Source organism: Vicia villosa, linkage group LG5 (genome assembly GCF_029867415.1).
Source record: "Vicia villosa cultivar HV-30 ecotype Madison, WI linkage group LG5, Vvil1.0, whole genome shotgun sequence".
NCBI classification, from domain to species: Eukaryota; Viridiplantae; Streptophyta; class Magnoliopsida; order Fabales; family Fabaceae; genus Vicia; species Vicia villosa.
Window position 1 is genome coordinate 133,125,711 of NC_081184.1, and position 72,089 is coordinate 133,197,799.

The following is a 72,089-nucleotide window of genomic DNA, read 5'->3' on the forward strand; positions in this document are numbered from 1 at the left end:
TGGGGACTCTTGAATCACAGGGAATTGACCCAAACTATGGCCACCAACGGATCCGGAGAGAAGTTTCCAATTGATCCATGTCTTCGGAATGTGTTTATTTATTGTTTTTTGTTGACATTACATTTGCAGGTTTAAGACCACATATGAAAAACCGTGGCCTAAACGTATGCAGTTCTGAAAAATAACGAGAAAGAAGACGAAGGGCAATGGCGCGCGTTCCATTTTTTTCTTTAATTTTAATTCATGCTTCTTTTAAAATATATATTAATAGAATGATTTTTATTATCACCAAATAACAATGGCCAAGTGGTGGAGAGGGTACCTCTAGTTCTCTCATCCCTCAAGACGCGAGCTCGACTCTTGGGGGTGACGCAATTATTTTGTTATTTTTTCTAACTTGTTTATTACGCAGATCCAGTACACCGCAATAACAAAGCTTCACGTTGCAACCACACTCTGAGCCGTAAGATCTTATCAAGCCTAGATCTGACGCCTCTGAATGCGCAAGTCCACCATAGTCCTTCAAGGTTTAACCACACCAGATCCAGCTAAGTGTTTTCTTTAATTTTTTTTTTTTTAATTTTAATTATATAAACTCCTTTTATTCCCTATTTTTTTTATATTATTTTGTTATAATTTCTAATTTTTATGTTTTTACTTATTCTCAAAAATAGTTTTTTTTTATATAAAATCATAATTATTTGTTTTCTTCAAAAATATTTATTTTATAATTAATTTGACTTAATTATTAATAATGTAATTTTTATATTGTTATTATTAAATAATAATGGTTTGTTTTCAATTAATTCGATTATGTTAGTTTTTTAGGTTAGATAATTTAATCGAAAACCTATTTTTGTCGATTTAATTAGTTAGGTAATATTATTTATTCTATTAACCATGGTTAACTTGCCCGAATCAGGGTTTACGAGAATTAACCCTACACTGAAAAATCTTTCCTTTGTGCATTTCTTTTCAGGGTTAGCAATATGATTAATCCCGACTACGCGCCTATTCCGAAACACGAAGTTAAGTACTCTATCTAATTTAATTTAAATTTTTATTTGGTTTATTTTTGAATTAGGGTTTGTTTCGCCCTCTTCTTCTTTCTTTCCCATTTTTCAGGGTTACCCCGAGGCTTCCCGCCAACCATATCAGATCAAATTAAAAGCTAAGTCCTATTTCATATTTATTTTAAATATTCACTCTATTTTATTTTGTTTCTTCCCTCTAAATTAGAGTTAGCCTTAATTGTTGTTGAATTAGCCATACACTCACTATATTTTGTCTTCTTGTTTTTCCGCCTTTTCAGGGTTTGTCAAATTGCCAAAGCTACGCTATTGGTAACCCTAAATCCCTTCTGTTTTATTATTATTACTTGTGTCAAACCCTGATAAGGGATCCGCTGGTTACAATTTCCCGCCCCCTTTATTGCTTTATATTATTGCGTGGTTAGTAATCTTAGGGAGTGCAAGCCTTAAATCAATGTAGATAATTAATTATAAGATAATTTTCTAAATATAATCACGTGATTGGTGCACACACACACGCTTTTGGGTAACCTCTCTGTTGCCTTGTTGCCTGTTGCCTTGTTGCCTGTTGCCTTGTGTTTTTTTGCAGAATAAGCCAAGTCCCTCGAATACGAGGATACCTCAGCCATGTTGCCTCGATAAAAAGGTCACGACCCTAAAATGATGCTGCCTTCGATACACAAATATGACCTCGACCCTCGGAAGTTGCCTACGGAAAAAGGCTGAGGTATCTTCTGGTTGCCTAACGAAAAATGGCTTATTCTGATCCTTGCCTTAGATTACCTGCCCTTCTATGGCATGGGACAGTCTTATGGCAAAGGATGCTTCGACGACCCTTCAACCTCCAAACGAAAGGCTTCCTGCCCTCTTATGGCAAGGATTGACCCTTTCATTCTGAAAGGCTAAAAAGAGACCTATCATCTGAGTTTAAGGTAATTGCCCCTAATTGCCTTGCAATGCTCAAACTTTCATTATATTTTTTCTCATAACTTTTCAAAAGGGCTACGCTCATTTACGAGCTAAAGTCCCTATCTCTTTCATCTACTTTTTCTAAAGACAAACGAGCAAGCAAAGCAATTAAGAGCCCATGGAAAACCATGGATGCAAAGGGTGCCTTACACCTTCCCTTTGCATAAATTACCCCCCGAACTTAGATTTCTTTAAAAGGTTTTTTTCTGTTTCTTTTAGCCTTTCTGAATTTGTTTGGATAAAATAAAAGTCGGTGGCGACTCATGCTTAACCGCGACATTTCGATTAATAAAAAGTCAGTTCACCGTGTTACAGTTACCCAGAATGATTAGTCCTTCTAAAGCACCCTCGAACATGATACATACATACCATGCAATGATACTTTAAGAAAGAACCTATCTGAGTTGTAATATCGGGTAGCGACTATGCCCTCAACATACATCAAGAGTAGTCCCCCCACTACGTTCCTAAAGGCCAAGATGGGTTAAAGGTGACTAAAGGTCCTTAAGCTCCGACGCACCCAAGGGTATCTACACGAACCTCCCTCATACAAGAGAAGCATGCAAACAAACATGGAGGCCTAACTTAAGCGTGAACTTCATATTGACCAATCCCAAGCATACACAAGGGAGGTCGCCATGACTATGCCACTTCCAATCTTAAGGTGCACTCGAACCCGGGTATAGGATTCATCTTCCATTTAATGCCCATAACAACTTTGAAAAGTAAAGCAATCAAAACAAACAAGTTATAAATGGTCTAAGCTCTAAGGTAACCCCTCTTTTTATTTATCCCCAGCAGAGTCGCCAGTTCTGTAATACGGTGGGAGAACTGACTTTTATTTCGCAAACAATGTTGCGGTGAGCAAGAGTCGCCACCGACTTTTATTTTGTCCAATTATTAGGAAAGGTATAAAAGTACAGGAAAGACCTTTAAGAAAAGAGTTTGAGTTCGGGGGGTAAGTTATGAAAAGGGAAGGTGTTAGCACCCTTTTCATCCGTAGTTATCTACGGGCTCTTAGTTTGCTTAGCTCGTTTTGTTTTGTTTGAAAAGCTTAAAAAAAGCATAGTGTGTGTGTTTTTTTTAAAAAACAGTTTGATTTTGAAAACGTCTGAAGAGACAATATTGAAAAAACGGGGTGTGAAAAGCATTTTTATGTTGAGCAAGCAAACTAAAGGCTACTTACCCTATGTTTGGTCTTTCCTATACTTTCTATTTTCATTTAAGGGATAAGACTAACCATACCATTTGTGGGTAGGTAGTCCTATCAATTGGACGTGTTTAAGGGACATCGAAGGGTCATCGATGGTCGTTGAAGGAAACATGATAGAGGTACCTTTAGCAAATTCGAAGGGACAAATCATCTTTTCCGTAGGCAGCAATCGAGGGTCAAGATCATGTATTCGTAGGCAACTTCGAGGGTCATCGCGGGACATTGATCTTTGATGATTTTTTGATTGAGGGACGTTTGCTATAGGGTACCTCTATATTCGAGGGACACGGCCATTTTTATTCGTAAGGCAACCAAGAGGGGAGTACCCTAGAGGTGAGTGTGTGAACAAGTAAAAAGAGTGTGTTATTTTCAGTTATTTTAATCTTGATGTTAGTGAGCTAACGTTCAGTTATTAGTCTTTCCATACAATCCTATTAGCATACATCTAAGCAGTTAAGTGGTGCGGAAAGTAAAAGCAGAAAGTAAAGCCCTAAACTATTACATGGCTTCGGGGAGGGGATTACATAATAAGGAGGTGCAGAAAAATAAAGCCCTAATTAAAACTATTACATCCCATACACAATTACATAATTAAAACATATGCGAGAAAATTGAAATAAATGAGGATGTGCAAAAGTGGTCAAGAGTCTCAAGTGTGGTACCTCGCAAAATGCAAAAGTGTTAGTAACAATGCATAAAAATAATAGGTGAGTAATGACAAAGATATGAACGATCAAAAGAAACAAAATGTCTAATTAAAGTATTTTTTGTATTTTTATAAGTCAATTATAATAAAAGACAAACAAGAAAACTATTAAAGAAAAATTAGTTAATTTAACAATAGAAAAAATAGATGGAGGCTTTTAGAAAGAAGAAAAAAAAAAGAAGTTGGGCTATAAGAAACTGGCCCACAATCAAATATGTTAAAAATTGAAAGCAAACCCTAAACAAAAGAAGGGACCCGCCCCATTCTTCAGCAACTCTGTTCATCATTTCAAAACAAACTCTCCTCACTTTTCTCAATTCTGTGAATCGAAACCGCAACAACAACACAAACTCCTCCTCTTTTTCACTTAACTCAATATTCTCAATCTCACAAGCAACCACAATGATCTAAACAAAATTACAACTACAAATTTCAAGCAATCATGAAAGTGAATGAAGCTGGAAAACTCACCTTTCGATTGAGGTACCGGTGACGTGATTTGGAGCAGAGCAACGGCGGTGGCTTTTGTCAGAGACGAAGCGCCGATCTGAGGATGGCAGAGGGGGATTTGGTCGGCTTTGGCCTTCACCAGCGTGGCTGCGTTGTGTTTCTGCCGATCCGGATTGTGTTGATGAGTTGTTTTAGGATCGATTCGATCTGTTAATTCTTGCAGATTGCGTGGTGGCTTATGGACTCGAACCGATTTCGTCTCTTGCTTCCTCTTTTTTCTTTACTGTAATGAAAACAAACAAACAGAGAAAAAGAAATATAAATCACTTTCTACATATTTCCATTGATGTTAGATTTGTATGAATGGCCTCTTGAAATTATCTTTGCAGGTGAATAATGATGAGTTGAAGGTTTGGATTTGTGAGGCTGGTGATGGATTCTGTGTTACGCTAGAAAAAGGTCTTTTGACAGATTTTTATGTATTGTGTGGTGATGATAAATTCACGCGAGGAAGAAAGAATTGAAGTGAAATAGTTTTTGGTTTGGCTTTGCTTTTTTGTGACAATTACGTGAGAACATTAGTACCTAATGATGTGTACAAAAAAGACTTAAAAATATGAGTTTAAAATATGACCTAAACAAGAGTTTTAAAGCTATTTTATAGGTAAAACGTGAGATTATGTACAGGTTAAGAAGAAAGATTTATAAAATTGTGACTGGTTGTGAAGATTGTTAATATAAGCAAAACAAATTAAAATCGAAGAAGGAGGCCTCATATTGAAATCATCGGTCGAGAACATTGTAAAAAAATTATTTAAAAGAAAGGGAGGCCTCAAGTATCATCATTGGCCAAAAAAATAAGAATTGAAAGAAAGTTTTTGAAATAAAAATGTAAAGAAAGTTGAAAAATTGTGAATGGAAATTGTGAGAAATTGTTAGAGAAATTGTTAGTTAGGGTTAGAAAGTTGTTGATGATTGTTAGAAAAGTTGTTGATGAAAAGAGAGGGTGGAGAGTGCCCTATTTATAGAATAGAATTAGGTTAAAACCACTCCTAAAAAGGAAATGATCCAACCCAAAGGCCCATGGACCTTTCTTGATGACCAAGATTGAGAACCTGGACCTACTTGTGTCCAGGTTCGTCCAGGTGCAAAAAAGATTAAAAATAGTTAAAAAAAACTGATAAAATGCACCCAGCGGGATTCGTACCCATGACCTTCAATATGCAAGTATTTCCTTCTTACCAACTGTGCTATGTTAATTATTTGAAATAAAAAAACAATTGAAAGTGTATGAAGCATAAGCTAGTATTTTTCTATTTACTAAAATATAAGCAATTTAAGAGTAAACTACTATATTTTAAAATAGACTTTAAATCGAATATTTATAAAATTCAGGATGTTAGTGCAAATGAACCCAAGATTTTTATAAAACCCAATTTTTGAAATAGTTTTGAATTTTTGAAAAGTATGGGCAAATTTTGGGGTATGACAGGATGTATTGGATGTTATATTCTGAGAGCTCTTCTAACCAAGATACCATTCTTCTTGCCAGGCCAGGTTTCTTCAACACTTGTCAGACATGATATTGGTTTTTACCAGGATGGTGTTCCCCTGGTTGTATGGCCTGAGTTTTTTTGCTGCAGTAACAATGACTAATGCCAGTTTCTCGATCATCCGGTACCGTGTTTCAACGCCTTTGAACATGCTTATAAAATAAATATGTCTATCTGCTTTATTTATTTCGTGGATTAGGACTAAGCTCATCGCCTGCTCGGTGACCGAGAGTTAGAGGAGCAAAGGTGAGTTCTCCTTTGGGTGACATGTGGAATTCTTTGACCTTGATGAAAGCCTTCTCGCACTCGACGGTCCATTTAAACTTCTCCTTTTTCTTCAGGGCGGCGAACAAAAGGAAAGCTTTGTCGCCTTCATAGGAGAGGAAGCGAGACAGAACGACAAGGTGTATAGTAAGTTGTTGTACTTCCTTCATGCTCATGGGCTCCTCATATTAATGACCGCTTGGCACTTGCCTTAATTGGCTTCAATCCATATCCTTGTCAACATAAAACCCAGAAATTTCCCCGCCTGAACTCCAAAAGAGCACTTGGCGGGGTTCATGCGCATATCATACTTTCTTACTAACTGTAGAATGTCTTCCAAGTCATTAGTGTGACTACACCTTTACCCCATTTTGATAATCATGTCATTAATATATGCTTCTATGTTTCACCCTATCTGTTGGGTGAAAACCACATTCATGTGTCGTTGGTATGTGGTGCCAGTATTCTTGAGTCTGAAGGGCATGAAATTGTAGTAGTAATTGCCATGGTTCAACATGAACGCGTTTTGGGTGGATCCAGAGGATCCATTCGGATATAATTATATCCCGAGTATGTATCCATGAAACTTAACGTATAATAGCCTGACGACCCATCAATTAGAAGATCAATGTCTGACAGCAAATATGGATCTTTGGGGAAGGTAGCATTCAGATCCATGAAGTCTACATACATGTGCCATCTATTATTGGCCTTTCGTACAAGGACTATATTGACCATCCAACTGGGTATTTTGTTTCAGTGATGAATCTAGTGTTGGATAGATTTTCTACCTCTTCATTAATGGTGGCCCCCTTTTCCTTGCCTATATTCAATTTCCTTTGTGCAACTTGTTTGACAGAGGGATGGATGGAGAGGAGATAACTTACGACTTTGGTGTATATACCTGGCATGTCTGGGGGGGTTCAGGCGAATAGGTCAATGTTTCTTCTGAGTCAGACAACTAGCTCTCGTTCCTCCCTTACAAACAAGGAAGTACCTATCTTTGTAACTTGACGAACGTGAGGCCCTATTTTGACTTCCTTCAAGTCTTCCATGGGCGTGACTCATTCCACTTCCCCAACCAATCTGGGGTCCCAACCCTCGAAGTCAGTATCTAGGAGCAGATATTTCAGGGTTAAATACCGGGTAGATTCGACTACTCCTAGGGCATTGATTATTGGGCCCTCTAGGATGATATTGTAAGGCGACATAATGTCCATGATGAGGTAGCTGACATCGAGGGTTTTGGTTCTCGCTCCCTATCTACATGTGATTTTTAGGGTTACATAACCCATTATTTGTACCTCCTTTCCCGATAACCCAATCAGAGAGCCGCTGAACCTCTATATATCATCCATATTCAGTTGTAACTTCTAGAAGACATCCCAAAACAGGATGCTATTGGAACTTCCCGGATCTATCAAGACACACCTGATATCCCAATTGCCATGCTGAACAATAATGACCAAGGGGTCATTGTCGTGAGGGTTGATGCCCAGGTTAGAGAAACGATGTTGAGGCATGCCCTTGCAATGGTGTTTCCAAGAAATCCAGGGGATATGACGTTCTCCACAAACACCTGCTTCACGTATCTTCTTCAGGCGATTCAAGAGAGACCCTTCTCGGAGATACCTCAAGAAATTGTGTTAGATTTGTGACGCAGGAACCTATATGTCATCTCTATTTAAAAGGGAATAATAGGTTTGAAGTGAAAGATATGGCCCAAGTTAGTTTTATCGAGGACCCACGGTGGGCGCCACTGTATTGGCCAAAAAGTATAGGTGTGCATGTTCACCCTACATAGGCATGGACACTCAGAGACCTTAGTAGGTATATAACAGGTTTTGGTAGTGAGGATTTGCTCATGATAGAGAGAAGCCCTGTGCGATGGTTTTTAAGGTTGTTTTTAGAACCATCTCACGCGAGGTAAGAGGTCCTATAGGAGGCCGACACCTCTTGGTTACAGGCAGTTAGGTTACTAGGGTGATATGGTTACAAGGAGCGTGATACTATTTGAGTCGTGGAGAGTATGTATGACTTAGATTTTATTTTTTTTCCCTTGAGGAATAATGTATTTATAAGGGCCTCTTATAGGGTTTTCACCCATTTACGTGGTCTTAACCTGCCCCAATTACTAGGGGAGGTTATTGACCATCTATCTTCTAGGAGTAACTAGAGACTCTTTCCCACTTGGCTCCCACATTTGTAGAGCCCCTTGGTCGCGTAGGGAGAGGGTGACCTAGTCTAAGATTTTACCAAATATAACACTACAATATTTATAAGGGTCTCATCGACATAGGGTTCCCTTGGAAAAGGTGACCTCCCACTTAGTCAAATAGTGGACAGTTGAATCCATATTTCCAAGGGAGACGTGGGTCAGTAACGACACGGATGTTTTCTCTATCAAAGACACATTTTATCCCATGTTTTTTCTGCATGGGAGAGGAAGACTTAAGGGCTAGGAAATACCTCCCACCGGGTGACCTTACGTCTTTGCCTCCTCCTAGGGTGGCCCTAGAGCATCGCCCTAGGCAAGGCATTTTGCATATATAACACTTCAAATTGCTCTTTGGAAGTGTCGATGATGTGTTAAGTAAAATGTACCATATGAGTTGCATATTAGATGCCTTTGTTGATTTGTGTTAAGTAAAATTACCCATTAGGTGCCTTAGTTTATTTGTGTTAAGTACAATGTTTATTGTTGTTGTTGTTTAAACAAAGAAAGACAATCCAGACAACACCTCTCCTTCAACCTCCTCCACTAAGACTAAAAGTACGAGAAATTTTATAAGTGTTGTAGCAACCTGCCCTAAAAATAAGCTTTTAGAGTCGCCACCTATTCTATCAGGGCGAATAGGAAACCCTACGCAGTTAAGAGATCAGGGTAAGATTATTATAATCAGGTCGAGGGAAGGTGTTAGGCACCCTCAGCCCTTTCCTAAGGTTTACATTATAAAGTCAAGGTTTATGGCTAAGATAAAGAAAGGTGACAGAAAGTTATATAGGGTGGACGGCAAGATTTGAACCTGAATAGAATTTAGGGGAAGGGGACTCGCCTTGTTGCCAAGTGCCTACGTATCTCCTTAGGGAGAATCAGAGTCAACGTAGTTCGGGCACAGAGTTGTACGCCTTTGAATTTGATATGATATGGTTTGAAGGCTTTTTGAAAGGCCTATCGTAGTTTTGAAATGCGAAGTTCAAAGGTATTTTGAATTACCTTATTGTAGATTTGAAAATCGCAAAGATGGAAATCTGTAGTTTCGTGGTTTAGTGTGTTTTAAATGTTTGGCGTACAACCCTGATTTTAATATGTTACCGTTAGGTGCGATGATCAATATATTTGATCATTATAATTAACGGATTAGATAATGTATTGTTGGTTACTCTGACCGATAGATTCGATCGTCACGAGCAGCAAATAAAGTGTATTAAATTATGTGTTTTATCGTTTTATTATTTTATCTCTCGTCATTGCGACTAATAGATTTAGTCGGGTCGAGGAGAGAATTAAGCCAGAATTAGTTACGATTTATTTCTCGCCAATGCGACCAATAGATATAGTCAGATCGAGAAGAAAATTACTTGAGGGTTAAAGTTTTGCCAAATGGGCAGTGGGATTGGGCAAACCCTAATTCATATAACCTTTCTAGGGTTTTTGTGATTTTTATAATTAAAGTTAATTAAATAAATTAAATCGATATAATCGAAATAATCGGGAAATCTAATTCTAAACCCTAGTCACTAACCTAATACTAATTTAATTTCTAATCCTAAGTAAATTAACTAAACCTAAATTTAATTAATTAAACCTAAATACAATTAACCAAATCTAATCCTAATAATTAAATAATAAAACAACAATAATATATAAAACCTGGCAGTGATCCTATGCAGTGCGCTTGGGAAGGTGTATGGTAGAGGTGCATTTTGATCCCTTAGATGTGGCTTTGGAATTGATCTGGTGGCTCAGAACCGAAGGTGCATCGTAGGGGTTTATTGATGGCGTACACTGGATCCGGTGGAGGCGTTGCAATCCAGTATTGCTTGGTCTTTGAAAGTCCACAATGGGGGAGCAACAACAGGCCTTAAGATCCGTCTTTGTGGAGATCCAATGGTGAGGACATGACGGTCCATGGTGAGGATGCGCGCTCAACATACTCTGGATCTGCAAGTTTTATCAAAGAAAACAGAGAAAAAACAAACAAAACACGCCCAAGGCCAGAATCGAACTCGCAGCGTGTAAGTCATGAACACATACCCCTTGCCATCTGAACTGGACCACGTTAGTGATATTGACACGAAACAGAATGAATATATAAAAAATATTGTCGTGGAAATTCAAACGAAACCAATTTCGCGGCCAGCATTATATCATCTTCAACCTGCATTAAAACTTCAATCAAACTATCCAGCCAGCATCGAAACGTCATTACAAACACAAACACATAATCAAATGATATCAAAATCGCATGTAGGTATGAAATCGAAGTTGACAATTTTGATACGAAAACGTGGCTTAGCTTGCTTGATTCTGGAAGCCTTGGCCGTGTGCAATGATCAGTTTCGCTTCAGAGTGGATCGAGGAAGCTGATTTAATCCTTGGAATGGCTCGAATCGGCTTCAATACTCTTCTGCCATGGCCACTGAATTTGCGAATTTGGAGCTCTGCACAATATATTTTTTCGGCCAAGAAATCCTCCCCCCTTTTTGGTTTCATCTTGATATATATGTATAATGAGCTAGGTCAACGATCTTAAGAAAAAAATCCAATCAAATCATATAATTTTGATGAAAAATCTTTGATTGAAATCTCCTATACCAAGTTCTTCTATTTTAGTCCAAATTATATTTTCTAGCTTTCTCTCCACGTTTTTTTCTCCTTTTGATTTTTTTGTTACAACAAAGCTCTTTTTTTTTTCCATGATTTTTGTATTTTTCTTAATATTTTAATCAAATAATTATAGAATAAAAGGATAAATAACAATAATTGAAAACTAAACTTTAATAATCTTATTAAATTAATAATACTACTAATCCTAATGCTATCTAATAATAATCCTATTAATATTATCATTAATAATAAAATTTTATAATGCTAAATACTAATAGTTATTCATGATAAAAAAAAGATAATAATAATAATCGAAACAAATGTTAATAAAACCCGTAATACTCCCCAAAACGATAAAACCCTTGTAACAATTGGGCCCAACGTTTGGGTCCTAAGCATCTGTTAATTACGCCCTTGTTTTAACTCAACCTGATTTATAAGAGAGCGGGTTTGACAATAGAAATGTCAAACCCCATGACTCTTAATTTTGAACCTTGATGGATTAACGGACGTAGATTTGATCGGGAAAATTTTGGGGTATGACAAGTGCCATAATGATGTCCAAGTTGACAAAAGTCTGAAACATCACTGTTAGGATGTCAATTGATTTTTGTTTAACAAGTTGTAAGTGTTATGGTAAAAATGTTACGAATTTTAAAAGTTATGTGGCATTACTTGGTAGAAGCAAAGAAAACATTTTTTTAGATGATTGGAACTAGGTTGATAGTGAAGTGAAAACAAGTATATAGAGAAATATTGGGGTATTTATTTTAACTTTCATGATTTGTTTTACAAGTATATACAAACATTCATTTTTTTTTGTTTAATACTAATATCAACTTTATTATGTAAATGTAGTATGATTTTATTGTTCCAAAAGATGATAATAAGCCGGAAAAGAAATGATTTCATATGTCGGTGAGCGTTGGAGAGGCTTTAAGACACAACTCACGACAAATTATATTAAGAACTCAAAGTGTGACTTAAATCTTCCACATGAGATTTATAATTTTATGGATCGAGAGAGTTAAATTTGTTCTCAAATACTTTTAGTGTCAAGAGTCACATCAAAATTTGATTTTTTTTTGCTTAAATAGTCTTTTGATCCCTATAAGTTGACGTGTTTTTTATTTTCGTCCCTGTATTTTATTTTTTTTGGAAATGATCTCTGAATGTTAAAATCCTTTTGGTTTTAGTCCCTAAAATTAAAATCCGCAGGAAAATCCGCGGAACCTGCAAATTTTTCTGCGGATTTTAACTTTAGGGACTAAAACCAAAAGGATTTTAACATTCAGGGATCATTTCCAAGAAAAATAAGATACAAGGATGAAAACCAAAAACACGCAAACTTACAAGGACCAAAAGATCATTTAATCCTTTTTTTCTATTAGCATTTGCTAGGTACATGCATCCGATTTGTGCACACAGAAATTTTCAAAAGTATGGTTTTTTTCAAGGTTAAGAAAGGAATCAAAGGAATGATGTCAAAGAGATATAGGGAAAGATTAGTCACTAGAAAGTTCACTCATAAAGAAGGAGTCGACTTTAATGATGTGTTCTATCTTGTCGTGAAGCACAAGCCCATTTGAATGTTGGTTGCTATAGTAGCAAAGTTCAACCTAGAACTGGAACAGATGGATGTGAAGACCGCTTTCTTGTATGATGATCTAGATGAAACAATCCTCATGAAGAAACCTGAAGGGTATGAAGAAAAAGGCAAGGATAATTATGTGTGCAAGCTGAATAGGTCTTTGTATGGCCTGAAATAATCTCCTCGACAATGAATAGGAGATTCGACAAGTTCATTGCACACATAGGTTTCAGTAGAAGTCAGTTTGACCACTATGTTCGCTTCAAATTTTGACTTAGAAGTTCACTTGTAACTTTGTTGCTTACTCTGGATGATATCCTCATAGACAACAACAATGTCGAAGATGTTTTGAGGGTAGAGGCTAAACTTGGAAAGGAGTTCAAGATGAAGGATCTTGGTACTTCCACCAGAATCCTTGGGATTGACATCTAGAGAGATAGAAAGCAGTCGAGATTATGCTTCTCTCAAGAGACATATCTATGGAAGATTCTCGACAAGTTTGGTAATTGTTGTGACACCAATAAATCCTCAATTCAAGATGAGAACGACTAAAAGTCCAAGTACTGAAGCTGGAAGAATCTATATGAATATCATTCCATATATTAGTATAATAGGTTCTTTGATTTATGTTATTGTCTATATAAGGCCAGACATAACATATGTAGTAAGCCTTATAAGCAGGTATATGGTCAATCTTGGAAAGGCGCACAAGAAATCATTGAAGAGGATTCTAAGGTACATGAATGGATCTCTGAGTAGAGTCCTGATTTATAGTGGAGCTTGTGGTGATGATATTAAAGTAGAAATCGAAGAATTTGCCGACTCTGACTGTGCAGGTTGTATGGATTTTAAAAAATTTATTTATGAATATGTTTTCACAATGTTTGGCACATCTATCAGTTGGAAAGCAACACTTAAGAAGGTTTTTTCCCTCACTGAAGCTATGAAAGAAGTATTGCGGCTTGAAGGTTTTACTAAGGAGCTATAACTTCAAGGTCAAGCAATCATTGTTAAATGTGACAACCAAAGTGCAATAAACCTGTCAAAGAATTCAGCTTATCAAAAGCGAATCAAGCACATCGATGTGAGGCTGCATTTCGTCAGAGAAATAATTGAGAGTGGGGAAGTCTAAGTGCTAAAGGTTTCGACTGAAAATAATGTTGATTATATGATCACTAAGATATTGTCAAGTTGCAATTTTTTCCACTGTATGCAATTGATAAAGCTGCACAAAGAAAGCTAGTTTGTTCCCTTGATGTTGTAGAGTTAGTTCCAAGGTGGAGATTTGTGGTATTTTAGATCAAACTCTAGTCTCGACAAGGGTAACTTTTTGGTTCGGCAGAGGTTAAGCATGCAGTGGAAGTCTGTTCACATGCTGATGTCGAAGTCACGCATGCAGATGTCGAAATATGTTAGGTTGTTAGCATGTCGAATTGAGCCGGTCTATTAGCCAAATTGTTTAAGTTAGCTTTTTGTTTCAATTAGCTTAGTATTCTATAGATAAACTGGTTTCTCCCAGGTTGTTGAGAAAGAATTTTTTGTTGTTGTTATTCACTTGTAATCTTTGAACCCTAATAGAGAGAAATGAATAGTAAAACAGTTATAATCAATCTTGATTTTCTTTTTCTTCTTCCCTCTTTTCTCTCTTTCGTAAAATCTAATAGGGTTTCTTGTGTTTGTTCAAAAAACTCAATTTTGCTTTCATAATTTTGATTTGTTCTTAACGACACTCCGTTACAACCACACCATAAAATATATATTTTTTAATTATGTTTTTATATTGCATTTAAATAGACAATTATGCCAACATAAAAAGTGAATTAGAAAAATTAGAAATTCCGAAATTGGTCGGACACTCGGACTCAATGTTTCTTTCATGTTATCCATAATTTACCATTATTCATGAATAATAAAGCGCTGTCCTTCCAAAATTGACCAATTTATAATTGAGACGGCATCATAATAAAACAAGGTGATGATGGAGATGGTGGATAATTTATCGATAAAAACAGGTGAATAATTTAAGAAATGATAGACATCTATTTATTTTGCAGATTTAATAATAAGAAAAACAGGTGAGTAATTTTGCAGTTTTGAAGGTGGATACATACACATTTGTTTTGTGACGTTAGTGTATTTATTTTGTAGATTTGTAAATTAAATAGCTAATAAAACATATCCAAATAAGTCTAAAATAACATTTTAAACATCAATATACGTAGATCAATTAAAATCATCTATCTATGTTAATCATCTCACTTTTCAAATGAAAAATAAGTAAACTATAATTAAAAATCTTATAATTTCAAGTTATAACATTTTAAATAATCTATCTTGAAGCAATTTTTTATTTTTGGAAAAATAGAAAATATTACTAGCACGAAATGTGCAACAAATATAAACGAGAAAATATAAAATAGCTTAGATAAAAATAAAATAAAATCAAAGAGTAACAAAGAACTAACCTAAATAAGTAAGAGCAATGATCAACAAAAGATTAACAAAATATTTCTCCATTATTATTTATAAGCAAATTTTAATTTTTTAAATTTATTAAATAATTGATGTATCTAACTTATATATAGTCTACCACCAAACATGAATTTTATGTGATCCACGGTTTGAGACGAAATTTTCTACGTCTAAATAATATTACTTCTTACAATCGGGCCAAATCAAAGCACAAGACTAGCTCTAAAAAAGATATTATTATTTTTTAAAAGTAGAAAAAGACCAATAACTTGTTTAGTACGGTGAACACCATTATTTGTCAAAACTCTAAAATTAACTACTCACACTTGAATTAAACAATATCATTATCTATCACGAAGCTATCACATCTTCTATTTCACCAAAATACTAGGATAAACTCCCTCACTAATCCGAATTAAAACTTTAATACCATATATTCAACCAAAATTTTAAGACATTGAGTATATGTGTCATCTCACTTATAAAGTGTTTAACATTCATTCACTTTTTTTTCCAAGCAATGTGAGACTTACTCAAACAAGTGAGAGAGACACCACATAATCACCCAAAATCTTAAGAAATTGGGTATATGGATTGTTGAAATATAAACTTGATTTGGGCCTAATTATTAGTGGTATTCTTGGGCTTAGTTATTTTGGGCTTAAGTAATTTTGGATAAAGTTTCTAGAGAATTCTTGTATTATTTGGAGAGTCTAGATATTTCTTAATATTGTAATATTCTCTAGAATACTCTTTGAATTTCTAGGATAGAGAACTCTCTAGAATTAGTGAGTCTAGAGTTCTCCTTAGAGTACTATAAATAGAGATGTAATCCTACACATTTGCATCAAGCAAAATACAAAGTTCTCTCTTCCATAAAGAATTCTCCTACCTATCAAGTTTTTATTCAAGCCTCCAATATTTCTAAACACTTGTCCTACACATAAAAACAACCTTAGTTCCAACAAAGTGGTACCAGAGCTTCAAGGTCCTCAAAAGATGGCGAATGGAGGTTTCCCTTTTCAAATGCCGATGCTCACAAAGAACAACTATGATAATTGGAGTATCAAGATGAAGGCGCTACTAGGATCTCAAGATGTGTGGGATGTCGTTGAGAAAGGCTTCAAGGAGCAAGACGAAGCCTCGTTAAGCCAAAGTGCGAAAGATACATTGAAGGAGTCAAGAAAGAGAGACAAGAAAGCTCTCTTTCTCATTTATCAATCGGTGGATGAAGATACTTTTGAGAAGATATCCAACGCAACGACGGCCAAAGAAGCATGGGACAAGCTTCAAACTTGCAACAAAGGAGTTGAGCAGGTAAAAAAGATTCGTCTTCAAACTCTTAGAGGTGATTTTGAACGTTTGTTTATGGAGGAGTCCGAGTCAATTTCTGATTATTTTTCTCGAGTATTGGCCGTAGTCAATCAACTTAAAAGAAATGGTGAAGATGTTGATGATGTGAAAGTCATGGAGAAAATACTTCGCACTTTAAATCCAAGTTTTGACTTCATTGTTACCAACATTGAAGAAAATAAGGATTTAAAGACCATGACCATTGAGCAACTCATGGGTTCCTTACAAGCATATGAAGAAAAACAAAAGATAAAAACTAAACAAAAGGAGGCTATAGAGCAACTACTACAACTCAACATAAAGGAAGCAAACTATGTAAACTACAAGAGCCAAAGAGGACGAGGACGTGGCCAAGATCGTGGACGTGGACGCGGACGTGGAGGAGAAGGAAGAGGAGGTTACAACAACTACTCTAACAACTTCAACAATGGAGAAAGAAGTTGGAATCCACAAGCGACAAGAGGTCGTGGAAGAGGAAATTCATGGTCGAGGTACGAAAAATCACAAATCAAGTGCTTCAACTGCAACAAGATTGGTCATTATGCATCCGAGTGTAGATTCTCGAAGAAGGTTGAAGAGAAAGCTAACTTCGTAGAAGAAAAAGGTGGAGAAGAAGAAACTTTGTTACTCGCATGTCAAAACCAAGTTGAAGAGAAAAGAAACAAGTGGCACCTCGACACTGGTGCAAGCAATCACATGTGCGGCGATCGAAGCATGTTTGTAGAGATCAATGAAGCGGCAACTGGCGATGTCTCATTTGGAGATAACTCGAAGATACCGGTCAAAGGAAAAGGTAAAATTCTCATACGCTTGAAGAATGGTAGTCATCAGTTCATATCCAATGTCTACTATGTCCCTAACATGAAGAATAATATTTTGAGCTTGGGACAATTATTAGAGAAAGGCTATGACATCCACTTGAAAGAACATAGTCTTTTCTTAAGAGATTGTAGACATAACTTGATTGCTAAGGTGCCTATGTCAAAGAATAGAATGTTCCTCTTGAACATTCAAAATGATGTGGCAAAGTGTCTCAAGGCGTGCTATACCGATTCCTCGTGGCTATGGCATCTACGATTTGGGCATCTCAACTTCGATGGCCTAGAACGTTTGGCAAAGAAGGAGATGGTGAGAGGCTTGCCTAACATCAACCACCCAGACCAACTCTGCGAAGGATGTCTAATTGGGAAGCAATTCCGAAAAAGCTTTCCAAAGGAATCAACATCAAGAGCCACAAAGCCGCTAGAGCTCATACACACAGATGTTTGTGGACCAATCAAACCCAACTCATTTGGAAAGAGTAAGTACTTTCTCCTATTTATTGATGATTATTCCAGAAAAACATGGGTTTACTTCTTGAAGGAGAAGTCAGAAGTGTTTGAAAACTTTAAGAAGTTCAAAGCCCTTGTGGAGAAAGAAAGTGGTCTTTCCATTAAGGCCATGAGATCTGATCGAGGAGGAGAGTTCACTTCAAATGAGTTCAACAAATATTGTGAAGACCATGGAATACGTCGTCCTCTGACTGTGCCAAGATCGCCACAACAAAATGGAGTAGCAGAGAGAAAGAACCGAACCATACTTAACATGGTGTGAAGCATGCTCAAGAGCAAGAAGATGCCGAAGGAGTTTTGGGCCGAAGCAGTGGCATGTGCGGTATACTTGACAAATCGCTCCCCAACAAGAAGTGTGCATGAGAAGACACCACAAGAAGCATGGAGTGGAAGGAAGCCAGGGATATCTCACCTCAAAGTGTTTGGAAGTATTGCCTATACCCATGTTCCAGACGAAAGAAGAACAAAGCTCGATGATAAAAGTGAGAAATATGTGTTCGTAGGTTACGACTCAAGTTCCAAAGGATACAAGCTTTATAATCCAAGTAGTGGAAAGATCGTCATAAGTCGCGACGTGGAGTTCGATGAAGAAGATTGTTGGGATTGGAGTGTTCAAGAAGAAAGGTATGATTTTCTTCCTTACTTTGAAGAAGAAGAAGAAGAAATTGAACAACCAATGATAGAGGAACATCTTACACCACCGACCTCACCGACACCAAGGTTGGAAGAAACAAGCTCAAGTGAGAGGACACCGCGACTAAGAAGCATTGAAGAGCTTTATGAGGTAACCGAAAACCTAAACGACATTAACCTCTTTTGTCTTTTTGGTGATTGTGAGCCTCTAAGCTACCAAGAAGCGGCGGAAAACATAAAGTGGAGAGATGCCATGGACGAAGAAATCAAGTCAATCACGAAGAAAGATACGTGGGAACTTACTACGCTTCCACGAGGACACAAAGCAATCGGAGTAAGATGGGTGTACAAGGCGAAGAAGAATGCAAAAGGAGACGTGGAGAGATATAAAGCAAGATTGGTGGCGAAAGGATATAGTCAAAGACAAGGAATTGACTATGATGAGGTATTTGCTCCCGTTGCTCGTCTTGAAACTATTAGACTGATCATTTCTTTGGCAGCCCAAAATAAATGGAAGATCTATCAAATGGATGTGAAGTCGGCCTTCTTGAATGGTTTCCTCGAAGAAGAAGTTTATATCGAGCAACCATTGGGTTATGAAGTAAAAGGGCAAGAAGAAAAAGTCTTGAAGTTGAAGAAGGCATTGTACGGTCTCAAGCAAGCACCAAGAGCTTGGAATGTTCGAATCAACAAGTACTTTCAAGACAAGAACTTCATCAAGTGTCCATATGAGCATGCACTTTATATCAAAGCGCAAAGTGGAGATATTTTGATTGTGTGCTTGTATGTAGATGACTTGATTTTCACAGGGAACAATCCGAGCATGTTTGAAGAGTTCAAGAAAGACATGGCAAATGAATTTGAGATGACAGATTTGGGGCTCATGGCATATTATCTTGGCATCGAAGTAAAGCAAGAAGACAAAGGAATTTTCATCACCCAAGAAGGTTATGCCAAAGAAGTACTTAAGAAATTCAAGATGGATGACGCCAATCCAGTAGGCACCCCGATGGAATGTGGAAGCAAGCTGAGCAAGCATGAAAATGGAGACATCGTGGATCCAACTCTTTACAAAAGTTTGGTTGGAAGTTTACGTTACTTGACATGTACAAGGCCGGATATTCTCTATGCCGTAGGAGTCGTAAGTCGCTACATGGAAGCTCCAACAACAACTCACTTCAAGGCGGCAAAGAGAATTCTTCGATACATCAAAGGTACAACAAACTTTGGCTTGCACTATTACTCTTCTAACAATTATGACATTGTTGGTTATAGTGATAGTGATTGGAGTGGAGACTTGGATGATAGAAAGAGCACTACTGGTTTTGTGTTCTTTATGGGAGATACTGCTTTCACTTGGATGTCAAAGAAGCAACCTATAGTCACATTATCAACTTGTGAAGCCGAGTATGTCGCTGCCACATCATGTGTTTGTCATGCAGTTTGGCTAAGGAACTTGTTGAAGGAGTTAAAGATGCCACAAAAAGATCCTATGGAAATATGTGTTGACAATAAATCAGCACTTGCTTTAGCAAAGAATTCCGTATTCCATGAAAGAAGTAAGCACATCGACACACGTTACCACTTCATAAGAGAATGCATTGAGAGAAAAGAGGTGAAGTTGAAGTATGTGATGTCTCAAGATCAAGCTGCCGACATTTTCACCAAGCCACTCAAGTTGGAAACTTTCGTGAAGCTAAGGAGTATGCTTGGAGTCACAAATCAAGTTTAAGGGGGGATGTTGAAATATAAACTTGATTTGGGCCTAATTATTAGTGGTATTCTTGGGCTTAGTTATTTTGGGCTTAAGTAATTTTGGATAAAGTTTCTAGAGAATTCTTGTATTATTTGGAGAGTCTAGATATTTCTTAATATTGTAATATTCTCTAGAATACTCTTTGAATTTCTAGGATAGAGAACTCTCTAGAATTAGTGAGTCTAGAGTTCTCCTTAGAGTACTATAAATAGAGATGTAATCCTACACATTTGCATCAAGCAAAATACAAAGTTCTCTCTTCCATAAAGAATTCTCCTACCTATCAAGTTTTTATTCAAGCCTCCAATATTTCTAAACACTTGTCCTACACATAAAAACAACCTTAGTTCCAACATGGATAATCTCACTTATAAAGTATTAAACATTCACTTTTTCAAACAATGTGAGACTTCAACTATCTCCCCTCAAGTGTGAGTCCATCCACTGTGCCTTCTCAAGTGGAAGTTCTTTCATCCATATATTTGTACCTTCGTTGACATCATTACCACGTCATGAGCACTTCAACGGGACACCTCATTTTACTACCAATATATCAGGATGAATTTCAGTATAAGGTGTTGATCTCTTACTCGAACCAAACTATGATACTACTGTTGGGTCATCATGAGGGGAAACAACCATATTGTGTTAAAGAATTATTCAAACAAGTGAGAGAGACACCACATATTCATCCAAAATCTTAAGAAATTGGATATATGAGGATTTTAACTTATTAAATACTCAACATTCACTTTTTCAAACAATGTGCGACTTACACAACTCACACTTATTTATAAAAAAATAGTTAATTTAAGTATTTTAATCAATTTGAGTTAAAAAAGTAATTTTGAAATTCTTAGTTAATTAAGTTGTTTTATAGAAGATTCTTTCTTAAAAAAAAATCTTATTTTGTTGTGTTCTTTAATTTTTAATTTGACAAGTTGACTTTAAGGATTATATTGAAACTATAAAAGGAATATGGGTTACTATAACCATTTAGTGATTGTGGAAGCTTTAGTAATCAACAACAGAAATGATATAATGACACTATATGCTACATATACACCGCAGCTTTATATTTTAAAGTCTACTTTTTCTTTTTTTATTATATTTACTTGCATTGGGGTTTGTGCCACAGTTGAAATAAATTTGAATACATACGGTGTAACTGATACGGTGTTATAATTGTGGTGTAAATATAGCACATCTCAATCAACAAATGAGGTAAAACGTGCACTGAAATTTTACACGCATTTGTATATGGCAATGCGCACATACACAAAATATCTCACTAGAGTTCATTTAAAACCACAAGCTACTGCCTAAAAACCATAGTTTTTACCATATGATACGCATATGCACAAGTCTATGTGCATTTTCACTTGCCTTCTGTCTTTTGTGCATTAGGTTTGGTCATGCAAATGACATATGTTTTCTCTTAAGCGTATTGTACTTCCTCCGTTTTAAAATGAGTGTCGTTTTATCAAATAAAATTTATTTTAAAATAAATGTCATTCCCTCATCTATAGGTCTGTAAATCCTATCTTATTTCACCTAGTTTATTTTTCTCTCATTCTCTCTCCCACCCCAAAAGAATTGTTTTAACAAAGATTTAAGTTTAAAAAAGATATCAGTCATAGCTTTGAAGAATGAGAGGAAATAGACTGGAAGAGAAGATATGACATATCTTAACTAAACCACACGACCACCATGGATAGATGTTTGTGTTTCCATTTCCATAGTCTAGATCTTACTGTATCATTCATTGTTTGCCAAGTCTTTTTTGATCTCGTATTCGCTCCATTCGAAATTCCAAGGTATCTGAAGGTTGTTGTTCCCACCTTACAATTTCAGATATTTTCTACTTGTTGTATCTAGAAGTGGCATATGTTTATGCCGATGATGGAGTGCTACTGATAGCTGACTTTTATGCCAGACATCATCTCAAAGAAAATCAAATTCGCCTTTATGGTCCTAACATTCTCCCACCCTTTTCTGCCAATTATTAGTGTATCGTTCGCGTATTATAGGTGCGAAAAAATCCCATCCCTTCTTTCAAACTTGTATCCAGAGAATTTACTCAACTCTTCTGATATTTTCATAAGAATATTGAATTCTTCGGCCACAATTAAGAGAATGAAGAGGGATAGTTGGTCCCCTTGTCTTAGGCCTCTTCCCATATAGAATTAATTAGTATGAACCATTAACCAATACAAAAAATGATGTTGTCTTCAAATATTATGAAATTCATTTTCTCTATTTTTTATGAAACCCCATCTTATCCAATACATAGTCTATGAAATTCAAATCCACTATGTCATAAGCTTTTTTAAAGTCTACCTTGAACATAAACACCTCTTTTTCATTTGTTTGACTTCATCTACAATTTCCTTGGATATCAAAATACCCTCAAGAATTTGGCTCCCTGAAATGAAAGTTGACTATGTGTCTGAGATCACAGACCTGATCACCTTCCTAAGCATATTTTTTAGAACCTTCTCTATAACCTTATCAATGCATCCTATTAGAGAAATAAGTCTAAATTCAGATATTTTTGTAGGATTCTTTTCTTTGGGATTAACATTATGAAAGAAGAATTTACCCACTAACCATCTGCTAATGACTATAAAACTCTTTCCATAACTCTAATGAAGTCAGCTATTATATCTTTCCAAAATTCTTTCACAAAACAAAAATTCACTCCATCAGACCCTGAGCTTTTTGAACTCTCACAATCCCAGACAAAATTGCGAATTTCTTCTTCTGAAAAATTTCGTACCAACTCTTCCTTCTCCACCCTAGTGATTCTCTTAAAATTAAATTTATAGGAATATGGCTAGCTCATCTATCCGTGAATTGATTGCGTAAATGTTCTGCTATTACATTATTTATGTCTCCCACCCCTTTCACAATGTTGCCATTCACCTCAAGTGGAAGAATTTCATTATCTTTTCTTTTTTTCTTGATGCATCCATGAAATTATTTTGGTGTTTGCATACCTTTCCTTCAACCATCTAGTTAAGGGCTTTTGCCACTGAATGCTACAATTTATTTTGAAAGTTTCTAAAGATTTGTATAATTCTCCCTATTTGTGTTGATTTCATCATTTGAGAGGCTCCTTATCTCTTCTTATGCTTCAAGTTTATTCATTTCTTCCTTTATTGTTTTAATTTTTTCTCCAAGGTTTTGAGAATGATTCTTATATCATTCTTTTAACTTTTCTTTTATGAGTTTAAACTTCTCTTTGAGGACTGTTAAAGTATTGGATAAGTATTTCTTTTATCGTCTCCTTAGGGATTTATGCGATACTACCGCCGTTCTACAACTTAGTGTATTTTGAGTTAAGGTTGGGTGAAAGTTTGGTGACATAAAATGTAGAGAGCATGAAAAGTAAATAAAGACAATAAAATAGGTTTTGAAAACAATTTGAGAAAACTGTGCCAAGATTAGTGTTCATTAGTCTGTTTCACATGTACTCTAATGATCATGTATATGAACTTATTAATGATTAATACAACCATGTATCCTCTCGATACCGTTTATCTCTAAAGTAATATCGTGATTATTATCATATTAATCGTCAGATGATCTCTCATGCCGACAATCAACATGATAATCTTAAAAGCTTGATACAAGTGATTATCAACTCACAAATCTATCTCTAGAGTTTGTTTATTGATAGATGAATATTCTTTAGGTCAAGATTTGAAACATATCTCTCAATAGTGATCCAAAACAACAAATAAAACATGAATAACAAGATATTCACCATATATTAATCATCAACCAAGTTCATACACAAAAGACCAAAGAAAATACATATTTACAAACTAACTACCTCTAATCTTGACACAAGATAAAAATTAGCTCTCCATAGCCATGGAAGCTTCAACGACAAGCAACAAAACAAGATTTGGTAGCATCAAACTCAAAGAAAGATGAAGGAAGATGCTTTGAAATCTTGAAGATTTACTTGAAAAATGGTTTTCTCCCTTTCCTTTCTCTTGCCCTAGAGTGTGTGGTTGGTAGGAATGAGAAAAAAATAAGATTTTTCCCAAAAATATCTCTTAAGTGCCTAAAAGTAGTACACTTCAAAAAGTAACCTCGCTTAGCACACAGACGGCCGCTAAACGGACAAGCAAAAATATCTTCTGCCACGCAAGGGTCCACTAAGCGGAATGAGGCCGCTTAGCGGAGCTGAAAACATGATTCGCCACTGGATAGCCCGCTAGAAGGCCGCTCAGCGGACCTTGCTGAACAAAAATTCTCCCTTGCCACTGGAAAGCGCGCTAGACTGCCGCTTAGCGGCCCTTGCTCAACATCACTTCTTCAAAAAGGCCTTCAAACTTGCTCGAAAGTGATATCTTGCCCATCTAACATCCAAAGCTTTCCCAAAATGCTAAATACCTACAAAACACATGAGAAAAACTAGTAAATAACATATTTACTACTAAAACTCGATTTTATTTATTTACACGAGTATAAACGTAATTGACTCAAAAAATAAGGAGAAAAGTTATCGAAATACCACAAAAGTAATTACCAAACTATCCACATTTTGGATTCCAACAAGGACGTACATCTCGTACACTCTACTATTAAATCTCTTCCATGTTCCCTAACAAATTTATGGCAATCTGTTATATCCTTCCAGTAATCTAACATTCGAAATAGTTTTTCCCCAATTTTGGCCTGATTCGCACAACATGATCGAACATTGATCTGATAACTCTTTCATCAAGCACCATTGACTTCTAGCCTACCACTTCTCGCACCATGCCTCGGAAATTAGGAACATATATAGTCTATTCATTACTGATCCATCCATTCCAAACCAAGTATATTTTCTTCCATTAAGCAGAAAATCTATTAATTCAGCCTCTGTAGTGAATTAATCAAAATATTCTATCTCATTCTTTCGATGCTAGTGTTATTTCCTTTTATTTCTGGTTCACCTCTTACAACATTAAAATTGTCGGCTAAACACCACTTTTCTTCTATTTTTGCTTGGATTATATCAAGCCAGAGTGTAAATTTTCTATTTGCGTCACATGGTGCATTCTCGTTCACAATGTTCACATGTTCCTTCTTTTCACCCCAATCACCTTCCAACCAAAGAAAGTGTTCTTTTGATGAATCTTATTTTCACTGCTAAAACCTTATTGTCCCAAATTCTTAAGATCCCGCTGAATCTACCAACTAAAGGAACAAAGTCAAACTCGCAATCCCCTTTATGGAATGGCATAATCTAGACACTGACATGGAATTTAAAGAAAATTAAGAGTATATAGGACATTTGTAAGATGTGTATGTGGTGAGAAAATGAATATTCCAACTTGCAAGCAAGTTGCAATAACAAATCATTATGTAGACATACATTGATTGGTCAAATTTTATAATATGAGCTGAACAAATGCAAGGATAAACAAATATGATCAGTAACACATGAATCAATAATCCAAAAATCATATTTGGTGTTAATGCAACATGATACCATTGTTGCTTTTGTTTGACCTAAAATCTCACTTGATGGATGATCAAAATGAGTAGATGATACGGAAACGTGATTTAAGCTAGGAGTAGGATTAAAAGCTTGTGTATGAGGCATCAAGTTTGTCTATTGTACCAAACTAATCAATTGAGAATGTTGTTCTTCAGTTATATTGTTAACTTGGTTACTTGACAAACCTTCTTCATCATTGTTAACCTGATGTTATGCATCATCATTAGTAGCACTAGATGCATTAGCAGGAACTTGCTTGTTTCCAAAATTAGGAGGCAAATTATGTTTTCTATAACAAACATCTATGATATGACCTGATCAATTGCAATAAGTGCACAACCTACTCAGATCTTATGGTTTTCTTGAATCTTAACAATTAAGAATTTGTCATTCAAACCTTTCAGAAATTGAATTATCCGATCTTTAAGACGAAAATCGCGTGCAGACCTCATTGTTTCACATTTACATTGATGAATGTAGGTACAGATTGGAATCAATATAAGAGTTAAGTTCTTCCCAGAGTCCACCCATTTTAGTAAAATAACCAAGAACTTAAATGGATCCTTGCTTTAGATTCTTGATTTCAACCCGAAGATTAGAGACACGTATGCGATCAAGTTTGGCAAAATGTTTCTTGAGATTATTTCATATATTAATAACATTTTCCAATAACACTATTGTTTGAGCTATTAGAGCATTAATAAAGTTTAAAATCCAAGAGCGAACTCAGTAATTATATCAGTTTCATGCATATATGGTTAGATCAGCTAGATCAAGAACAAGAATGAATCCATTAATGAAAGTGATGGTGAGATTTCAAAAATATTTATTTGATCAATTATTATGACTAAATTCATTTAATGAAATGTGGAAACCATAATTGGTTATATTGGTGTAGTGGTTTCTGACTTTGAATAAAAATTCAAAGGGCATGACTTCGAACTTGGTTATGACAATTTATGAGAATTATTTATTCCTTTATCGAAATAGCTGGATTGTTGGATTCGGACAGGTGACCATGCGCGAGTTTCAACAAAGTACCACTAAACCATTGCAACATTTTGTAATGTGTTTGAACACCAAAGTAAAAAATTAAAAGGGATTCGCTGGATAACCCATTTACATCCAATTTGCGGTGGGGGCGAATCGAACATAAAGTTTAATGTAAACACACGCTTTGGAATTTATTTTGTACAACTTTCATCGTACCGTTTTCATCTTTTCTCGTACATATTTTGCAGTAAATCCCCAATACAAGATCTAACCGAAAGCTAGTATGTTTTTGGTGCCAAGTGCAGGTTGCATCGAACGAGACCATGAGATATAATTAGAACCATTCAGTTGAGGTGTATTGCTAACCAATTAAGAGATGATTACGACTAATACCATATTATGAAGTAAAAGCTCAAGCAAGCTCATGATCTTGAACATGAATAAATAAATGAAAATAATAATTCTCTCATACATTTATCAATCAAGGAAGAGAACAATTTATATACAACAAGGTGAGTCCTCATCATAACTAGTGAGTATGCACTAAAGCTAACTAACTATACTAGTAACTAACTTTATGAATCACTTTTTTTTGTAAGCACTTTATGAATCACTTAATATATTAAATAAGAGATCAATCATATTTATTATCTTTTATTTTTAGTTTTTAATTTTTCATACTCATATTCGGGAAGGTGGGAATAGACCCTTCTTAATACATTAATTTTATGAACTTGCCCGAGATACAAGTAGTAGGGTTATTAACTCGAACTCTCCTTTCTTGACAAACCTATAAATTTATTTTTGATTCTTCAATTCATACTTTTTTTTCTTTTTGCATACGGTTTTGGGTGCTAGTAGCATTAATGCTGGTGCGAATATGCAAAACAAGAGAGATAAAATCTTGTTTACAGGGAAAGGGAAGACCAACTATGTAACCATGAGTAAGGATCCATAGGGTCAACTAGAGAAATTGAGAGACTAACCACACACGAAATGAACCATAACATAAGAATCGAAATCGTAAAAAAAAAAACGTCATAGAAAGCAAATGTCGCTTGGAATGGGAAGCGGATCTTCTAACTTTAGCATGCGAACGTTACTCTGCCTTTCACTCTTTTTCACCCGTCAGATGCATCTAGATGCTAAGATAATGGCATGTGGCAAATTTTATCGTTTTGAACGAGAACTAAAAAAAACATTAGAAAAACCAGAAACCACATCCAGCCCCGTATCCGTACGCCGGCAATCTCCGCTCTTCATCATCGCCAATTCGCCATGGCCATGGAAGTTGTTGTCCTAACATTTAGAATTATCATGACTGCAGAACCAAATTAATTAATGATGTGTAAGTCAAGATTAGCTATAGTGCATAAAATGAGCATGGTAAAAGTGGTGAAGTTGGTTTCTGGTTGATGATGACGTCTATGTGGTGACCTTGGCGAATAGACAATAGAGGTGGAAGAAGTAAGACGACGAATAAACCCGCTTCCATTGGCGGTGATGCGGTGACGTCGATGAATAGAAAATTATGCCACAATGACAATAAAAGCTGGAAGAAGTAAGACAATGTCGATCGATAGAGAAGGTGGAGGAAGTAAGACGATGCCGAAGACTGAGGAAATAAGACCATGCCTCCATGACGAAGACGGAAGATGGAGGAAGCAAGATGATTCCGCCACGACGGGGATGAAAGATGTGTTAGAGATTATTTGTTATAGCTTACTCCCTCCGTCCCACAATGAGTGACTCACCACACCATTTCACACATATTAAGAAAAGTGTAAAAAAGTAAGAGAGATAATATTGCTTTTACCATAGTACCCTTAGTATGTATTGGGAATGGTGAACTTTTTAATAATTAGAGGGTATAATTGGAAAAAATGTATTGGAAATTAAAATGGGTCATTCATTTTGGGACATCATTTTATTCCAAATGGGTCACTCATTGTGGGACGGAGGGAGTAGTCTTTATTAATGTTGTTATCAAGTCCTAGTATTTAGGAAAAATAAGTCAGTCATGAAGTCCTAGTTTTTAGGGAGAATCAGTTTTAATTTCAGTTTCTTAAGTAACCATGTAGTAGGCTTGTAAACGTGGTTTTATGCCACTCTGCTGTTCTGATAGAAGGCTATAAAACAGCCTCTGTTTGTTTTGATTCAATAGAGTGTTATTTTCCTGTTGCTATCTCTTAGTCCTTGAGTTTTAACAATTGGTATCAGAGCTCCGAAAGGGGCCTGATAGAGTGTGAGTCAAACAAAGAGAGAACAAAATGTCAACTTCACAGAAGTTTGTGCAGCCGTCCATTCCGAGGTTCGATGGCCATTATGATCATTGGTCAATGATGATGGAAAACTTTCTAAGGAGCAAGGAGATGTGGAGCCTAGTGGACGAAGGAATCCCGGCGCCGGCAACTGGGACAGCAGCAGCAAGTGAAGCACAGAGGAAGACCGTGGAGGAGGTCAAACTCAAAGATCTGAAGGTCAAGAACTTCTTGTTCCAGGCGATTGATAGAGAAATCCTGGAAACAATTCTTGACAAGGGAACGTCGAAGGCAATATGGAACTCAATGAAACAGAAGTATCAAGGGTCCACAAAAGTGAAAAGGGCACAACTTCAAGCATTGAGAAGGGAGTTTGAGTTGCTCACCATGAAAGGAATAGAAAAAGTGGACAGTTTCTTGGGACGAACCTTGGTCGTGGTGAACAAGATGAAGTCAAAAGGTGAGACAATGGAGCAAAGTACAGTGGTTAGTAAGATACTTAGATCATTATCAAACAAGTATAATTATGTTGTTTGTTCAATAGAGGAGTCAAATGATCTAAGTACTTTAAGCATTGATGAGTTTTATGGAAGTCTCCTTGTACATGAACAAAGGATGCAAGGAAACCAAGAGGAGGAACATGTGTTGAAAGTAGCTCATGAAGACAGGCCAAATAGGGGAAGAGGTCAAGGAGTTTTTAGAGGAGGACGTGGCAGAGGTAGAGGGAGACATTCTCTAAACAAAGCAATTATTGAGTGTTTCAAATGCCATAAGTTGGGACACTTTCAATACGAGTGTCCTGACTGGGAGAAGAGAGCAAATTATGCTGAATTGGACGAAGAAGAAGAGCTTTTATTGATGTCCTATGAAGAGCCTCATCAAACAAAGAAAGAAGAAATATGGTACTTTGACTCAGGCTGTAGTAATCATATGACAGGGAACAAGGAATGGTTTTTAGACTTAGAAGAAGAATACTACAAAATAGTGAAGCTTGGAAATGATAAGAGAATGACAGTAGCAGCAAAAGGAAGTGTAAGGATGGAATTGAATGGCATAACCCAGGTAATATCGAATGTTTATTATATTCCTGAGCTTAAAAACAATTTATTAAGCATAGGACAACTTCAAGAAAAAAGGTTAGCCATTCTGATTCGGGACGGAACTTGCAAAGTATTTCATCCTAGGAGGGGGTTAATTATGCAAACTGATATGAGTAGAAATAGAATGTTTTATGTGTTAGCTTTCATGGCACAAAAACATTCTTTGTGTTTACAAGCTGAAGCTGCTTCAAAAGATGATACTGTGTCAGAAAAAGAAACTCACCTGTGGCATTTTCGCTTTGGGCACTTGAATCACAGGGCACTAAGAACACTTTCCTACAAGAATATGGTAATTGGCTTACCCTCTTTGAATTCTTTAAAGAAGATATGCAGTACATGCTTAACCGGAAAGCAACATAAAAGTCCTATGCCGAGGAAGAGCTTGTGGAGAGCATCAAAGCAACTTCAATTAGTACATTCAGATATATGTGGTCCTATCAAGCCATCTTCGAACAGTGACAAAAGGTACATCTTAAGTTTTATTGATGATTTTACTCGTAAAACCTGGGTTTATTTCCTACATGAGAAGTCAGAAGCTTTTGCAACATTCAAAATTTATAAGGCTTGTGTTGAAAAGGAGACAGGTGCATACATAACTTGTTTGAGGACAAATAGGGGTGGTGAGTTCACCTCAAATGAGTTTGAAGAGTTCTGTCAATCTCAGGGCATCAGCCGACAATTAACGGCGGCTTATACTCCTCAGCAGAACGGAGTTGCTGAAAGGAAAAACAGGACGATTATGAATGTTGTTCGATCCATGTTAAACGAAAAGCAAGTACCGAAAGCTTTTTGGCCCGAGGCTGTGAGGTGGTGTGTGCATATTCAGAATCGATGTCCAACAGTGGCAGTTGAAAACAAGACTCCAGAAGAGGCTTGGAGTGGTGAGAAACTTGTGGTGGAGTATTTTCGAATCTTTGGATGTGTTGCACATGTTCATGTACCAGATCAAAGAAGGAGCAAGTTGGATGACAGGAGCAGAAAATGTGTCTTCCTAGGAGTTAGTGATGAGTCCAAGGCATGGAGATTATACAATCCAATTTCAAAGAAGATTATTGTGAGCAAAGATGTTGTTTTTGAAGAAGAAGAAACCTGGGACTGGGGCAGAACAGAGGAAGAAATAAAGCGAGATATATTAGAATGGGAAGATGAGAGTGATGGAGAGGATGACCAGAATGAAGAGGAAAATGGTGGAACGGGCTCAAAAAGTTTGAGTAGCAGTCCTACAGAGTCACCTCCAAATGAGCCAAATACATTTGGAGAATTGAATGAAGGGAGGGGTAAACGAGAAAGAAGAGCACCGGGATGGATGGAGAATTATGAAACTGGGGAAGGATTATCCGAAGAAGAAAATCTGAATGTAATGATGGAAGAAAATCTGAATGTAATGATGATGATGATGACTGAAAATGATCCAGTTTCATTTGAAGAAGCTATGAAGAGCGAAAATTGGAGAGAAGCAATGTCTAAAGAAATTGAAGCCATAGAAAAGAGTCAAACTTGGGAACTTACCGTGTTGCCTAAGGGAGTCAAACCTATTGGAGTTAAGTGGGTGTTCAAAACTAAGCTTAACGAAGATGGGAATGTGGAGAAACTCAAAGCAAGGCTGGTGGCAAAAGGGTATGCACAACGGCATGGAATAGATTACACCGAAGTATTTGCACCTGTGGCAAGACTTGACACCATACGTGTGATACTTGCAATGGCTGCGCAATTTAGTTAGGAGGTTTTTCAACTTGATGTGAAGAGCGCTTTTCTTCACGGGGAGCTCAAGGAGGAAGTGTTTGTGCAACAACCTGAGGGATTCATAAAGAAAGGAGAATAAGAGAAAGTCTATAGGTTGAGGAAGGCATTGTATGGTCTTAAGCAGGCGCCGCGGGCTTGGTACAGTAGAATTGATGCCTATTTTGTTCGCAAAGGATTCGAGAGGTGTCCTAGTGAGCACACACTGTTCACAAAGTCTATAGGAGGTAAAATATTAATAGTCAGTCTTTATGTTGATGACTTAATATTTACTGGAAATGATAGAGCTATGTGTGATGAGCTCAAAAATTCAATGATGTCAGAATTCGATATGTCTGACTTGGGAAAGATGAGACATTTTCTCGGAGTAGAAGTTAAACAGTGTTCGAATGGAATTTTCATATGTCAAAGGAGGTATGCACGTGAAGTGTTAGCAAGGTTTGGTATGGTGGACAGTAATGCAGTGAAGAATCCAATAGTGCCCGGTTCAAAGTTGTCTAAGGACGAAGGAGGAGTTAGAGTTGATGAAACTTTATTTAAACAGGTTGTTGGAAGCCTCATGTATTTAACAGTAACTAGGTCTGACTTGATGTATGTTGTTAGTCTGATAAACAGGTTCATGTCGAATCCCACTATGTCACACTGGCTTGCAGCAAAAAGAATTTTAAGGTACTTAAAAGGTACAACTGATCTTGGTATTTTTTATAAGAAAGGAGAAAGCAGCTTTATACTCACAGCCTTTACCGACAGTGATTATGCCGGCGACTTAGATGATCGGAGAAGTACCTCTGGGTTTGTGTTTATGATGGGGTCTGGAGCTGTCTCTTGTTCTTCAAAGAAGTAAACAGTAGTTGATCTTTCGACTACGGAAGCAGAATACATAGCAGCAGCATTGTGTGCTTGTCAGTGTGTTTGGCTCAAAAGGGTGCTGGAGAAACTGGGAGTTGAAGAGAAGACAAGAACCATGATTATGTGTGATAACAGCTCCACTATACAGTTATCCAAGAATCCCGTGTTTCATGGAAAAAGCAAGCATATCGATGTAAGGTTTCATTTCTTAAGAGACTTGGTGAATGATGGAGTCGTTGAACTAAGCTACTGCAACACTCAAGATCAAATTGCAGATATAATGACAAAACCAATTAAGTTGGAGCAATTTGAGAAGCTCCGCGACATGCTTGGAGTGACTGAAGCTACTGAAGTAAGCTAGATGCAGATGCATTAGCTTAAGGGAAGGAATGTTAGAGATTATTTGTTATAGCCAGGGCCGGCCCAATCAACGCAGAGGCCCCGTTCTAACTTTGAAAATGGGCCCAAATTTAAAATATAAATACAATTATAATAATTAAAAAAGACACATAAAAATTATATTTATGTATTAATTAATAATATATTTAATTAAAATTATTTTGAATTTTAATCTATCTCAATTTTTGTATGTATTAAATTTTTATTATAGCATTTTTTGATTTATTGAATTTTTATCATAACATTTTATTTATTTTAATTAATATTTATGGGAAAAAATTGGACCTTCTAAAATTTTAGATCCCCTAAAAATTGGGGCCCTGTGCTGTAGCACTTCTTGCACATGCACAGGGCCGGCCCTGGTTATAGCTTAGTCTTTATTAATGTTGTTATCAAGTCCTAGTATTTAGGAAGAATAAGTCAGTCATGAAGTCCTAGTTTTTAGGGAGAATCAGTTTTAATTTCAGTTTCTTAAGTAACCACGTAGTAGGCTTGTAAACGTGGTTTTATGCCACTCTGTTGTTCTGATAGAAGGCTATAAAACAGCCTCTGTTTGTTTTGATTCAATAGAGTGTTATTTTCCTGTTGCTATCTCTTAGTCCTTGAGTTTTAACAAGATGTAGGAAGTAGGATTAGGGGTGTGCAAAATATCCGGTTGTGATGCCCAAATCCATAACCAAACCTAAACCACTTTTAAATATCCGAATATAATTGAATGGTTATTAACCGGTTTAGTTATTAATAGTTTGGTTATCCATTCATATAATCCGGATATAATTAAATGGTTATTAACCGGTTAAATTATTTTGGATCCGGTTATTATCCAAATCCAAATATTTTAATTCTCAAAATAAATTTTTTTTTTTGAAAAAAACTAATTTCAGAAAAATTAATTTTCAAAACTGGATTTTTTAAAAAAACCGGTTATATAATCATAACCACATTTATAACCGGTTTTATAACCAATTTTGATTAAAATGTGGTTATGGTTATAAATCCAAACCATTTAAATGGTTTTAAAATGGTTATAGTTTGGTTTTTGAAAATAACCAACCATGCACACCCCTAAGTAGGATATGTCACCACGACGACGACGGCATGGATGATGGGAAGAGATACGGTGCATTCCTTTTTTCCGATTGCTTTGGGATGCTTTCACGTTTAAATTTTATTAATAAAAATATAACAGGTGTTAATATAAGGTACACTTGATTCATCGAGCGAATAATATTGGGAATCCTTATCCCTTGGAATGTCATAAACTCAAAATTTTCTTATTTTTAGTTGAGAAAAAAATACTTTTACATTATCAATCAATCAATATGTATTCAATCAAATCACACTTTTAATTTAAAAATATTAATATGATATGTTATAATGTTATAATAATTATGTAAAATGAATTTACACATAACTCTATCTTTAACCTACTTCTAATTTATATAGAACTTGAATTAACGAATGTATTTAGCAATTAAACGAAAAAATAAACTGTTAATCGCATTGAAAAAAACAGAGGACCGTGAAAATTTCATTTTTAAAATCAAATTTGTGGAAAATCTATCAGAAAATTACACAGCACTTTAATCTTAAATTGTTAATATGAAACAAATTGTGATTACATAACATAGAAAACAGAAACAGAACATAACGTGTCAAACACTAATCACTGAATACAGAATTTTCATGTTACCTTCTGTAAAATTTCGATACTCTTAACTAATTATAACTATAGAAAATTAGAAACCATAAAAATCCTTCCACCGTGTATGGTCGCTAAATAGAAATCACGCCCAAACAAGCAACCGCGAGTGACAACAATATAACGGCGAGACTCCGGTGGTGGCGGTGGTTGACTCCGCTGAAATTCTCATCGATGGGATACAAGTTCCCCGGAGGACCGGTTATGTATATGTAGGAAGACGGTGAGGGTGGTGGGGGACAGTTTTGTGATGAGGGTGGTTTCTTTGGAGACGGCGGTGGTGGTGAGGGTGGTGGAGGACAGTTTTGTGGAGGCGGAGGCGGTGGTGGAGCGTAGCCACCACATGATGGTGCACACTTTACATCAGTATTGTTTGGTGTAGGCACTGTTGCTGTCTCGTCAAGTTTTCTTGATTCAACGGTGTTGATCAGTGAAAGAGTGATGTAGAAAAACATAAGGATTGCGTTTAGGATCATTGGTAGTTTGATTTGATGTTGTTTGATTAACATGATGTTGTTTGTTTGTGTGAGAATTATGGTTTGTGTGAGAATGAGATGAAAGGATTTGGAGAATATTGGGGTGGGAATAAAGAGTGGGAGAGGTGAAGAGTTTGTTACGTTTGGTGCATGGAAAGTAATTAAAATATAGGTAAATTAAAATGGTAAAATGAGCTTTCTTGATTTCTTTTTTCAACATCTTGGTTTCTAAGTAACTTGTGGAAGAAGGGTTTAAAAAAACTCATTGCGACCATAAAAACTGACACAACAAAATAGTACAATAAATATTGGTATCGATATTGTTATTATTATCTTAACGAATAAATTGTGATTAATCCACACCACAATTGCTGCAATCAGTATTATTATATATGTATTGTAATCACCGTTGCTATACATGTATTGACAAAAATTTCGAAAAACTTTTTAGACGATCGCGATATGTATCGACAAAAATTGCAAAAACTTTTTAGGGGATCGTGACCGTGACCTTATATACATATACATGTATATGTGTTAATTCCTAAATAATTGAAATTGATTAGGCCACTTTGCAACTTATTTATGTTTAGGGTTTAGGCACAAATTTTTTAGTTTAATCTTAGATCCAAATTTTTCGTTGGAGTGTTTTTGAGGTCAAATCAAAGGTGATTAATACACATGATGAAACTAAGGTCCATGTTCTAATGTAATTGAAGTGTCACTTTTATGAAAATAAATGAAGCTTATAAAAGTAGATAGCAACATCTACATCTATATGCCAGCTATGGTAGTTCAGTGTAATCAAGTAATTACCAGAAGTAGTTAGGCGTATACGTGAAGGAAACATCTACCGCTGGGTATTTCTCTAACCAGAAACAACTTTTTAAAAAATAATAAAATTGTATTAATGTTTAAATTTGGTAACATTTGTTACATCAAAAGGGATAGGGTAGGTCATATTGTTTAGTTTTTGAATCATCAACGTCACACAATACTTCGCATAGGATTATTGTTGCGTTTCAATTCCCATATTTGAGATCCAATTATACATTATTAATGTTCCCTTCATTATTAAGAACTTGACCAATAAAAATAAGTATATCAGAAATAAAATAATTAAACATTAAATTTCTCGCATTATGCTAAACTCCTTACTCAAAACTTGATGGTATAATTTTTTGAATAAATAAATAGGTTCAATGACCTAAAACAGAGAGAGTAAGCACAATTATTTCAACTACTACCATTTTTATTCTTCTTAGTTATAAATACTGCAAAATAGTTTTCACTTATAATCACCAACTCTAAGTTTATATCACTGTTTTTAAAAAAATCATACTGGACCTGTTGATCGGATTGATTCAATAGAGAATCAAAGGAGTCTCAAATCTAGTTTGATAATCAGATCAAGTAAGTTATTGAATCAATAAAAATTAGCTAGAATTAGCAAAATTTAGTAAAAACTGACGAATCGACAGTTTTAGAAAATTGGTTAGTTAAATGCTTTTTTAAAACTAAAATATAAAAGAAAGCAGATTGTACGTTAAGATAGTGAATATGAGATTGAGAAAGTAAAATGTATCGATGTTTGCATAGGTCGTTGTACATGTCTACCTCTTTTTTGTCTGTCGTCCGCGTTCAGTGTCTGCCTCTATTATATTAGTTTAATTTGTAAAGTTATTTAAGTGTTCAATTTGTACTTGCATTTTTTAAACAGTGTAATTATTTTGTTATTCAATTTATGTCACAATTAAATTATTTTGCAATTAAACTTTGTTCAAAATTTATTTGGATTTGTATTTTTACTATTTTATTGTGTGTGATGACTGTGTTTAGAATTTGAAATTAAAGAATAAAACAAATTACGTGTCATGATTTTTTTAGAGACCGAGCCATACGCTTTGAACGATTTAGTAACTATATAGTTTTGTTATAAAGACAAGTTTATTCAACCGAATCATCTATTTTATCTGATTTAGTCAAGTGGTTCGAACAGTGACTTAGTAGTTCAATCAATAAACCAGTGGCTCAGTACCTCGTTGGTCCGTTGACCAGTTTGGCTTTTAATATAGAGTAAGTATATATCTACTCTGATTCTTTTAACGTATGCACAACACGTGGTCATTAAAAAAATCAACGGCTATGGTAGAAAAACTAGAAAAGTCTATATTTTTTTCTTTAAAAAATAATACAGTCAATCATTTTAAAAATACAATACACTTAATTCGATATTTATTTAAAACAATCACGTTTTCTAACTAAAACACAAAAATAACCATGTTTTCCTACTATTTTTTCAAAATACTCATGTTTCAAATAAATAAAAAATTCATTCGCAGACCTCAAGCTAGGCAAATTGGCGCCTCCAATAGGCCAAACCAATTTGATTGACGCCTATGTTTTGGTGTTCAAAGGAGGCTCCAATTCATCTGGCACCTACACCATGGATTTTCTATAAATTGAGGTGTTCCATCTACCATTTTTTCATACCTCTTCTCTTTTTTTCTTAATCTTTTCTTCATTTGTTCTATCATGAGTAGTAAAAGATATGAGCATATTTTTATTCGAGAACCAAGCCTACAATAAAGATGCATTTTTTGGAATATCCGGAGTATCGATCAATTTGAGAGAAACTTGATCCTTTAGTTAGACAGGGATATTAATGATGATGAAAGAATTAGAAAAATTGACAGACTTATTTTGTAGATCTCTATTACGGATGACAATGATGATATCTAGTGTATGTGGGTGTCAGTTAAAGATGACGAAGATGTTAGGGATATGATGTCTGCACTAGATGATATTGTTTTGATTGTTGTATGCTCTTAGATATATTGTTGTGGTAAATATTTTTATTTGTTGTTTGTGTTGTTGTTTTAGGCGTGTTTTTGTTTGTTTTGTTGTAACTAAACACTACAAAAAATCATGTAAGATACAGTGGTTTAGTTAGGGTGTTTAATAAAAACCGCCATTTAAGGTAAATTGTGTCGGTTTTGTTAACCGACGTAATATTAGTAATAAAATGGCGGTTTTGACCGCCGTTATAAACTTAATTTTTTTTCCAAAAAAATTCAAAAGCGCGCTTTTTGAATCACATTTCTCTTATAACAATAAATTAAAAAATTGTACAAATAAATTAAAAATAATAACCCTAGTTATTGAGACCGTGTATTTCCTTTTCCTCTCCAACATCAACGCTCTTTTTCTTCAATATCGCAACTTTCACGTTTCTTTCCTTTTCAATTTATTTTCCCATTCCAAATTGAACTTTATAATTCGTTTACCCTAACAATCATTCACTATAAAAATTACTCGAACTCAATCGATATTGACATGAACCCAAACAATAATCAAAAGTTTGAACCCTTACAATTCTATTTGGGGTTATCGTGGTTCTTTCCCCAATTAATAGTTACTTATTCCGCTGTTCCAATGTTGCATTGCTTTTTTTATATGGCCAATTTCAAGGAAAAAATTCAGTTTCACTTTGTTATATCATTGTTTTCTAAGTTAGGTAGAATTCTTTTCTTGCTTTGATGTGTTTTAGGGTTTAGTTATGAATAGTATTATGTGAATCAGAATTAATTCCATGGCTGTAAATATGGTTATTTAGTCATGTATTTGTATTGGTTGTTGGTGTGTTATTTGCATTGTATGATTCTTGGAAGCTTGTATTGGTAGTGTATTGGTTGTCTTCATTATATGGTTTGTAAAAAATATTAATGGTTGTTGTGTTGGTTGATTTAAAGCATTCGAATCTTGTTTTCTTAATTCGTCTATGTGAAAATGAAAATAAAAAGGTGAGCGTTGGAGCTTGCTTTAGGTCTCGGAAAACCTCTGTTGATATTCATAGTAAGTGTGTTCTGTTTCAGGGCTAGTTGGTGTAGTGCAAGTCATATGGCCCTGTGGTGATGGAGTTTTGGTATTTGAGTCATCTGTGATCAAGTTGTAAGGGCTGCGAACTTTGGTTGTTTTTGCTCAAGTGTCTTTTAGTTTTTTTGTTCACTGATGTCATTTTTCCTTAGGCAAAATCACCATTAGTAATTAAAATAGTAGCTACAATTTATTGTATTAGTGTATTTTTATGGTAATTTAATTTACATATTTCATGAATATGTGCAGCTTTATTAAGAAGGAAGATAAAATTAGAACATTGAACACTAGAATTGTGGATGATCCAAGAACATTGAACAAGGTTAGAGAGAGGAACGTGACTTTATTTCTTTGTTAATATTGGAGAATTGGAAAACTTAAGATCTTTTTTTATACACTTTTGTTTTAATGGACTTTGGTGCCTATTGTAATGGACTTTGGTGCGACTGTGCAATATCACTTACAAAGGTATGTGTTATGTTGAGTGGACTTTGGTGGGAATGTGCAATATCACTTACAAAGGTATGTGTTATGTTGAGTGGGTACTATATTGGTATCATATTTGTGTTTTCAAAGTTTGTGGCTTCAGTTATGATGGTTTTTGTTGCGGTTATGATGGTTTAGTATCAAATGATATAATTATTATTAACCCACGCTAATGAAGGAAGAGGTCCTGCTCTGCTATAGTATTTGGACCTTGGCGCGGCTATGCAGTACCACTTACAAATGTATATGTTATATTGATTGGGTACTATGTTGATATCATATTTGTGTTTTTACAGTTGGTAGTTTTAGTTATGATCGTTTATGTATTTATGATGGTTTAGCATCTAATTAGCCAATTAATATTAACCTGTGTTAATGAAGGAAGAGATCCATATTAAGTAGAAGTAGACGTCCTATTTTTATATGACTGAATTATAGTCAAAGTTAAGCATTAAGTTGAAGTAGAGGTCCTATATTTATATGATTTGAATTATAGACAAAGTTAAGCAATAATATGTTAGCAACAATATGGTTCTCAATATAAATGTGGATAGTGCTTACAAATTATTAAAATAAGTGACTGGTGTTTCTTTCTTCCTTGTCAATTTCCAAACCTTCAAAGCTGCTAGAAGTCTTGTAAAAAGCTATTGTCAGATTTAGGAGAATTTTGACACTCATTAGGTGGAATAAAGCAATAATGATAAGTATTATTTAGTTGTTGTATGCTTGAAAGTTAGAAAATTATACAAAAGGCATGTGCATTGTAAAAAAGTACTCAACATTTCATTGGATTCTCCTATTAGAACATAATACATGAATTTCATTTCACTTGTGATGTATTATAGCAGGTAGGCAGAACTGGTAGTGTTCACTTGATGTACTTGTATTCCCTAGGCTGCTATTTGATTTTATTATTTCATGATATTTTGGATGTTTTTTCAATGTCACAATTTGAACTCTTATTTTTAATATCTGTAGAATATATATATATATATATATATATATATATATATATATATATATATATATATATATATATATATATATATATATATATATATATATATATATATATATATATCCTAAAAAACAAATTTAATTTACATACTTCTTAAAGATGTGTAGTTGGGTTCAACAAAGAAGATGACATTGGAACCTTTACCATTAAAATTGAGGATGATCCAAGGACATTGAGAAAGATTCTCTAGATAAAATCCCCCAAAAACATTTCTTCATTCAATGAGCTTGTCACACTGTGGGAGAAGAAAATTGAGAATACCTTGAAAAATATTATATTCTAAAGGAGAAACTTCTTAGGGATATTGAAGGTTAATTTGTATCATCACTCTTACTAAATGTAACTCATATTAGTAGAAATACATTCTTTGTGATTGGGATATCCTTTGGGGTTTAGGCTATTGATTTGTGATATGACTTTCTATATCAATACTGTTGGAATTGTAAAACCAAATAAAAAAGTTGATAAATTATTGTTGATAATTGTTATAGAATACATGTGTGTTGTATAGCATTTTTACATGTGTGTTGTATAGCATTGTTGATAATTGGGGTATGAGATGGTTGAAGCGGGTGGATAGCATTTTTACATGTGTGTTGTATATTTAATATAAATTTTTCATACACAATGCAAATTTCTTATTATAGTAAAATAGGGTAATTGGGCGGTTAAAACAGCCATTATTTACAGAATAAGAACCGTCACTATCTGCAATGTATAAAATGCCGGTTTACACGGCGTTTAATTTTAAACCGCCACTATTTTTGTTGCGGCAGTTAAATTTATGTCGTTTTTGAAAATGCCGTATTTGTTAATTGTGGCGGTTCAAACTGTCATAATTTTCTAAAATTAACCGCCATATGCACTTTTTTGTAGTGAAAAGTCGTTATCTATATTAAATTCCAAGGTTACAAAAATTTAACAGCATAATAAATTATTATCTCGAGCTTGATTCAACATCAAGACAACGTTTCTGTGTGTGTCCGGTAAGATGACATATACCACATTTTATTTCCATTTTCTCAACCGTATCAATTTCGGTTCCAATCCGCATGTTGTTGAGACGACAAACCCACAAACACCCAAATCCATAACCAATACATGCCACACACCCAACCGCAAAACCAAGAACATACTCCATACCACCAACAACCACATGATTACAATCAAAACACCCAAATAAGATATGCCTCTAACACATCCTATCATAGCCAAAACACCCAAGAAAAATATGCCACCAACACTTCCTACCATAGTCAAAACACTAAAATATCATAATACCAAAACTCCTAACAAACATATAGCTACCAAACACAACAACAACAACAACAACAACAACCATTTCTTCCTTTTTCCAATGAAGCATTCACACCAATGTCACTATACAATCGACCATACCGCCCACCAATAAGACCATCAACCCAAACAATACAACTAAACTTCAACATGGACAATAAACTCAATTACGATAATACGTTAATGCAGACATAAGAATACATAAAATTATAAGAAATTGTTAGGGACTATGGTGATGGTGATGCTATAGTAACATCGTATTAAACACCTCACGTGAATCAACATAGATCTGTACAAGAAATGGTACCTTAAGGGTATGGAACCAGTGGCCTATATGACCAATGAGAAATTCTTATTATTTTTCAATTATTAGCAACATTTAATATATTTTGATATTAAATCTTCAACTAAAATTCACACCCACTAAAACCACATTTAAATATTTTCCAAAACTATTTTATATAAATTAAAATTAATTTCTAATAACATCTAAAATAAAATTCATACGTTTAAATAATTTATAAAACACATCCAAATATATTCAAATACTATTAAAATGTATTTGAACTCAAAAAATGTAATTTAAATATGATTTTTTATAACATCCAAACATAAAATATAAGTAAACATATAATAGATGTTTACAAGTTTACATATTTACAAATTAAAAAATAATTTTAAATTCTTATTTAAATACGTTTGAATAATATCTAAATGTCATTTTAGTGGGTGAGAATTTTATTTACAGATTTATCATTGTTTCTTAAAAATCGCATATTTATAGATAAACTTATATTTGATAAGAATGAGTTTGAAATATAGTTAAATGTAATTTTATTGGGTGTACATTATTTAAATGTATGAGTTTTTTTTCGATGTTATAATTTTTATAAAATGGTTGTGAAAATATTTACATGTGATTTTAGTAGATGTATTTTATTTGAAGATTTATTATCATAATATATTAAGTATTGTTAATAATAAAAAAGTATTAAGAAAATAATTGATATGTCTTTATTTATAAGTTAATATATGAAAAATACATAAGTTTAGTGGTAAAGCATGTTACCGGATGACTAAGAGGTCTTTAGTTCAACCCATTGCTTGGCTGAAAATTTTAATTTTTTTCTATTTAACTTTCTTTAATAATTAAATAAAATTAAAAAATATTACACATGACAAATAGTCATGATTTAAGAATAGAAAAAAGAATCGGTTGCAAGAATTATATATGGATTTTTTTCTTAAGGATCAATTTGGACTCTCTAATTTTTATGAGCGATTAAAATGAATCTTCATTAAAAAAATAAGAAGATTTCTTAACTCACCCCATAGGTATGAGGCGCACCACCGAATTGACAAAACTGCTCTCTTGCTTCTGTAGATGCATCTCCGGAAACACCCCTTTTTTTGTTTAACGTTGTTTTGTTCCGTAGATGCACTTACGGAAGACTTCCGTAGATGCATATACGGAATTAGCCCAGACCCAGAAAACCAGAACAACAACATTTTTAACCATAAAAGACCCATTCATTGATTAATCGTCATTACAACGAAATTTCAAACAGAAAATTAAGAAAACTAAGAGATCTAAGATATTACAACAGTTAAAACAATATCGTCTGATCCATGCATCATTAGACCAGAATCGACGCCGCCTTCAACTTTATCCCACCAACGTTGCTTTTCTCCGGTTTCAAAATTGGTCCTTGTTCTAAGCCTCTGGATCCTTCGGATGACTTCGTCAGGTTTGTACTCCCCCTCTAACTGAGACATCAGAGTCCTCTTGAGTTGGTCGAAGGTATGGATGTTCCAAAACATAACCGGCATAGGAGGTTTGACCGGAGAGAAAACAACATGCTCATTCCTTCTACGATATTCCGATTCCGGATCGGGACGCCTGGATGATGTTCGCTGCCATGAACAGGGTCTTATGCGAGTCATTTTTGTGTTTGTGTTTAGGGTTTGTGTTTGTGTTTGTGTGTAATGCAAACCTAGAAACCTCAAATTTATAGAAGCCTTTGGAGACTATGGACCATACAATCTCTGTCACAGAACATTTTGTAGATATATTCACGAAAGGGTAATAGATTTTTTCGTTTCGTAGATGCATGTTGGGTATTGATGATGTAGGGTTTTTAGAGTGTGGAATATGAAGAGTTTGAAGAAATGAAGTAATGGTGGGAGTAATTATGCTGGTTCAAACTATATCAGACACTTCCATAGATGCATCTACGGAACAATGTTGCACTAAGCTATTCCGTAGATGTACCTATGGAAACGTCTCTAAACTGATTTTATGTGTATTTTTTCCATATACACTAGTTTATTACGCTTCCGCATCTACGAAAGGAATCAAAAATTTTCAAAATATGGAATTTCGTGTGGTGTTTAAGAGATCCATGGAGTTGGTTGAGAATCTTTCAAAAATAAAGGTGTCTTTTTGGTTTCAAAAAGACAAAAAATTATAGTCTTTATCTGTGTTTTAAATAAAATCAAGGTAACTTATCTGACATAAAATCTATAAAAAAATAAGGGTTAAATATTTTTTTTGTCCTTATAAATATCTTAATTTTGGCTTTTAGTCCTTATAAAAAATATATTGATTTTTAGTCCCTATAAAATCACTTTTGCACTCACTTTTGGTCCCTCTATAGGGACTAAAACTAAGTGCAAAAGTAATTTTATAGGGACTAAAAGTCAATATTTTTTTATAGGGACTAAAAGCCATTTTGGATAATTTTATAGGGAATAAAAACATATTTAACCCAAAAAATAATATGCCTTTTTGTTTCTAAATAAAACATAAAATTGCAGGAGCTGAGAATCGAATCTCGAACTCTGAGTATATATTTATGTCAGTTTTTGCTAAAACCAAGGTAACATATTAACTTTTTAAAAAATAAAATAAGGCACCCCATTACATATACCTTTAGTTTTTTATTGTTCATGGTGAAAGGTTCGTCATAAAAAAATGTTATTTGTTGTAATGTTAATAGAATTTGATTCCATAACCATCGAGATTGGAGTTAACCACTCGACAAACATAAATGCTTAATTAAATATAACATTTGACATGAAAAATTATATATAATATTTGAGATTAATTAGAATGCAGTGTAAAATCACTTTACATTGTTGCCAAATAGGATTAATAATTTTGACATATAAATATGTAATTAAAAATAAAAAAGTTCATCATCATACCATTTTAATAATTACTTCTTTTATCTTTCTCTTTTATTGTGTGTTGAAATATGAAAGAATAAAGAGAATCATGGGACGAATTATATCATACCTCATAATCAAGTGGAAAGAGTGAAGAAAATGGTAGACCTTTATGGTGTGTCAGAAAGTATTATGAAGGAGAATTGCATGGGACGAAGTATAACGATTCAAGTACATTTTGAATTTCTAAAGAGGGATTGGATATGCATCAAATGTAGATAGAGTGTCGAAATGACATTATTGGCTATGGTGGAGTAATACGAGGGGACGTGGTAGAATGGATCCCGGGATTTTCTAAATTTACTGGTCGAGGGGGTCCTTACATAGCGGAGCTTTAGGGTTTGTATGAAGGTTTGGAGTTGGCTAGGAAGTTAAAGTTTGATAAGGTAGAGATTCAGCAGAGGGGGTGGATCATGTTCAAGGAAAGTGGAATGCTCAACGAAATGAAAATAATTTGCTCTCCAGGATCACAAATCTATGTGAGCTAGAGTGGGAGGTGAATATCAAGCATATTCATAGGGAAGCAAATTAGCTAACGGATGCTATGGCAAATTTTAATTACTCCTTGAAAGAAAGCTATAGACTGTTTGTGGATTATCCATACGATTTTTGAAGAATTATATCAAGCATATCTTAATCGAATTGGTGGTTCTAGAGTCGTTACTTTGTAGTTTGTTTTTTTTTTTTGCCTCTTAACCCTCTTTTCAATAATTAAAAAAAAACTCTTTAAATTTTAAAACCGGTCATGGCCACATGTAAGTGTGGGTTTCTTCATTATGACGTTGGATTCAAACTAATCCCTTAGACTATGTACAATGGTTTATGAATTCAACACCCTAATTTTTCACTTTTTACACTCCACATCATCTTCTCTCTCTTCCACCTAATAATTCAACACTCATCCAACTTTGGCAAAGTATTATAGTGACCCCCACTTCCTCCTCATTCAACATGTTGAATGTTTTCAACACAAATTAATTCACATCATTTTCAACACTTCATTCAACACTACATTACAACTATTTAACTATTGAATAATTTTTTCAACACTTTCATTGTACATAGTCTTTTAAATGGGTGAAAAGAAAAATAAAATATGTAAAGAATAAAATCTTTATTGCATACCGATTAAACTCTAACATTAATTCCAGTTAAACACTCGATAAACCTAATTCGTTCAAACCAAAAACCAAATTAAAAACAACTCTCCGTCAAAATCCCTCCCTAACATGAAAAGTGAAAATTTCCTTCCAACATACACAAAATAACAGTCATATTTCCTATGCACCCCCCTAACTTCTTTCCTATGAAGTTGAAACCGGTTACTAAAAAAAAGGCCCGGCCCGGCCCACACATATCACTAACTAATATTGTGTCAAAACACTTCCTCTATTAACACAAGATTCATCAACCCTCAATGGTGTCCCAAAACACATCGAAGGAGTCTCAAATCCTTCAGCCATTTCCATAAACATGGCCTGCAATTCATCCAAACCATAAACCTTCTCCTGCAACACACATATAACATAAATTATTAAAAAATTCTCGAAATTAAAGATTCAGATAGAAACATAATCTTGAATAGAACATTATAACGAATCCTTGATCAGACTCTATTTATAGAAAATGTCAAGAACCATACCTCTCGCTTAACTTCAGCCATAAGTGACGCCATTTCGTCCATAAAATCACTAAATCCCTAAAAATAGAAATCACATAACAAACCCTCTCAGTACAATAGCAATCTTTTTGTTTTAAGCAACAAAAAGAAAATTTATGGATGAAACTCAGAAAACAAAAATCTTTTATTTTAAGCAGTTACCTCATCCTCTTCCTCTTGAGGATCATACAATCCAGCATCATACATAGTTCTTTTCTTCGGATCAGATAGCACTAATTAACAAAACCAACAAAACACTTCAATAACGCAATTTCTCATAAAACCAAACAAAAATTCATGAATAATGAAACCCTATATACCTGAATAAGCTTCTTGAATTTTCTGGAATTTACATTTGGCTTCACTAAGTAAAGAAGGTGTTCTTGTCCATCTATCTGGATGCCATTGCTGCATTCAATTTTCAAATCAAAGTTAACCTAACTTTCAATCACAAATTAACAAGAAAAAAAATTAATTAATTAACTAATTAATTAGTAATTACCATAGCAAGCTTTCTGTACGCGCGTCTTATTTCGTTTATAGAAGAATCTGAACTAACGCCAAGAATGCTGTAGTAAGATGACGATAATACCCCTTCGCTATTATCATCCATTGTCACTCGTTTGTTCTAAACATGCACTAGATCTAAGAATGTTTCTGAAGCTGTATTTGGATGAACTGCACATGCACAAGATTTGGGGTATGATCTTGACAGTGAATGGAGGAATATATATGGAAGTGAATGGGGGAAGAGTCTAGAAGTTTTGATTGTAGGAAAAATATCTGCGATTTGTGGTGGTTGTGGTGACCACGGAACATGCAAATGGTAAGTCTGGAATGTTCTTGGAGATATTTTCGTATGAAATGAGATAAAGATGATACACGTGTGGTATGGTGTGGTTGTGGAGTTGAGATATTTTTGGCTTAAGTTTTGTTTTTTCCAATCATCGCTTTCTCTTACTTACTTTTTATGGCAAGTTTTGGCGAAATTGAAATTTAGATCATTCAAATTGATTAGGACATTGTTGTTTGAATATTAGAACAAATAATTGAAAGCAACATAATTAAAAATTTTACATGATTAAATTATATATTTTTACAAGAAATTAGTTTTAGAATATGAGTTAAAAGGTAGTGCACTGACGGTGTAAAAAATTTTTACACTGTCATCCAATAAAAATATTTTATTCTGCCACATCATATCAGTAATTTAAGATTTAAAGTATGACTTTGTGCTTAACAAAGTCGTGATTGGTTGACAGTGTAAAACTTTTTTACACTGTCAGTGCATCACCCCTTTTCTCTTAGAATATATCTTTATAATGATTTTTTTGTCAATATGTACATTTATAATGATATAACACTACTAAAAAAATTGAATTTAGAGAGGGAATTATTCCGTCACTAATTCACAAAATTCCGTCACAAAATCATTTAGTGACGGATTTAGCGAGGTGGGAATATCCGTACCGAATTTCAATGTCGCAAATAGTTTGTGAGGGATTTTAAATTCCGTCATAAACTGTTAAGGAATAATTCCGTCACTAATTTTAAATTTTCGTCAGAAACCATGCCAAAGAAATCCTTCAGAAATTTGTGAGGGATTTTAAAATACGTCAGTAAATATACTTTTGTGACGTTTATATTCCGTCACTAATTGCTAAAGACTAATGTTTGAATACTCGCTTTATGAGAGATTTATTCCCTCACTAATCAATGAGAACTAACCTGAAGTTATTGAAATTGTAAATTTCCTGACAAATGTATTTAATATTAAAACTAAATTTACTATATCATAATAAAAATAAATCAATCACAATATGAAACAACATAAATAGTTTTAGTGAATATCATAAATATTCCCCAAATAGATACAAATAGTACTAAAATTAAGTTCTTAAGACTAAATATTAAAACCATAGTATTAAATTAATTTATTCTTAAACAAGCAAAAAAACAAATAATATTTTTCATGAATAAATGATGCATAATACCATAATAATCATAATTGTCATCATCATCCCATCCATCTTCTTCCTCCTCCTCCCCCTCATCCTCTTTCTCCTCCTCATCCTCTTCCTCGTCTTCCTCCTCCTCTTCCTCTTCCTCTTCATCTTTCTCATCCCCTTCCTCCTCCTCCTCATCCTCATCCTCGTCCTCATCCTCATCCTCATGGCACTGATGAAAATCATCATCATCATTTGAAATAACTATAGGTATTTGATGAACATCATCATCTTGATATGCATCAGTTGTTTCATGTTTGTTTTTTTCCATAGATTGAATGGTACTCCGTGCCTTGGTTTTTATGACTCCTAGCCAACCTTGTTGCCCTTCAGGAAATGATGTAAAGTAAACTTGGTCAGCTTGTTGGGATAATACAAAAGGATCATAATTTTGATATCTCCTAGATTTTTTAATCTCAACATTTCCATAGTCATCCATCTTTGTCCCTTGAGAACTAGGATCAAACCAATCACATTGAAATAAAACCACCTTCTTTGTCGGGTGACCAGTGTACTCTAGTTCGACAATGTCATTCAAAACTCCATAGTAATCATTTTCTAATGAATCAAATTGCCCTCCCCGAACACAAACATTGTGATTGGTTGTACTCATCCCTTCATTTCGAGATTTGGTCACAAACTTGTAGCCATTAATAACATAACCAGACCATTTAACAACTTCTCTAATAGGGCCCCATGCCAAACTCCTTAAAAGCACATCGTCTATCATGTTCCTTGAATCAAGCACCTACATTAAACAATATTTTAAATTCAACCTAAAAAATTGAATGCACTAGACTTAAACTATAAATATTCACGTACATATGTTTTGAACCATGTTGGGAATGATGCGGAAACTTGCTTATCCAAATCAGTTTCATTCAACTGAGGATCTAACTCTCGTAACAAATCAGAGTGCATACTACACAAAGATGATACCCGTTAAACTTGACTTCATAAAATATACATGTGTGAAACTTTTAACTTTGAAATACTTACTCCAGGTAAGGTACCACTTCAGGACAATTTAAAAGAATATACAAGTGAGCAGCTTTCATTTCCTTATCATCCAAGGTAGAAGTGGTACTTTTTCCAAATGGACGGCCCGGGTAATTAAAGATTGACAATGGAGGACCCATTGAAAAATCCTCTCCCCCATCATCATTTCGTGGCACTCTTGTTCTCCTTGATGGAACATCGGGTGGATAGTAATAGGAAGCAAATGTGGACATCTCCTCTAATAAATATGCTTTACAAATCGAACCTTCAACACGAGCCTGATTCGTTACCTTTTGTTTTAAAGTTCGGATGAACCTATTGATCAAATCAAGAATATACTTGGTTAATTTCCTTATTTTTATTCATTTATCAAAGAAATTATAATAATGTTGAATAATTAACCTTTCAAATGGATACATCCATCTATATTGCACAGGACCGCCAACTCTTGCTTCATAAGCTAAATGAATAGGAATTGGGGGAATCGCCTCACCATGGTTTGTCCAATGATAATAATCACTCATGAATCCCCTCCTACATAGATGTTCCTTCACTTCTTCTGGATTTCCAAATTTCATACACTTGCAATTCTTACACGGGCATCTAATATTCCCTCCTCCAATATTATTTTTATCTTGTGCCAAAGCAAACATAATAAACTCATGAACTCCAATATTAAATTCTGCAGTGATATTCTTATGACAATCAACTCTATTATTCATCCACTTTCTATTTTCAGGTACTTCCATTTCTGATGCATTAATTACACAATGAAGAATTAATCATCGATCATGTATCACTTCAAAGTTTAACATCAAATATATAGAAATATAATGGAAGCTATAAGGATTTGCATGTTAAAAGCACAAAAAGAAGTAAATATATAACCCCTGACATAGCATATTTGTATAAACAATTTAAGTAATTTCTTATTAAATGAGCTATTTTGGAGAGCTAAAATGCTTATGATCATAAGCGGTTTATCACAACTAATTGCTAAACACACGTATAGGCATGTTATCTATTTACAAGTATAATCAAATATATATATATATATATATATATATATATATATATATATATATATATATATATATATATATATATATATATATATTCACTTTCTAAAAGTGAGATTTGGATAAACTTCAATAAAAATACTCAAATACAAGAATCAAGTGTTGCAAAAACATGAATCACTAGAGTGAAATATGTTTTAAAAATAGTCAAATTAGATTGGATATTGATTGAAAGGGTTATTGACTTCTTGCTTCATAATTCATAAGAATTTTTTTATTAGTAAAGGAACATTTATCTTAATTGAGAAGCTTTTATAAGTTAATAAAAACATGGTTCCATGTCCCATTATTGGAGAAAGGTTTGTAACCAATATGCTTATGAATAAGCTAAACTAGGTGAGTTGTAGCAACCTGTAAACTATGACACTGATAAAAATATTTCTGCAATGTTTAATTTATCTCTCAACTTCTAAATTGAATGCTATGGTTTTTTTTGTCTTTGCAAATTCTTTTTTTTATAAAAGTTGGTAGTTGCTGATTGTTGGAAATTTAAAAAAAAAAAAACGTAAAAGGGGCCAGCTTCATCCTAAGAAAAATATTATGAAAACTTGTTGTTTTAACTCTAAACACCATTAAAGTATATACCATTAAATATTCTCATTAAACACCACAAAGTTAAAAGTCAGCATCTACCTCTACCCAAACATAATAGTTAAAACACCATAATCTAATCAAAATTAAAAATCCTGCTTCAGACTAAATAACTTTGACAGAGTCACAAAGGACCACCAAACAACTCTACTGATAAAATTGATAAACAACAGAATCACAATATGAAACTACCACTCCTGATCACCTTAATCTCGGTATTGAATCTAAAACAACACCAGCACTTATCAAATAAAGAAAAACAAAACCAAAACCAATAAACCTTATTTCAACAAAACTCAGCACACGCAAAATTAGTTTCTTATTCGTTTACGGTCTACAAAAGAGAAAAAAAGATTAGATTGGATTGCATACCTTGAAAACGTGAATCTTTGCGGTTTCTGGGTTTTTCGTTATTGATTTATTTGCCCTAACAAACCTTCTTTCTTTCTTGATTGCTTGAGAGAGGAACCGTGAGTGAGAAATTTCTTCTATGTTGTTTCGGTTAGAGCTTGAAGCTGGGTTCCGCCGTTTTGCTTACCTTAACCAGCTTCTGCTTCTAAGTGTAATAGGGTTTTAGCATTTGTCATTTTTGGTTTTTTTAAAATATTATTAATTTAGAATTAAAATTAATTTATAAGTGAGAGGGAGATATGAGAGGGAAATGAAAATTTGTCAAAAATGATAAAGAGATGACGGAGGGAAATTGAAAACAAAATTAGATTAGCTTTATTTTTACTCAAATTCATTATGTTATATATATTAACTGAATCAATATGTAAATAAAATAATCTTTCTATATTTTGTATCATTGAAATCTCCTTTCGTTTTTGGCTAATTCTTATTTTAATTATATAAATTTTGATCTATCAATTTTTAATTTTTTTATAATGAATTTTTATATACTTATATATAAAATAGAAAAACATATGTATTATTATAAATATTTTTTATAATTGAAAAAAATAAATATTTGTATCTATTAAAGATTTTTTTTTAAAATTTATATCTATATGTTTATTAAAAAAATATATTAATAAATTTGGGACAAAGATACCAAAATAATTTTAAAAAAAAATAATTATTTTTTAATTTTAAAAAATGCCCACAAGTTATCAGAACGAATTTAATCTTTTATATAACAACAAAAAAAATATAAAACAATTCCCTCACAAAATTTGTCACTAATAACCTGTTACACATTTATGAGGGAATTTGTGACTGAATGATTAGGGAGGGATAAAATTCATCTTAGAATTCCTCCCTAAATTTTCTCTTACCAAATTTGTGAGGGAATTTATGAGGGATTTTTTTATGACGGAATAAATATGTCGTAAATATATTTGTTTATATGTGTGCGTGACTTTTCAGCTATGTATACAACTTTCCCTCACAAAATCCCTCAGAATTAGTGAGGGATTTACTTCCCTCCCTAATTTCCCTCTCTAAATTCAATTTTTTTAGTAGTGTAAGTCTAAGTAGTTTAATTCAAATATATCTTTCATCATTCAATTATAAAAGTATGAAGACATGATAGTTAGACTTACATATGATAAAATATCTAAGCAAATCAGGACGGTACAGTGAGCAATTCTACCTTATTATTAAAGTTTTGTATAACTTATTTGTACAAAATCGATTGGTAAGGTTAGAGATGTCAATATATATAAAGAGTTTTCAAACTCTATCTCTAACCGTGAGGTTTAAGATTTTCCCGATACTATCCTCGAGGTCATCTCTAATAACTAACATACTTATTAATCAAGTATATAAAAATACCGACGTGCGTAGACAATTTCAAATTATATGGAATGAATTCTACCACCACCTATCTCATAATCGATTACGACAACAAAATCATACTTACTAATGATCCAACAAGTTTGTACTGGTAAAAAGTATATGTGTGCATGGTATATATACAATGGTAGGGGATACTCAAAGGTCTTAGTAGATTTATAATAAATTCGGGGTGGTTAGAGATTGCCCACCACGATGAAAAGTCTTATATGGTGATGCTATGGTGGTTTTAGAGGACCTGCTCACATGAGGTGAGAGGCTCTGTATATTAGCTTTGTGCTTTGGGTACTATGCATAAGTTATTATCTATCCTCTCTCCTGTTAGAGAAGAAATGTTTGTATAAACATTAGGCTTAAGATTTTTTGGGGAAGGATCACTGCTCGCTCAATCAATGGTTGACCGTTGAATTCCTATTTTCTAGGGAGAAGTGGACCAGCTACTGACTCTGACTTCTCTCTGCCCAAGAAACGTCTTTTCTCACGTTTCTCATTTATGGGCGAGAGGAAGGTACAAAGGGCAAGGCGATGCCTCCTTGAAGGCGACATATGGTCGTATCCATTCTTGGGAGTTACACAGTTTTCGCCCTTACTAGGGTATTTACAAATATATCACTATACAGTCTCTCAAACACGGGGGCTTTGATAAAGAACGACGTATTTTTAGACCATAGAATGAGGGAGTATCTTGAGGCTCTAATATTCTTGATAATATGTGTATTAAGCAAGACTGATTAGGCTTTGAGCTCTTAGGATAGATTACGTTGAGCCCGAATGATGAGACTATAAGCTCTTAAGGCAAGGTGTTGGACCTCTTAGACTGGACTTCCATCAAGCCCTCAGAAGAGACTTAAGATTAAGTCTCTTCGGATAAACTTTGGTCACGCCTCTTGAGCGGGATTTATAGGTTTGATATCGCCCGAGGAAACGCCAAGTCTCTCAGGCGAGGAGTTTATATAGCTTGGGAAATCTCAGTTCATTAGGAAAGCTTATGTGGAGCTTGGCTGATGAGACTACAAGTCCCTTAGGAGAAGTGTTGGACCTCTCAGGCGGACTTCTATCAAGCCCTCAAACAAGACTTAGGATTAAATCTCTTAGGCTAGACTTTGGTTGCACCTCTTGGACGAGATGTTTAGGCAGGATCTTGTAATACCTTGTTTTTCGTAATTATTTTAATTAAGTCTATAATTGTTTTATTTAGATATTTAGTGATTTATTTGTTTTTTGTTGGTAATATTATTTGGGTAGATGGTGGGATGTTGTGAGAGCATTGGTGAATTGGTAGAATAACTAGAAATAATTAGATTATTACTTAATTTAATAAATTAAAATTAATATAGAAATTGGTGGCTTTACGATAGATATTATATAGTAATTAAAAATTAAAAATAAAATATGAGTTAGTAAAGGAATGAGAAGCTAGGAGGGGAATATGGAAGTAGTTAAGGATGGAAAAGGAATAACCTAAACGGGAGAATTAAGTTTCATTATAAATGGAAATGTGGAGCGAGTTGGGAGATGATTTTTACAATTAGTGTAAAATAAGAGTTTGAAGAGACAAAGTACGAAGAGCAAGTTTGGAGCTTAAGGAAAGGAGAACCAACTTTGATTACGGAACTTGCAGCTGGAAAAATCTAAGGCAATGGGGGAGATTGCTCTTTTATGGGTGTTTAGAATGATGGGGTATGGAGAGGTCCTTCCTCTCCACTAGATTTTATTGCTCCATTGTTGTAATCATGATGTTTTATGTGTTTTGATGATAAAATTGTGTTAAATGTCATTGTTGGTTATTGATTTTCGTGTTTGTCAATTACTTGGACTTACATGATGATTGTTGGGAATGAATGTAGATGTTAATGTGAATGTGATATGTTTTGGTGTTTTGATGTTAAAGGTGAATTCATGATGAATTGATGGATTAAAGTGTGTGATCAATGATTAAATGGTGAAATAAATTTAGGATCATGTATATCTGATGTTTTTCGTTGAATTGGGTGTTCAGAGGCCAAGATCGGAGCTTCCATAGGGCTCCCATGGCAGAAAATGTGATTTTGCCTATTGAATCAGGGTGATGGTTTTCATTCGTCTGACGACCAACTTGTCATGCAGTAGAAGGCGCTGACGGTTGTCATCTTCTTGATGAGTAGACTGTCATAGTCTCAGGCTTGTTTTCTTAAGCTAGTTGTCAGGGTGGGTGACCGGTTGAGGGTAAGTAGGTGAAGATTTGGTGACATGTGTCACCTAGGTGTGTCAGTGACTCGTTTTGAGTTTTCAATTCAACTTTTATGGTCTAGTTTCGCTTGAAGACGATGTTGAATTACTGATTGGTAATAATTGGTGAGAAAATATTAATTATTGGTGATGATGAATCAATTATTGCATAATTAAATGATGAATTAAATTTGTATGTGCATTATGTACAAATTACGATTGTTTTTGAATTTTGGTGATGTTGCACTATTACTATGAGCATACTAATTGTTGTGATGATATTGTTGGTGATGTGCATGGTCAGAAGAGGCCCCAATATTGCATGTTTATAATTACATGTTGTTGTTGAAATTTATGCATCATGGTGTACGAACTTCAGTTCAGTTTGGTGTGCTCTGGTCTGATGGTGTGGATCGGGAGTGAGTAGCTAATTCTAGTGAGGGATTAGTGAAACGTTACTATAACGTGATTAGTAGATATTTTGGTGTGCCCTGGTTCTAAGAGGGAATTGGGAGCAGATATGGGCATGTGTCGTCCATAAATAGTACCTTAAGCATTAGAGTCAGTTGTGGAGTGCATTTGCATACATGTTTGCATATGTAATCATTATTTCATGATGTTGTTGATTGGTTGAGAATACCTTACATGAGATGGTGATTTTTGTGATTAACGTGTGTATGTGACGATTATGTGATTATCCTACCCTTGTTTTGTTTTACACTGCTAATATATTTTGAATGTATTCTCACCCCTTTTGTTTACTGTGGTGTTTGTGCTCCTATCGAGTACAGACGAGTAGGTTAAGGAGTAGCTGCTTGGGGTAGAGGATGGCTTAGATGCTTCCTTAGTTACTTTCTTTTTGGAGTCTTAGAGGAGTCGCTCTAATATGTAACATTGGGGAAACGGGTTGTCCTTTGTTTTTAATTTCTTGCTTTTATGTTATTTTGAAGTTGTTAAGCCATTTGTGGCATTTCTGCGATCAATGAAACTATGATGTCAAACATAATTGTTTTTCGTTGCGTATTTGGAAAAGATAATTGGTTTGTGTTTTGTTTTGATCGGTGGATCAAGAGTAACATTCTAATTGTATGAATTTATCTGTTGTATTATCGTATTTATGTTGAGTCAGAAATTAAGGTGTTATAGATCCCACCCAAGGAAACTTCAAGTCTCTCAATCGAGGTGTTGAGATGAGTTTGTTTGATGGGACTTCATGTCCTCCAAGCAAGATTATATGTTAGGCCTATTTTATGAGACTTTAAGCCCCTTGGGTGAGGCATTTATGTGAGCATGCTTGATGGATTCTAAGTCCTTCAGGCGAGGTTATATATTGAGTTTGACTGAGGAGACTCCAAGTCTCTCAGGCGAGGAATTGGACCACTCGTACGGAACATCTATCAAGTCCTCAGACATGACTTAGAACTAAGTCTCTTAAGCTAGACTTTAGTCGCGCCTCTTGGTGAGATTTATATGTTTGGTCTAGCTGGAGGAAACTCCAAGTCTCTTAGGTATGGAGTTAAGATAGCTTGGGAAATCTTAGTTTCTTAAGCGAAGCTATATGGAGCCTGAATGATGAGATTACAAGTCCCTCAGGAGAGGTGTTGGACCTCTTGTGCGACACTTTTATCAATCCTCAAACAAGACTTAGGATTAAGCCTCTTAGGCTAAACTTTGATCGCGTCTCTTGGGTGAGATTTTTAGACTGGATCTTGCCCGAGAAAACTTAAAGTCCTTTAGGAGAAATGTTTAGAGTAGGTAATCCTAGAATGTGCCCCCTGATGGCGGCAAGAATTTTCCTGTGGAAATCCAATACACTCATATTTCCTTGAGAGGTGGCAAAGATCTTCATATTAAAGCCCAACGTATTTGTATAAACTAGAGGGGCGTCGAGGAATTCCTGTAAAAGTTCTTATTTGGTTGGGAGAATAAGTCAATATAAAATCTCTCGATTCACATGTAACTAAGGTTCGTGGACATAACGTGTAAAAGCTCAAGATTACTATTAAAACTCTCAAGAAGATCTCTTGAAGACAGAAGTAAGCTAACATTTGGCCGAACTTGTGTAAATCTCGATTTCATCTCTCTAACCATATCTCTTTAATTTCTATCATTTTATTTTTTGTTTTATTTTCTTTTGCTTCTTTTTCTCCTTGTTCTTTTAATACTAACACAAATTGTTGTTTTAAGTAATAATACTCTTAAATTAATCGTGAATTTTAAATATCACATTTCATCTCTCCTCTTTTGCGAAGTCATTTGTCCAATATTACGAAATCTATAACATTTTGTCTTGCTTCACTTTTTATTTCATTAAAATAATTCAAATATATCTAGTATGATCATCCACAACAATAAAAAAAATTAAGAACACTCTCTCAAACACTCACTCTCTTATTAGTTGAAACATGTGTGGGTCCTAGCACTTTATGTGCGACCTATTTTTAAAGTGAGAGACTCACACATGTTTCTACAAATAAAAAAGTGAGTGTTTGAGAGAGTGTTGAAAATAGAGTACAAATAAAAAAATGAGTGTTTGAGAGAGTGTTGAAAATAGAGTGTTGCTAGTACTCCTCATAAAAAAAATAAGACTGGTTACAGATATATTTCACAAAAATTTGACCCCAAATATAAAAATAAATCAAATCATATGGTTTTAATTATTTAGTAAATCTGTGAGTAAAGGATGATTTTCTATTCTTTACAAAATGGCATATATTACATATTGTTTTTTGATCACTAACAACATAGAGAAACTGAGATTACAAGCATAATATTTTAGAATTGGAAAGATGACCTAGCCTAAATTGCCAAGGAGCACTTTCAGGTATGTTTACATCATGAGCATTGATTCATGGATTGAGAACTTCCTTATTTGAGAGAGTTAAGTAGTATAATCCATCTATATTTTTAGTTGAACCAATCGTCCTCAATAATCTATGTTCCTTTATGTGACATTTTAAACTAGTGGATGACATTAAGCAATTTAAATTGTAACAAAGTGTAGAAATAGAAATCAAGTTTATTGTGAAATTATGTACATATAGGACATTTGATATTGAAAGACCAGAGAAGAAAATTGTTGTGCCTATATATTTGGTGATGGCATGATGCCCATCAGGAAATTTTATAGTCATTGGAGTGGTTGCACTATAAGAGTGAAAATGGTGATGGCATGATGTCCCGAATCAATGATCTATGAGTATAGATTTTAGCACCCAGATTTCAGCAAAGATTATCATAGGTATTTAACGAGAAATTAGTCCATTATTACCAAAAGGCAAAGAAGGTGAGAAAATTGAAGTAAATGCTTACTTATATTTATAGGAAATGAGAAACGAGTGCCCCAGAACATTTTTTACAGTCTTAAAATGGGAAAAAAAATGGAAAATTGCGCATTCAATGCTTCATAAATTGAAATTGTTAACTTTTTTTTTATATAAAATATTTTTTTTATTTGAAATTTTTAAAGAGTGATTCTGAAATATTAGTCAGCAAGGTTGAAAAGAAAAGTACATTTGAATACATATTTAGGGATCAAAAAGCTCCTATATCCTAATTTTCAAAGAAAAAGAACACAATGGTTTTACCATCCCTTAAGGCATAGTATGTTGCAAAATCATAGATTGGATGTCAACCCCTTTAGTTGTGCTCATTGTTTAATGAAATTTTAAGGAAAGATTTGAATGAAGCGGAAAGTGAAAAATACATCTGCAATTAACATGGCAAAAATCTAGTATCACATGGCAAGAACAAGCATATAGAGACCAAATATCATTTCATAAGATATAGAATAGAATGGCTAAAGAAAAGTTGGATATGGTTTACTTCAACACTAACATGCATATTGTATTATATTTTTATTAAACCTTTGACGTGCAAAAGGTTTATAAATCGCTTAATATTGTATCAATAGAGAATGAATTAGGAATAGTGTTAGTTAATCATTTAATCATGTGTAATATAATAAGATATAGGGTGTAGTAGCAACTTTTAAAGAATATTGGGCCTATCTATTTAGGCCTCACTAATTGTACTCTAGCTTGTATAAAGTGAGGAATTAAATGACACCCCTCATTTTATACATGCCACCTCCTTAAGTAGTGTATTTTTACGAAATTACTTTTGTAAAATACTGGATTTTTTAAAATTTCCGGTACTGTACCGGAAATTTAATATAAACACCAAAATTTTTGTTGGATTTATTAGTTTACGTGTCTGATGCGTCATATCGGAAATTTTAAATTTTCGATACCGGATATTTCAAATTTTCGGTGTGACTTCAGTTCATAAAATTACCAGAAATTTGAAATATCCAGTATATGAAAAATACCAGAAATTTCAAATTTTAGATAATATTGAGACTTATTTTTTTTTTTTAAACTTGAATAAAATACACGGTGAAATAACGAACTGTCTTAATATATAAATAGAATAAATGTCATACATAGATGCATTACAAAAAAGTTACAATCACTTCCTAGGCGATTCTTCTCAATATCTGAACTGACCTGCATATGTTGATTCTCATGCAGATACGATGCACCTTGGTGTCATATCGTACTTCGTCATGTCATTTACAAACTTTCTTTCACCGTCTTTTAGACGGCCCAAGATGCCATGACCTACCAAATTCTTATCTAGTCTATGATTGTGCATCTCACATTTAACCATCACCTTCCAACCAATACCACTCGGAAAAGATCTCAGCCTAAATGGACATCTAAGCTTCATAGTATAATTGCCATCAGAAGGGGCCGCAGCTTCATTTTTCTTTTTGTAATTTCCTCCTCTATCACAGCCCATAATCAATGTGTCCTTCCTCTCTCGCATTCCATTAGCAGCATCAGATCAGATTGTAACAACAGACATACCATGACTTTTTCCAATTGAACGTGCTCATTCTAAAATCTTATTTCGTGATTCAAAAATCGAACAATCATAAAAACGTATAATTAGATAACTTCATCAATTTATAAAAACAAACAAAAATTGTGTATGAAGTCAAGTAAACATATTATATCTGTGACGAAGTAATGCGTAAGATCATTACATGAATCTGTAGAAGAAGTAGAAGCTGCCGGTTCAGGACTGCAAAGATATAAAACCTCGTCTGCTATACCGGAAATTTCAGGTTTTAAAGAAATTTTTGGTACACACTGAAAATTTGGAAATTCCGGTATTGATTTTCTACCGGAAGTTCGTGAAATTACCAGGACGGGGTAATGAATTTTGTAAAATTACCGGAATTTTTAAAATCTCTAATAAATCGCATCGTAAATTTTGAAATTTCCGATAAATGGATACTGGACATTTGTAAAAAACAAAGAATTTCTGGTATCGGCCAAAAAGAGATACCGGAAATTTACTTTTTGGTGATTTTGGCAACGACAATTTTTTAAAAAAAAAGATAAAAGTTTTGAGTAAATAGTGTTAGGAGTATTTTAAGAATAACATAAAATGGAATCGTCACGTGAATAATATTTGAGGGGTGACATGTAGAAAGCTTGTATAAAGTCTATTTAATGTGAATAAAAACATATTTAGTGCAATTCACAGTTATCCTTTCCTACCTCAACATTTCTTAATTTGTGAATGCGAGTTATAAGTCACAAATTAAATATTAAAAAGTTGAGGTTCAACAACATATAATGAAATTATTTATATATTTAGTGTTTTAAAGTTTTCGATGAATATAATGTGAAATTTTATTGATGCAATTGCTCTTATCTAAATATAACTATCCAACTTAGTGTTTAACTGTTTTAAGAAGTTCCAACTATGGTATCAAACCTATTTGATGAGGGATTTCTCGTGTTGGATCAAGGATGTGGAGAGTCTCACTTTTGAGAGAAAATATTGATGTGTCAATTGAGAATTATATGTTTCGTATTGAATGAGAAAATGAAAGTTAAACAACGGATAAGTGAGAGACCTATATGCTTAACAAGATTATGGATTTAAAATTACGGACGAATAGATAGTATTCAATTTTACCTAATGTGAATGATCCCCAAAATATCCAATTGGTTTAAATTAAAGAATATTAAACTAAAAATTTGAAGTGTCTAGTCCTAATTCAAATTCACAGATGTGCTAAATATATGAATGTGTATCTTGATTGTGCCCAAGAAAGACCACATATATCCTACCAACACAATCCATTAGATTAATAATTGTAGTTGTTTGATAATAATATTAAACAAGTATATCTGTCATAATATATTTATAATAGAAGACAATAAATATAATATTTGTAATATGTAATTATAAATTAATTATGTTTTAAAATATTAAGGAATTAATAGAAGGAAAACATATTTCAAAATTGTATAAATTAGAAATAAGTCTAAAGGTCGAGAAGACGACAACCCTTGGAAGGTTGACAACAGAGTCGGAGCTGTGGGAGTAAGGATGACAAGTGGCAGCGGCGCATTATGGTCCACGAACTGGCATTCTACAACAAAGCTCCAGCGAGTTGACGGTAATTCCGGTCAGGTTGATTTCGGAATGTGGGGTATTATATCTGGTCCAAGCAAGTTTTATGTATCGGACTTGGTTGTTTCATTTTGTCAATAGGTTGTGTTTTGGGTTCGTTAAGTATTTTTCGAGTTTCAGCAATTACGAATATGTAACTCCATCATTCTTGTTTGCACAGCCTTCGGAACTTTAAAGCTGAAGATAGAGAGAAAATGTGGAAAACCTAGTATGGAAAAACTTAGAGAGATAATGGTTGAGAGAAACCTTTGGAGTATCTAAGAAGATTGGGAAACACTTCTACACACATTGGGCTTTTATGATTCATATATTGAGAATTTGAGAGATTAGAGAACATTTGGTAGAAAATACGGTTTTCACTTGGAACTTTGAGTGACTATTTTCTTGTGACTCATTTGAAATCATTAAAAACAAATTTTTGAAGTATAGTGAATCGAAGAGATACTATCTCTTCCTCATAGTAGATTGTTTGATCAAACTCGATAAACAAGTTATTGTGTTTTTTGTCTTTTATCTTCTTCTGCCGAGTTAATTTGTTTTTGTGTTACAAAGAGAGTTATTTTTGCTAAAGGCCATTTATTTTGGTTGTAATTGTTCTTTTTCCCCCATACATCAATTTTTTTGGTGTGATTGAACCTTTAAATTTTGCAACAAGTGACGTCCATTATGGGGCAAAGGGGTATCGTTTACAAGTGAGCAACATGTGTAAATGGGAGATCAAGAATTTTTTTAGACAACAATTTTGGGTTGTGGAAAGTAAGATGCAAAAAATTTTAACTCAAAAAGTGTATTGAATCAATGAAGGGTGAGACATTGATGCATGCCTAGCACACGCAGAGAAGATCGAGACGGTGGGTAAGGCTAGAAGTGTCAGTATCTTGTGCATTGAGGATAAAGTTCTAAGGGAAGTTTCCATTGAGAAGTCTCTGGCTTTGATATGGAAAAAAATTGAATCCTTGTATATGACCAAGTATTTGACTCACAGGTTATCTCTAGAACAACAAGCCTACTACTTCCGAATGATAGAGAACAAATCTATAGTGAAGCACTTGATAAAGTTTCACAAGATAATTGATGATTTGAAGGATATTGAGGTGACTATTAAAGATGAGGACAAGATTATACTCTTGTTAGGATCATTACCCGGATCCTTTGAGCATTGATAAGTACTTGGTTTACGTTAAATACGTCGACACTTATTGACTTATTTCACAAGTATCTATTACGAAAACCACAATTTATCTATGAAAAGTTATAAAACACCTTTTTGACTTTTCTTGTATGCATTAATCAAAAACATTTGAAAAGAATTGGAAAAGCACGAATCAACACACAGAAAACAAGAAAAATCAAAACCCTAATGAAGCAAGGCTCGGTATGCTCAAACTACAGGGGCGCTAGGCGCAGAATAGGGCTAGGTGGCATGAACAAATGTGAGTACTTCATAGTGAAGCGAGAACTAGTGTGCTAGTCGAAGAGGTGGTGAGAGCAAGGCAGTCAAGGCTACATGGAAGGCATGCAAGCATGTCTTACTGAACAAGAAAAATTGGTTAGTTAGAGTGGCAAAGCAGGGTAGGGGTTTGGTGCAAGGACAGTGCGTCCAATGAGAGCCTCTAAATTTTTCCTATAAATATAAGTTTTCAGTTTACGGAAAAAGAAGTTTCCATGGATTGGAGGAGTATAGAATTGGATTAGATTTACTCAGGTCTACAATAGGAGAATAATAAAGGAAGTCTAAAGGAGGAAGCGATGCTCATGTGACAGGGCATATACCACTTCCTATATCAAATTCTCTAGAAAAGAAAATTGTTACGCTAATAAGGAGTAAGTGTTAGTTACCAATTTGTGTAAATATCTTAGGTAATTTTTGGTAACTCTCAAGTCTTTTTGTGGTTAATAAGTAGTATTTTATTGTCATTTGGTATATATATATTCTTATATTTATATTATTGTTGAATAGTTCTTATCTTTGCAATCTATGTTGGATTTTGTAGTTTTTATAGATAATTGGAAGCTTGGACCATGGAAAAAGCACTTTGAAGATGTTCCAAGGCCAAAGCCAAGGATTGCTGAAAAGAGGTAGCGCGCTAAGCGAGGTTGAGCCCGCTAAGCGCGCTTTTGAAGAAAAGAAGGAAGTTCTGGCAGAGAGTTCCGCGCTAAGCGAGGTCTGGAGCCCGCTTAGCGCGGTTGGGCGGTTTGAGCAATTAATGATAGCGCGCTTAGCGGGCTGCACCGCGCTAAGCGCGGTCTGCGAAACTTTGTTTATTTGTTTATGGGCCAGATCACTTTTGAAGTGTAGAGATATTTTTAGAGAGAAACAAGAGCAATATACACTGTAGCAAATATAGAGTTGAAGATTGGAGGCCTTGATCGTCGATTAATCGCCATTTGATGCTTGTTGATCTTCATCCTTACCTTCTTGTGCAAGCTACCATTCTCATGGATAGCTAAATCACTTTTGTATCAAGATAAGATGTAATCTTCCTAGCCTTTTGTATGTTTTTCTTGTGAATATATGTGTATGAACAAGTGATGATCAATATAGATGGTTTAGTTTGTTTATTAAAGCTTTTTCTTTGGTATGAGTGTTTGAGACATCAATGTTTGTATCTAGACCTAACTAATCATCTTTCAAACTATAAGTTGCAGACATGGATTTAGAGTTTGATGTTTACTAAGTATCGGTTCTTAAAACGTTATTTGTATTGTTTAAACGGTGGAGAAATCGTCGGTTAAACAATACGGTAAATCTAACTATATCGTTGCGGACACGGACGATATAGGTGTCGATACGTAATTATATTGATCGTTAGCAAGTTCATAAGCATCTATTTATAAGGAGACATACAAATTTAGGTCGATGAAATCGAATCTTGATACGTTTTCTTTAACTTAGAACTTTCACTAATTTACTCTTTGCTACTAAAAGAATTGAATGATCTTTTGCAAACCTAAAACTAAAGTAACATTAACTCAAGACAAAATAGGCTATAGAACGGCGGTGATATCGCAATAATCCCTGTGGAGACGATAATAACGAAAAGTACACCACAATACTCATTCAACAAAATGGCGCCGTTGCCGGGGATTGTTGTTTAGATATTGCAAGCATTGCAATAGTTTGTTTTGTATTGAGTCTTATAATTAATATCTTGTTTCTAAATTTATTTTCCTTGTGTTTGTTAATTTGCTTGGTTAGTTTTTCAGATTACAGTTTATGCGAGGACGTATACCTGCAGATCAACTCCTTTTTGATCCTGAGATTGAGAGGACTGCTCGTAGAGAGAATAGCAAAACTCGTAGGAGGAGACAACTAGCTAGGGAAAGAAGACAACAACAAGAAGCATCTTCTTCTTCAACTCCGGTTGAAAACTTGGTTGAGGAAGAAATGGCTGCGGATCCACCACCACCTCGAGGGCCATGTGTTAACAGCCCTCGTCTCAATGCACAATTTGCTCGTGATCAGGCCAATGGAAGAAACTCCGAGATGAAGACGGGGTTACTTCAATTGTTATACCAAAATCCGTTCACAGGGGCAGATCACGAGGATCCATTTACTCATCTAACAAAGTTCTACGAGATTGCCGGAACAATTGGTGCTCCGGAAGACCAAGAAGAACAGGTGTTCAGGAGACTTTTTCCTCATTCCTTAATTGGAAAAGCTAAGGAATGGTACCTTGATCAACCTAATAATGTCATGACAAATTGGAACGAGTTAGAAGAGAAGTTCTTGGATCGGTTCTTTCCTCACAATAGGTTCATGGAAGCGAAAACTTCTATTGCGGTGTTCTCTCAAGGTTCGAATGAATCTCTCAATGAAGCATGGGAGAGGTTCAAGTCCATGGTTAGAAAATGCAAAGGTCATGGGTTTGATGAATTGTCTCAAATCCATATCTTTAGAAATGGACTCCAACCTCAACCAAAAACTCTTTTAGATGCTACCGCGGGTGGTTCGTTGATGTCAAAAACTGCTGAAGAAGCGATTGCTATCATTGATAGAATGGCTTTGAATGATCATCAAGGGCAACACAACCGTAGTGCATTGCAAAGAAAACCGGGAGTTCTTGAATTGAACACTAGTGATGCAATACTTGCTCAAAACAAGTTATTGACACAACAAGTGGAATTGCTCACTCAACAAATGTCAAAACTCCCTCAACAAATCAAAGAGATAAATGGGAGCCCTTCTAAAAATCAACATGTGATGTGTTGTGAATTGTGTAGGGGTGACCATCAAACTGGTTTTTGTCCTCCACCGGGTGAAGAGGTGAATTATGTGTCTAATCCTAATCAAGGATATGGTGGAAGACAACAACAACAACCTTACAACAATAACCAAGGTTACCAACAAAGAGGTAATCAAGGTTATCAACAAGGATGGAGGCCGGAAGCGGGCCCATCGAATCGTCAAAATCCTTATCAAGGCGGTTACAATCAACAACCTCAACAAACAAAGCTTTCTATCGAGGACACTCTTAGCCAATTCATGCAATTGCAAATTGCAAGCCAAAAGAGTACGGATGCCGCAATTAAGAACCTTGAAACTCAAGTCGGGCAATTGTCAAAGCAACTTGCCGATCAAAACAAAGGTCCTTTTCCGGCTACTACACAAGAAAATCCTCGTGAGCATTGTAAGTCAATTCTAACTCGTAGCGGTAGAAATATTGATATGGGTGTAGGAGAAATAGTTGAGGAGGAGATTGTTGAGAGTGAAAAAGATAGGGTGATTGAAGTAGAAAAAAATGTTGAGGGTGATTTAGTTGAAAATGAGAAAGAGAAAGAATTAGTGGAAAAAGAAACTCTTGAGAAAGTTGTAGAAAAAGAGAGAAAAAAATTGAGTGTGAGTGAAAAGGGAAAGAAGAAGGTGGATGATTCTATACAAGTGAAGAAATTACCTTACCCTCCCGGTCCGTCAAAGAAAGAAGATGCAAAGCACTATGCTCGGTTCTTGGACATTTTTAGCAAGTTGCAAATTAATGTTCCTTTTTCCGAAGCATTAGAGCAAATGCCGATGTATGCAAAATTCATCAAAGACATCATCACGAAGAAGAGAAGATTCTTGGATCCGGAGGTAGTAACGGTGAGCTCTTGTTGTAATGCGTTAATTCAACGCACTACTCCGATAAAATCAAATGATCCGGGGCGGGTAACCTTACCGGTGTCTATTGGAAATGTCCACATAGGCAAAGGTTTGGTAGATACCGGTTCTAGCATTAATTTGATCCCTTTGTCAATGGTGAGAAGATTAGGAATCAATGATTTGAAACCGACAAGAATGACGTTATCATTAGCAGATAAATCCACAGCTCATCCTCATGGAGTTGCGGAAGACTTGCTTGTCAAGGTTGACAAATTTTGGTATCCTGTTGATTTTATCGTCATAGACATGGAAGAAGATCCTGAGATTCCATTGATCTTAGGAAGGCCTTTTATGAAGACGGCCCGAATGATGATCGATATTGATGATGGCTTAATGAAATTAAGGTACCAAGATGAAGAATTATGTCTTGATCTCTTTGAAGCCATCAAGCATCCTAATGATGAGGATGATTGTTTTAGAATCGATGCTACCGAAAGGGCTATTATGAAAGTGGAGAATCAAATGCACTTGTCGAATCCTCTTGAGAAGACTTTAATGGAAGCTCTCGAAGTTCTCACCAAAGATCAAGAGAAGGAAATTGAAGATTGCTTGAGAAACTTAGAGGCTTGTGAGGAGATGAATCCATTTGAAACTCAAATTGAAGAGTTGAAGGATGAACCTAAAGTTGAAGAGCAAAAGGTGGAGTTGAATGTGTTACCATCTCACTTGAAATACGTGTTTCTCGGTGACAATTCTACTAAACCGGTTATCATTAATAGTGGTTTGTCTAACAAGGAAGAGCATCGATTGAAGGAAGTATTGATAAAGAATCAAGAAGCAATAGGATGGGTTTTATCCGACTTGAAGGGTATTAGTCCGGCCTATTGTATGCATAAGATTATGTTAGAAGATGATTTTCGGCCCGTAGCACAACCTCAAAGGCGATTGAATCCAACCATGAAAGAAGTTGTTAGAAAAGAGGTTGTGAAGTTATTAGAGGCGGGGATGATTTATCCCATCTCCGATAGTGAATGGGTGAGCCCGGTGCATGTGGTTCCTAAGAAGGGTGGATTGACAGTTGTGAGAAATGAGAAGAACGAGTTGATTCCTTCGAGAGCGGTGACCGGGTGGCGAATGTGTATTGATTATAGGAGGTTGAACCAAGCCACAAGAAAAGATCACTTTCCATTGCCTTTTATGGATCAAATGTTAGAGAGGTTAGCCGGAAGAAATTTTTATTGTTTCTTGGATGGTTATTCGGGATACAATCAAATATCAGTGAATCCGGCGGACCACGAGAAAACTGCTTTTACATGTCCTTTTGGCGTTTTCGCTTACCGAAGAATGCCATTTGGACTATGTAATGCTCCTGCAACATTTCAAAGGTGCATGCAAGCTATCTTCTCAGATTTGATCGAAAAAAGCATTGAGGTGTTCATGGATGATTTTTCTGTGTACGGGTCATCATTTGACTTGTGCTTGAAGAACCTTGATGTGGTGATGGAGAGATGCATTGAAACAAATTTGGTTCTCAACTGGGAGAAATGCACTTTCATGGTGACGGATGGGATTGTTCTTGGCCACAAGGTTTCTTCAAAGGGTCTTGAGGTCGATCCGGCAAAAATTGAAGTTATTGAAAAGCTTCCCCCTCCGGTGAATGTGAAAGGCATAAGGAGCTTTTTGGGACATGCTGGGTTCTATAGAAGATTCATCAAGGATTTCTCCAAGGTCGCAAAGCCTTTGAGTAATTTGCTCAACAAAGGTATGGAATTTAATTTTGATGAATCATGTCTAAAAGCTTTCCTAGAACTTAAAGAAAATTTGACCACCACACCCATAATTGTCGCTCCTAATTGGTCGCTTGAGTTTGAACTCATGTGCGATGCTAGTGACTATGCGGTTGGTGCGGTCTTAGGCCAAAGGAAGAACAAGCAATTCCATGCTATACATTATGCGAGCAAGGTTTTAAATGAGGCACAGGTTAACTATGCCACTACCGAAAAAGAATTGCTCGCAATTGTATTTGCATTGGAAAAGTTTCGCTCTTACCTCATTGGTTCTAAAGTTGTGTGTTATACTGATCATGCCGCAATCAAATATCTTCTCACCAAGCCTGATTCAAAACAGAGGCTTATTCGGTGGATTCTTTTGCTTCAAGAATTTGATCTTGAAGTGAAAGATAAGAAAGGTACAGAAAATTTGATTGCGGATCATTTGTCTCGGTTAGTGAATACCGAGGTGACAAACAATGAAAAAGAAGTGAGGGAAGAATTCCCGGATGAAAAACTGTACATGGTACAAGAAGTTAGACCCTGGTTCGCAGATATGGCTAATCATAAAGCATCTGGCTGGATACCTGAGGATCTAACTTGGAATCAAAGAAAAAAGTTTTTGAACGATGCTAATTTCTATGTTTGGGATGATCCTCACTTGTTTAAGTTGAGTAGTGACAATCTTTTGAGAAGATGTGTCGCAGATGAGGAGACAAAAAGCATTTTGTGGCATTGCCACAATTCGCCTTATGGTGGTCATTTTAATGGTTTGCGTACGGCCACAAAAGTCCTTCAATCGGGATTTTGGTGGCCTACTTTGTTCAAAGATGCTTACCACCATGTTGCCTCATGCGACAGTTGTCAAAGAACTGGTGGAATAGGGAAAAGAGAGGAAATGCCCCTCCAAAGTATTGTAGAAGTTGAGGTATTTGATTGTTGGGGTATTGACTTTGTTGGACCATTCCCTTCCTCAATGTCAAATGAATACATCTTGGTAGCTGTGGATTACGTGTCTAAGTGGGTGGAAGCGATTGCTTCACCCAAAGCGGATGGTAAGACCGTGATAAAGTTTTTGAAGAAAAATATATTTTCGCGGTTTGGCTCGCCAAGAGTATTAATTAGTGATGGTGGATCTCATTTCTGTAATGCTCCGCTTGAAAAAGTGTTGGAGCAATATGGAGTAAAGCACAAGGTAGCTACTCCATATCATCCACAAACTAATGGGCAAGTTGAGAGGACCAATCGAGAGATTAAGAGAATTCTTGAGAAAACTGTGTCTAGTTCTAGGAAGGATTGGTCAATGAAGCTTGATGAAACCTTGTGGGCGTATCGGACCGCTTTCAAAGCACCGATCGGTCTTACACCATTCCAAATGGTGTATGGTAAAAGCTGTCACCTTCCCGTAGAACTAGAACATAAGGCATATTGGGCCTTGAAGCTTTTGAATTTTGACCACAAGTTGTGTGGAGAGAGAAGAAAAATCCAACTTAATGAGTTGGAAGAGATGAGATTGCATGCCTATAAGTCTAATTCGATTTACAAGGAAAAGACCAAATTCTATCATGATAGTAAGGTTAGAATGAAGGACTTTAAGGTAGGGCAATTAGTTTTACTTTTCAATTCCCGGTTAAGACTTTTTCCGGGAAAGTTGAAGTCTAAATGGTCCGGACCATTTTTGGTCAAAGAGGTTAGAAGCCATGGGGCTATTGTGATAGAGGACCAAAAATCAAAGCAAGAATGGGTAGTTAATGGTCAGAGGTTGAAGGTTTATCGAGGATGTGATTTTAATCGTGAAACTTGTGTTTTATCGTTTGGTGATCCTTGATTGCCTTTGGCCGTCGAGCTGACCGACGTTAAACAAAGCGCTTATTGGGAGGCACCCCAATTTGTATATATTCAGCTTGTTTTATGTGTTTTTTACCGTTTATGTTTTTTGCGTTCTGGTCGAGCCAAAATCATTCTACCGGTACAGTTTCACATGCTGGTAGAAAGAAAAATTTTTCTGTGTTCTGTCAAGGGCGCTTAGCGCGCTCCTAGCCCGCTTAGCGCGCTTTTGAAATTTTGGAACCCTTCGTTCCAGAGACTTGCGCGCTTAGCGCGCTTCATACCCCGCTTAGCGCGGGTTGGTTTTCAGAAAAAAAAAAAAATATTTTTGATTTTGGGCCCTGTGACTTTGACCCGGCCCAGCGCGTTTTCTGAAGGGAAAATAGGGTTTTGAGGTCTTTGTGCCTCATTTTCCCCATTTTTGCTCTTCTAAGCTTGCTTTCTCTTTGCTTCTCCATTTTAGTCTTTGCTTTTTCTTCATCTTCATCATCACCAAGGTAAGCAGCTTCTTCTCCATTTCCTTTTCTATTTCGTATGCTTCTTTTATATCTTAGGGTTTAATTGTAGATTAGGAATAGAAATTTTGTGGTTAGGGTTTGTGTTTTGAAAACTTAGTGATATAATCTGATTTCCAGTGCCTTGTACATGTTTAGAATAGAATTTGGGTGCTGGAAATGTTTGGTTGCAACCCTGGTTCGCAGGGAATTTTTCTGCAAATCGCAGAGCCCGCTTAGCGCGGTAGGCGCGCTTAGCGCGGTCTGGGGATTTCAGAAAAATTCCCTCTTCTGCCTGTTTTTGTTTGATGCAGGGGGAGTGTTCTATTGCTTTGATTCTGATTGTAGCTGTTTATTTTTGTTATTTTTATGTTAACATGTTGGTTCTGTGTTGCCATTTCTGTAATTATTTCAGATGGGACCGAAATTCCTGGGCTCTAAGAAAAGAAAGACCGGAACCGAAGGTGGCAGTTCTTCTCAAGCACCTAGGGCTATTCCGTTTAATCAAAACCGTTTTAAGAGTCATGTTCAGGAGGAGAGGTATAAGAAGTTAGAGGTTAGGACATGGTGGCCAGAGAGAATTGTGAGGATCAATCCTGAGGGAACCTATGGGTGGTGTCATCACACCATTGAGGAGTATGGTTGGCTTAGACTTTGTGAGCCTGCACCTAAGTTTCATTTGGAGATTGTAAGAGAGTTCTATGCTAATGCCGTTCCAAATGAAGAATTTCCGGTTGAAGGTGTTCCCTTTGAGTTCAAAACTTGGGTTCGTGGTAAGGAAATTGATTTTTCTCGTCAGGCTATCCGTGAGTTTCTTGGAACTCAATTACCCTTTGAGGATGGTGAGCTGTGTGGGTATCATGTGCAATTAGCAAGGGGTAATTTCGATTGGGAGCATCTGAAGGAGGTCTTGTGTTCGGTTGGGCAATCTTATGATCTTAATCCTTCACAGCAGCCCCAGAAATTCTCTAGGAAGTCGTTGTCAACTAATGCTCAGATTCTCA

At 35.0% G+C, this 72,089-nt stretch overlaps 3 protein-coding genes across 3 annotated transcripts; all 3 read right to left on the reverse strand.

Moving 5' to 3' along the window:
- Nucleotides 1-34,559: 34,559 nt before the first annotated feature.
- On the reverse strand, nt 34,560-35,374 carry LOC131607404 (extensin-like). The gene has a single exon (XM_058879414.1). The coding sequence runs from the start codon at nt 35,207-35,209 to the stop codon at nt 34,775-34,777; it is 435 nt and encodes a 144-aa protein (XP_058735397.1). The 5' UTR covers nt 35,210-35,374; the 3' UTR covers nt 34,560-34,774.
- A 10,803-nt stretch (nt 35,375-46,177) lies between these two features.
- Nucleotides 46,178-47,471, reverse strand: LOC131607405 (uncharacterized). Its single transcript, XM_058879415.1, has 5 exons — nt 47,243-47,471; nt 47,061-47,148; nt 46,903-46,973; nt 46,723-46,779; nt 46,178-46,588 (listed from the first exon to the last, which is right to left on the reverse strand). The coding sequence occupies exons 1-5, from the start codon at nt 47,351-47,353 to the stop codon at nt 46,445-46,447; spliced, it is 471 nt and encodes a 156-aa protein (XP_058735398.1). The 5' UTR covers nt 47,354-47,471; the 3' UTR covers nt 46,178-46,444.
- Nucleotides 47,472-48,474: 1,003 nt separating this feature from the next.
- On the reverse strand, nt 48,475-51,991 carry LOC131605484 (uncharacterized). The gene is made up of 6 exons (XM_058877832.1): nt 51,788-51,991; nt 50,148-50,496; nt 49,746-50,060; nt 49,569-49,668; nt 48,735-49,494; nt 48,475-48,494 (listed from the first exon to the last, which is right to left on the reverse strand). The coding sequence occupies exons 2-6, from the start codon at nt 50,492-50,494 to the stop codon at nt 48,475-48,477; spliced, it is 1,542 nt and encodes a 513-aa protein (XP_058733815.1). The 5' UTR covers nt 50,495-50,496; nt 51,788-51,991.
- Between the last annotated feature and the right edge of the window lie 20,098 nt (nt 51,992-72,089).

Excerpts from the sequence above, each read along its gene's own strand:
- LOC131607404 (XM_058879414.1), bottom strand. The coding sequence starts at position 35,209 with ATGTTAATCAAACAACATCAAATCAAACTACCAATGATCCTAAACGCA.
- LOC131605484 (XM_058877832.1), bottom strand. The coding sequence starts at position 50,494 with ATGGAAGTACCTGAAAATAGAAAGTGGATGAATAATAGAGTTGATTGT. Across the intron at positions 50,061-50,147 it reads TGGATGTATCCATTTGAAAG|GTTCATCCGAACTTTAAAAC; the intron begins GTTAATTATTCA and ends TTTGATCAATAG. Across the intron at positions 49,669-49,745 it reads GAAGTGGTACCTTACCTGGA|TATGCACTCTGATTTGTTAC; the intron begins GTAAGTATTTCA and ends ATCTTTGTGTAG.
- LOC131607405 (XM_058879415.1), bottom strand. The coding sequence starts at position 47,353 with ATGGATGATAATAGCGAAGGGGTATTATCGTCATCTTACTACAGCATT. Across the intron at positions 47,149-47,242 it reads CGTACAGAAAGCTTGCTATG|CAATGGCATCCAGATAGATG; the intron begins GTAATTACTAAT and ends AATTGAATGCAG. Across the intron at positions 46,780-46,902 it reads CTCAAGAGGAAGAGGATGAG|GGATTTAGTGATTTTATGGA; the intron begins GTAACTGCTTAA and ends TTCTATTTTTAG.